Source organism: Haemaphysalis longicornis, unplaced genomic scaffold, assembly GCF_048455015.1.
Source record: "Haemaphysalis longicornis isolate Haplotype H1 unplaced genomic scaffold, Haemaphysalis longicornis Haplotype H1 scaffold_262, whole genome shotgun sequence".
Taxonomy (NCBI): Eukaryota; Metazoa; Arthropoda; class Arachnida; order Ixodida; family Ixodidae; genus Haemaphysalis; species Haemaphysalis longicornis.
Window position 1 is genome coordinate 123,670 of NW_027526321.1, and position 55,295 is coordinate 178,964.

Sequence of the window (55,295 nt, forward strand, 5' to 3'; positions counted from 1 at the left end):
AGTCTCGGGCAGGTTGCCAAGGACGAACGGGCAGCAATTGCTTACCTGTAATGTGTATTTGCAAAGATCCATCGTTTAGCAAGTGAAGGCTGCTTTAACATGGGCAAACAAAAAGAAGTCTTCACGCAGTCGGCAGGATTCGAACCTGCGCGGGGAGACCCCAATGGATTTCTAGTCCATCGCCTTAACCACTCGGCCACGACTGCGAAATGGAAAACGCCGCTCTGTGCGGTTATGTCACCACTGAGCCAAAATTGTTTGCTGCCTTGACGCACGTGACTAGCGTTTATATGTCGGGAGAGGTGCCGCAATCACCCACGCGTGGGTAATGTTATGACTGACATGAAAGAACCGGAAACTGAATGATACAATCACCTACGCGTGAGTAATGTTATCACTGACACGAAAGAACAGTGAAAATGAATGATACAACATACCATATTTTTTTCAGCCGCCATAAAGATCTGCCTGATGCATTAATACGGTGCATAACAGCGCATGCGCCCTACCATTGCGTGCCCGATCCGGCGACCTGCAGGATGTCGACGGCGCGGCAGTATGCGCCAGAAGTGTGCACGTGCCCAATATTGAGCCCCTTTGTAGTCTCGGGCAGGTTGCCAAGGACGAGCGGACAGGAATTGCTTACCTGTAATCTGTAATTGCAAAGCAACCATCGTTTAGCAAGTGGATGCTGCTTTAACATGGGCAAACAAAAAGAAGTCTTCACGCAGTCGGCAGGATTCGAACCTGCGCGGGGAGACCCCAATGGATTTCTAGTCCATCGCCTTAACCACTCGGCCACGACTGCGAAATGGAAAACGCCGCTCTGTGCGGTTATGTCACCACTGAGCCAAAATTGTTTGCTGCCTTGACGCACGTGACTAGCGTTTATATGTCGGGAGAGGTGCCGCAATCACGTATGCGTATATAGTGTTATCACTGACACCAAAGAGCAGGAGAAAGAAATGATACAAGATATCTTATGCTTAGCATTCTTTTCAGCCGTTCGGCTATGAGAGTTGCTTTAAGTTGGGTTCACTATTGCTAGCGCGTCAGGTTTTTTTTTTCCGTTATCGACTTTGTAAGCATCAATCACATCGTATTGCTCTAGTACAACAATGTATTGGTTAGCTTGACAACTTCTGTATTTATTATGCAGGCAACGACATCGTTCGTGTTCTGTGGGGTACTTGCGAACGAATGCTTAAAATCCGATGCATTCGTGTTGAGGTGATTTCGTCATTAGGAATATTAAAAAAAAATAGAATTCTTTTTTCGGCCACGTAACCTCAAACCTTTTGGTGTATCTCTGTCTAATTCTATCGCTCCAATCAGCCATAAATGTTACTGGTGACCCTGTTCCCAAAAGTGTTACTGACCAGCTCGGAATTGCTGAAGGCAATTGGCAGCGGGACCAGAATGTATAGGTGGGTAGCTTATAAGAGAGAGGGGGATTACAGAGTGAGAGGGATCGGGGAGAGTAGGAAGAATACAGGAAAATGTAGCGGGAACGGGCTGGGAGTGTAGGGCTGGGAAGAACATGGCGAAGTGGAGGGGGAGTGCGATTGCATTGCATCCGCCGGAATATCCAGGAAAGGTGGAGAATGGGCAATGGTCATTGCATCACAGGTGGGAGGTTGAGGGAGGAATAGAGGAAGGTAGTTGCCACTTAAATAGAAAGACGAGAAGAAAGAGTGTGGTGCAGAGAGGATGGGACACTTAGGGGGAAAGAATGTCATCGTAAAGAGGGGGAGGAGGAAGAATGGCATAAAGAGGGAAGGGGAGCGTGGAGGGAGATGCAGATTAAAAATTTAGTGATAAAGGGCGGAGTCTGGGGAAGGAAAAAGGAAGAGTTGGGTGTAAAAAATTGCAGCGGGGACTCCAAAGAGACAGAAGCAGGGGTTAGCAATTCGGTTGCATGGGTTGGGGCGGGTATGACATCACGGGAATGGTCAAATGGAGTTGGAAATTGTGCAAAAGTTGAGATGGGAGGGGTAAGTGGAGAGGAAGTGAGATATAGGAAGGACAGAGAACGGGCATAATATTTGGCTCTTGGGGGGGGGGGGGGGGGTGATATAGCGGTAAAAAAGAGGGGAGTGGAGTTGGACCAGGAGAACGCGTAAATAAAAAAAAACCGAAGTGGGTCTGGGAAGACCAGGATATGGCATAGGGGGTGGAGAGCGAAATCGCAGCACGACGAGGAAATGAGGAGAGGGAAAGGGATGTTAGATGGGGAATAGGAAGGACGTGATGAGTACGAAGAGGAGATAGGAAAAATTAAAATTGTGCGGCGAGGTGAAGAGGAGACCACGAGGACACCACCTAGGCCTGTTGGCGTAGTGGAAGGAAGGGTAGGAGGAGAAGGGGAAGTACACGTCTGGGATGAAAGGGATAGAAATATAGGATCGGAGAAAGGGGACTATTGTGGAAGGGGAACGGAAACGGAGAGAGGGTGTTCGCACAGAGGAGACAGGGTGCGAACATGGCCAGTGCGCACCCATGGGCTGGATTTCTGTTTGCACGCTTTAGGTTTCCACCGTGGCCCGTGAACGTTTCCGAGAGAGATGTTTCCGCATTAAAAATGTTGAGACGCGTTCTGGTCATTGCGACCTTTGTCAGGGCGTAGTGCTTTGGTACTACGGGTACCATACCGACTATTTTCCCACTGACCTGCGGCGACGGTTCCCGCCTTGTAGTACAGCAAACCCAATGGAAGCAGCAGGATCAGCGCCGACACGGTGAGGGAGCTTGTAAGCAGGTTGTTCTTGTTGCGGCACGTGCGCTCCAACACTTGGCCCCCGCGGGACTGCCATTGCGGTAGAATGCGCAGTCGGGGTCGATGAGATCGCAACGCTTCGCATAGAGTAGCGGTGTGTCTTCTCATCCTCGTCACGCGTCGCCAACTCGCCGTCTCTACCGGGCCGCTGCTGCGTGGGCTCCTGCTGGGAGCGCGAGGAACGCGGAGGCAGGATGTCGCTGTCGAGTTCCTGGGCGCGCAGTCTCTGCCCCGAGCGGCTGTCTATGGTTGCAGCAGTGGTAGAATGGGTGTAATCGCTGTCGCACAGGCTGGAGAAGGTGACATGGCCCGGCGAGGCTACTGTCGTGGCGGATCTGCTGCGCGACGGGGCCGAGGTGGTAGTGTCCTTGTCGCACGTACACGCGGAAGTGATTGATTGATTGTAGGGTTTAGCGCGGCGACGCAACGTAGGCGATGAGTCCCACCGTAGTGGAGGGCTCCGGATTAATTTTGACCACCTGGGGATCTTTAACATGCGCCGAAATCTCGTACACACTGGCGTTTTTGCTTTTCGCCTGCATCAGAAATGCGGCCGCGGCGGCCGGGAATCAAACCCGCGAACTCGTGCTCAGCAGAGCAACGCCTTAGCCACTGAGCCACCACGGCGGGTAAATGCGGAAGTGGTTTGCAGCGTGTCGCCGCCGGAGGAGCACGCCACGTTGCGCCTCTTGCGCTTGGTGTGTGTGCTCAGCATTTTCGGAGGGACGGTGGGTTCCCCCGAGGACAGCGGGTCGGGTGGGCAGCTCTCGGAGTAGGCAAGTCGCTCTTTTGTTGTTTTCGTTGCTCCTACACTGATGGCACATACCGAGGGATTGGCTTTGTATTGAGCTTCGCGTGCCGGCAAGGCTTGATGAGGATGATCACGCATTATGCGTTTGGAACTTGCCCACACAGGGAGATTGGTCATGTATAAAGTTTGAATTGCACCCCCGCTTTTGATAGTGGCGATTATTTCCTTGAAGCTCTTGGCACGAACCCACACGGGAGACTAGTGTTGACTGTTAAGCTGGAACAACCGACGTCTTCTTCCCTGAAATGGTACCCTTATCGGGGATTGTTCACACACAATAATTTTTTTGGCGTACATTTCAGTGTTAGGCTCTTTTTCAAGTAGTGCGAACGCCAAACGTCACGACGGGCGTATCCATAAAGATGTAATTCTACTCAATAAACTCTTTCCGTTAGAACGGATGGTGCGGCAGGATACCGCACCTCTCCTGCAGTGGTCTAATGACACGTCATGCTAGTCAACCGTCTAGTCCTCTAAGAGAGGGAGGACTGCGCTTACATCATTCGGCCCTTTCCGCCTTAGCGGGAAGTTGGGTGAACCGCTCAATGCCTCTTACGATCCCGTTTACCATTCCCCACTCACGCTATATGGTGCGGAGCGAGCTTTGCGATTTTACGAGAGAGAGAGAAAGAAAGAGCAAACTTTATTGTGAACAGATGGGTTAAGGAGACGGGGCGGCCACCACACTGGTGGCGACTAATGTGCATGTGCCGTCTTATTACAGTCATCATCCTTTTTTTCTTTTGCAACGTTTTATTCCCCTTTCGGACACTAGGCCTCAGATGCTTGGGAATCTCTCTTGTCAGCCCTATGTGTACGCTATTAGTGGGAACGCGCGCTGCAACTCACCAAATTTCTACTTGTGTAATGACCATGCTCATCTTTCCCTGGACGCGCACGTGTCTCTAACGCATGTTTCTAAGTGGTAAACCGACACCCGTACTCTACGTTTTCCGTTAGTCAGCGGGGATCATCGAGCGCTTCGGGCTTCCAAGCTCTTCATGCATTCCGGAAGACCCTGGGTCGAATCCCATCCTGCGCAAAATTTACCGAATTTTCTTTTCAACTAAATTAATCCCTTTGCTTATAGCTGCTTCAGTGATAAATGATCAATGTGGCGCCATTTCGATCATGCACTGACTGTTTTTCTATCCTGCGGGCCGTATTTTGTGTGCCACGAACTCCGGGTTCTCGACCGACATAGTTCACGCGCGCTAAACAGGAAAATTGATAAATGCTCACGCATTTAAGAAACACAAAAAGGCGCTGGTGTTCCTACAATGCCACTAAGGAAACGTAAGGTTGGGGAAACTGAGGAGGGACACAAGATTGCTTACGCACTAGTAGTGCTGCTTGTTTTTTCAGTGCCTTCTGGTATCCATAGTTTGGGGGCATTGTACTGCAGGCTGTATTTATCCTTGACAGACATGCACGTGTGTTTTCCTGCCGTCTGTCAATCGTGCACAAACCTCGGCCGCCATCCGAGCGAGTTCGAACATTTCAGTCGAATTAATTAAACTGTTTTCGGCATGGCTCATATGAGCGAAAGTGGCTGAGGGACACGTGGCCGGTTCAATCAAAACGAGAGTCTGTAATAACAATGTGGCTGCCTCAATAATGAATGCGTTATACCCTGGTTAAATGTTTTCGCAATTTCCGCGATCAACTGCCCGTACACACAACGTTTGCGTAGTTTCAACTGATCGAACCGTGCTCTTAATAAAGACGTAATTCAGAGGCTAAGTTTGATTGCCATTGCTGGGTAGTTAGATTGTCTTTGGACGTCCTTTGAGGTTTCCTAAATATGCTTTTCGGTTGTTTGAATTCCTAGGTCTTCGGCTTCGGCGACAAAAACGTGCGAAAGGTTGCGCCTATCGCAATGGTGTCGCCATGCATCTAGAGCAAGTGAAATACTAAAATGCCAACGAAATGTTCCGATAGAGTTGTACAGGGGCGATGGCATAGGTTCAAAAGCGGGGTCAGAACTCAAGCGTTTGCCCTGAGAAGGTTTCCGTTCACAACTTCCTTTCAACCCACCAGGGTCGCCCCGTACTTAGACCAGCCTTACCGGACATGGGCTCAAGGCACCGACCACTCTATCCGCGAACAGTGGGCCGGATATTTCTATAGTACGTTTATTTATTTATTTAAAATTCCTTACAAGCCCTTTTACAGGGCATTGAGTAAGGGGGTAATTGGTGAAGATTATAGAAAATTAATTCACGCTTTACAAAGCATAGCAGCACAATGAATTGCGACGAGGTTTGCAATATAAGTTGAAGTTAGCAGACGATAACAAGAAAAAAAAAAGGCGATTGCATAGTGCGCACACGACAAAGTGAATCGAATACAATCATAGTATATGAAGGCGACATCAACCAAAGATAGCTGGCTTTACCGACCCGACGCGCACCAATGAGGGTTTATAATTTGCAGAAAACACAATAGAAAAAAGCACCAGAAAAAACGCAGAACCTATGCCCATACGAAGAATACATTTCCAGTATGCAACATTTATAATCGGGCACAAAATACGACACTGAAAAAAAGAAAAGAAAAAGATAAGAAAGCGCGTGCTGTGCAACAGACACGACTGGTTCTGTGGTCTTCAATACATTTTTTGGAGGTACACAGGGATGATACAGGGCATAGCAGAAAAAAAATGTGCAGAACAGTGGTAAGACCTTATTGCGAAAAGAGAGCAACTGCGCCCGATGACAATGTTCAAATGGAGGTTGCAAGAGAACGACGAGTGTGGAGTCACACTTTGCGGTCCTGAACAAGTTTTGCTTCTACATGTGGGGCCCGTTTAAACGGAGCACCTAACATGTGCAAGAGTAAGTGTAGTGGCAGACGCCGGGCCGGAGATAAGAGTATAACATGTCGTGGAGAAGATTTACGCCGAGTGCAGCACGTGGCATGGCCTCAGCGATGACTAAAGCAGTACTGTGGCGTAGTTACAGCGCCTGTGATCTCGTTATAAAAGCTGCAATCATTCGATAGTCCTCATTAGCGCTCAGGGCGACAAACAGTATTTCGTTTGTATTACCTCTTACAGCAGAAGCGCGGTATACTTTCCGTATCAGCCATGAAGCCTGGAACTCTGGCAACCTTTGCCCTGTTTGGCTTCTTCGCATACCTGGCCATTAATCTCGCCTCCGACATTGGTGAGAAAAACGTCTTTTTTCTGTCTATGTGTGGGCAAGCTTTTAGAAGAGATCTTTGTCATTTGACTGTCTGAGATACGGGCTTGTAAAAAAAAGTTCCACCCATGCGGCACATATATATCCCCTGTGGTAAAAGATGGATTGTACAAGTCCTCCAATGCATGAGTGCCTTGCGCTCACATCTGACGTTATTAGGCATTAACTCACATACGATGTTTCGAGGACGCCATAAAACTTTTTCAAAGGATAATCACTAAATGTCGGAACGCCCCACACTTCACGCAGTCTTGTACATGCTGATGTACCCGACCGCAACGTTCATATTGCTAACGTGGCGGCAACGCAAAGATGAGACGAACATTGGACTATGGTACATTGACGTATTTACAAGGATGATCTATGTACAAGCAACCGTGAAAGAGCTCGGGCCAGCCACCTCCTCTTCGTCGTCTTCGGTGACGGGTTATGGCGCTATGGGGAATTGTCCACATAGATGTTCCGTGACAATATTTTATGTGTCTAACTTGCGTGTATGCATGTGTATATAAGTGTGCGTGTGCGTGTGTGTGTGCGTGTGTGTGTGTGTGTGTGTGTGTGTGTGTGTGTGTATGTGTGTGTGCGTGTGTGTGCGCGTGCGTGCGCGTGCGCGTGCACATATGTGTGGTGCTAGACTGTAATTTTTGTTTCATTGTACTGCGCAACTGGTACCCATATTTTATTGTTTATTTTGTCTGTCTTTTTGCACTTTTATAGTGCGCCGGTGCACCACTCTTGCACAAAGTACAAGGGCGGCCACCCTACAAGGCCTTGTGCTGTTGGTGGGCATGTCCAAATAAATAAATAAATAAATAAATAAATAAATAAATAAATAAATAAATAAATAAATAAATAAATAAATAAATAAATAAATAAATGGTGAAGTATTGCCCTAAATGTCGCGATGCTTCGAGGGTGTCCTAAAGATAGCAAAAAATGAGATGTCCAGATGATACTGTGCGGTACTTCCGCTGCTCACAAACGCATTTTCTGACCCCATCCAATAGCAACGGACGTACAGACTTGTCAAACGTGGGAACACAAGCACCGTTTTTTTTTTCAAGCTTTATGTATACCCAGGGCAAATACCCGCAGCATGCCGCTTTCGATCTGCTCAAAATGTAAACATTCGTGCCCACACCAGAAAAGCTTTCCATTGTTTAGCCACATGCGCGCCTTGAAAGCCTTTCCGTAGACTGTCTGTAACGAATAACCCCACAACGTAGTAACAAACAATGAGAAGCACCATTTAAGTTGCTTTGTCGTTTCTACCACCCTTACAGCATAGCAAAACACAATAAAACACCCCTTTAAAAGGTGCTGTAACGTTAATGACACCCTTCAAGGGGTATTTTCTTATTTTATTTGATAGGGTGCAAAGGTGTTATAGTAAAAAGGCTGTGAATCACTTGGCAGTGCATTGCGAGCTCTAGGTAACGAAGCCTAGGTAATCTTATTTTCTGTTTAATTTATTTTATCAGGGAGCGTACAGAAGTATTTTTAATGATAGGCCTATCCAACGCTTCAATTACACTACGGCAGTTGCAGTCGTTTTATTGACAAGCGTTAATATACGTTTTTATCTGACTCACGCATTTTTTCCCCTGCAGCCACAGCGGAAACAATCGTGGAGACGACTTGCGTCGTTCTAAGAGACAACGAAAATTGCGCCAAGTACCAGGACGACGGGAAGTCTTGCAACACCCTCGTGTGCGGTGACGGAGAAATCTGCTGCATGCGTGATTGCAACAAGACGCACTTCTGCATGAAGGAATACTGAGAGGGCTGCGGCTCACAGAGCGCAGTCGACACACCGGTTTCCGGCCTAATAAAAAGATTGCAGAAACTGCCAAGTGGGAATTGTCGGATAACTACGTAAGCCACTCTTCTGTGCACCAAGTCCCTTTAGATTCGACTTCACTTCTATACACGAATGTATTAATGGGAAGGCAATTTCCATAGGTGACGTTAGAGGTCTGACATCAAACTGGGAAGGCCCTAGATATACCGTCGTCAGACCTCACATTTTGTGAATGTTATACAGCGGGCCCCTTGAAAGGCGGCTTTACTAATAAACGCAAATCCATCGCCGCGAGGAAATTTATTTTGCGATGGAGGGGTGCAGTATAAGAGGTTTCATAGGGAATAGAAAGGCTCTTGGGCCTTTTATTATTACAGCCCAACCTCGTCGTAACGAAGTGGTATCGTGGCAGTAAATAAGTTTTTTATACCCGATATTCGTTGTAACAGTATGGTTAGAAATCGCCTCTAACAAAATCAGCAATATGGCTGCACCCAAAAATCCATGGATACAAAAACGAGTTGTACTAGGCTTCGAACCCACTATATACGAGGTAATTCTTACCTCTCTACTTGTGACATTTCAAACTAAATGTACCGGAACATGAGAACGTGAAATTACAATGCCGGACAAGAGAGATTGCCGTAACTTTTAAATGCAGAGCATTTCAGTAACTCACGATGTCACCCGCGTTGGCGTCCGTAGTCCGCGTCCGCATCGCTCCCCCTACACTATATAAAAAAATAATACTTGCCGGCGCCAGGTTTCGATCCTACGACTCTGCGGGCGGAACGCAAGGTGCACGGTACTCTACCAACTGAGCCACAAAGCCGACTTTTTTTTTCTTCTTTATTGCCGTTTGGGCACAACAAAACAAGTACTACACAATCAGCCCTCAGGGCTGAGAAAAGAAAGGAACATACAAAGAAACCGCCGAACTTTTAGCTGGCGGTTACGTTTTTGTGAACTTTTAATACAGCTAGTTCGTTCATAACAGTGATCACATCATCATCATACTCCAGCCTAACAAAAACTTCCCGCAGTTTACACACGTGCTCTACAAAGTGATTGCCCACCGATTTTGCATTGACATCTGCATTTCTCACATCCATTCTGCTTCTCCAAATGCTATGTAAACCCAGAAGGAAAAACAAATCGTATGGTAAAACATCAGGTTTCACATCAAGGAAGCGGATTCCTCGAGCCGTTATCGGAAGGTCTTTTTTGAGGGTACGCTGTAAGACATCCCAAAAGAATACGGCGTCCCAACAGTCGATGAATACGTGATCAACATTTTCTGGTTTTTTACACAATGAACATTCGGCACCCCACGACAAAAATAAACCCTTCTCTAACATCCATGTTTTAACTGGGAGTGTATTACTATGCAGTTTAAAAAAGAACGTATTCACAGCACCAGACACTGGCATTTTCTTTACTCTCCGTAGTACATCTTGTCCGGAGCCGTCTTTATACAACGATCTATACATCGGCTCTGGGAACAGACAATCGATAATGTCACAGGAGTGTTTTTTGCGGTTTACTGCTGCCAAAAATTGAGCAGAAAAACGAGTCATTAAAAAACGACAACTGAAAACAACTTCTCTCACAAAGAGGCTAACCGAGTAACGGGTCACATTCGCTGACGACACTACGAAGTTGGGCAAAGCGCTTGCGACCGTATGCTGCAAGAAAGTACGGATAAACGGGTCCTCCAGATCCCTTAGGAACAAGAAACGGGAAACAAGTTGTCTCACAAATAGATGTGGGAGTGACAGCCCTCCCTGCTGAACTTTTCTAAACAAGTTGCTCCTACTCGTCCTCTCAAAAGCTGATTGCCAGACAAAGACCGCAAAAATGCGGTGAAACTTTTGAACATTTAATCGAGCACAAGCGAGGGCCTGCATGATATACCAAAGTTTTGATACCAGAAACACGTTACAAACTGTTGCGCGCGCAAAGATAGAAAGGCTGCGGCCTTCCCACTTTGCCGTTTGCGCGCGCATTGTCTGAGCTCGTTCAGCCCAGTACTCGTTACTAGCTCGATAATTCCTTAAGGGTACTCCGAGATAAGATGCCGGTTCTGTTGACCATGAGATGCTGTTAAAGACACGCGTGGTTTCGATCCACTCACCGTGCCATAGCCCAACACACTTTTTACGGTTGACTGCGCTACACGTCATATCGCAATATTCTTGCGTAATGATCATTGCATTAATAACACTCTCTTGGTTATTACAAAAAAAGACGAGATCATCGGCGTAAGCCATTACTTTAACTTCACAGGATTCAAGGCAAAAACCTTGAACTAGAGGACTTTGGTTGATTTTTACATACAAAGGTTCAAGATAAAGCGCAAACAGGAGTGACGACAGGGCACAGCCCTGACGCACTGACGCATGCACATCGACAGGAGAGGTCAGGTTCCCGTTAATAATGAATTTAGTTGTGCACTGCCGGTAGGCCATTTTTACCCCGTCTAGAATTGTTTTGCCCATTCCTACATGTTCGAGTATTTTTTTTTTAAAACTGAGCCACAAAGCCGACACAGAACGGAAGGTTACGAACGTGCCTTATATCCTTGACTCATTCAACCGTCGGCCAGAGGTGCGCCCTCTCCCCCGCGTCCTCCTCGCCTTCTCTCCGCTCGCAACGCCCTCTCTCGCCGCGTTCGGTTCGGGCGCACAACAGGTAGGGACGTGCGCAACACCCTCTCTCGCCGCGTTAGGTTCGCGCGCAAGAACAGGTGGGGCGCTCGCATCGCGCTCTCTCGCCGCGGTCGGTTTGCGCTTAAACCACATATGTCGTTCGTGCGCGCTGCGGTCGCTAACATCTGTGGCGTGATCGTGACGTCAGCATCACGCGTTCGCGTGGTGGCGATTTCGGCGCTATAACACTCTCTCGCGAGGGGCATTGGATTGGATTCGATTGGATTGGCTTGGATTGGATTGGATTAAAGTGGATTGTGTTGGATTGTGTTGCGTCATAGCCGCGCCACGTTGCGTCATAGCCGCGGCAGGGGGTTCACGGCACGTTTTACCATCGACTTCATCGACAATGTCTACGCTGGAAGACAACAATTACAACAACAACAACCAATACGTAATCCATACGACTTGCAGGCGCCCCCCCCCCCCCCCCCCCCCGCAGAAATGCTCTGCATTTGATCGTGCCCCTCGCGAGGGGGATGTTTTTTGAGGCTACGCCGGATACTACGTCCGAACGCGTGAATGAACTTTTTTCAAACCTTTTCCGCCAGCATTTCTTCGACGAATTCGGTGGCGCGAAAATATCCGCTTCCGAAATGCACTACGCCTTGCACGTTGTTTCGGCATTTCGTAAACGCGCTGTTTGCAGACTAATTACGTCTGTCGCGCGTGGAGATTTTCGTGCTCCATAAAAAATCAGCAGAAAATCAGAGAATTCTTCATTACTGCGTACCATTGTTATGCCGCTGGCCTGGAGTGGGAGTTCTTGACAGGCAAATACGGCTAGCATTAGCAAAACATGTCGTATTATTTGATTAGTTCTAAGTTTTGTTTGTTTCTTTTCGCCAATAATGCAAATTTATACCATTATGGCAATTAAGTTCCTTTACTTCGCTAATTATGTTTTTTTTTCAGAAGATACAAAGCGTACTGAGGAGTAGGTCCGTTTACGCTATTTTTTTATTCGCATTCGCAGCGTCCCTCCATGGAATATTTTCGTTTATTTTTCGGTTTTGGGGGGAGATGTATACGATGCATTTTTTTTTTATTTTGTGGGATTATTTTATGTTAAACTTTCTCTTCTTCTATTTTTCTCCTTTCTTGGTTTTAAGATATTCTGTCCGACCAGTTATCTCCGTTCGTGCTATTATAATAATTAAAGGTGGAACTTCCACCACATCTGTATTTCTAGGGAAATGCAGGGCGTTACACGGTTCGCTATTTCGCCATTATTTATTTCACATTTTGAGCGTTTTTTTGCGGACTTTTTTGAGTGGATGCTTCAGTTTTTGCGGGAAAATACATGACAGATACTTTTTATTTTGTGAGATCGTTTTTATTAAAGTTTTGTTTTATATATTTCTTATTTTTTGGTTTTTGAAAATTCTGTCCGACCAATTATCTCCATCTATGCTATTATAATGATTAAAAGGTGGAACTTTGGTCAAATCTGCATTTCTTTGGAAATGCTGGGCGTTACACGGTTGTTGCCTTTTCGCGATATTTTATTTCGTATTTTGAACTTCCTTTTGCAGAGTGTTCTTGTTTATTCTTCAGTTTTGAGGACGATGTATAATGAGATGCATATTTCCCAATTCGCCAGGTAATTCTTGTGAAAATTTTGTTTTCTATTTGTCTTATTTCTTGGTCCTGTCCAACCAATCATCTTCATTTACGCTATTGTAACGATTAAAGGTGGAACTTCTGCCAAATCCGTATTTTTGTGGAAATTCAGGGCGTTAGACGGTCCCGGCTTTGCGGGTACTCCACAATGAATGGTCCAGCGTAAAATAAACATGTTAACATTTGGACAAGTTCTTCAGCCTGAACGTCTCGATGAAACCGTGAAGCTCACCTAGCTGTTCCGCCGGCACGGCCGGTCTACAAGGTTTGCGCCGTCGTACCATGCATTTGGCACTTTGCCGCGGCTACGACAATCGATCGCTCTGCCGCATGAGCGGCGGCGTTGCATCGAATACGCAGGTAAATTCGTACCGGCTTTAGTGTGTAAAACACGTGACTGTAAGCTTTGGAAGATGGTCATACGCCACTAACACCAGCGCCGTCTTTCGGCTTTGTTTGAAAAAGGGCTATGTAAAAAAATAAACAGCAATTGAAGGACGTACCGTTTGGATAAATCAGATCAGAATATCGGCGGAACTTTTACTTACGCGAAACACAATAAAAACAGCTGTTAGGTTGACTTACCTTGTTCCGACAGTTCCTTCTCCAGTTCCTTCTCCATTCCGGATTATGCGGACTACTGTGCTCCGGGATAAAAACACACGGCTATGTGAACATGTTATGCCTCTATTACACGTCTGATAAAAATAAATTGTACACACCTGCCGGTGACTGAGTTCCTGGCACATGAAATCATCTGCTGAAATAAAAACTAAATCACGGCTGTACATTTCGTCGGGATGAGCATTGAACATGCAGACTCACGGAAGAGATTCACGACAAGGTGGACTTCCTCGTTTCTTTGTTTCATCAAAAGAAGGCGACCTTCCTGTAGCTACGACGCGGGTGGAAGAAGTGGTCGTTGCTTGCCAAGTTGAAATGAATATTTACTCCACGCATGTTTCTAAAGAACAGATAGCAACAACTGTAAGGATCCGTGCTGGTGTATTGTCCTTAACCTAGCTCCGCTGCGTAAAACAACGTTTTTGGCTTTTCACCCGGCCTTTGACCTGACCAGCTCTTTGAAATGTTAAGGAAGAACAGCGGCAGACATTAACGCACACGCATAATGGCTGCTATGGAAACGACTTCAGTGCGATGTCCCGTCATGGGACTCCGCTGAAGTCTTTTTTGTGCTTCTTTTTCTAGACTTGCGAATTGCAACTTTTCCCGCGCGATGAATTGAATCGCACCGGAACAACTAAAGGCCGGGGTTAGATTGATTGCGCAATGCCTCAATTCCAACTTGAGGGCTGAATGCATAATGCATCCTTTATGTGGCACACGGCTTTGACTTGCACGCTTCATATCTTCATCAGCGGCTTCATAACCAGCGAGTCGAAACAACCAAATGGTGCTGGCTTTTATCCTGTTCTTGCAATCACTGTCACTGTGACATCTGCACTGAGAAAGTTCCAATTAACGCTCTCAAAATTCGACCAGTTTACGGTGATTTCTTTTCTTCGGTTTGGAGTACGACGTAGGCAGTTAGTTAGTCAGGGTATTTTGTAAGTATGGTAGTGCTACGAAGCCGGCAACACGTGACCGCCACGTCGCAAGTAACAAAAGCCTCGGTGGTGTCAGCGATGGTTCATATTCGCTTTTTTCATTCGCCCTACTGTCTTCATTTCCGACCAACAGTTTCAACCAAACAGGTGTGGATGAATATCTTAAAGGTTTCCTGACCGAAGCTATGTAATACCCGTTACTAATAAGCGTAGCTGTGGGCGTCGGTAATAGGCAGACAGCAGCAGCATTCTATGTTCAATTAAAAACAAGAATTAGCAGAAGTACACATGCTCTTAGAAAGAATAGAATGAAATGATGATCTCACTAGTGAAGGTAATCTAGATATCTCGGCCACATAAACTCTACACTGTCCCATATGGTGACATTATTCGCTGAATGTGGGAATGATCAGTCCGTTCCAACGACGCACACTCCTCGCTTTGGCAGTTCGTGCACGCAGGATCAACATAAATAAGCAATGCGGAAAAAAAATGCACGCACAAGCACTCGCAGCGTATCTTTGATGGGCGTGTGGAGTGCGAGGCGACGTTCAGTATCGGGCGGGGAGCACCCTTCACACTTCACTGGAGGGGCATCCGTTCTCAGTGTCCAACGTGAGGCCCTCGTTGAGTTTACAGAGCTGCTCCTCCATCGCGCCGTTGGCATTCGCATAGGCGGCACCACCACATAGTAGCCGGACACGCCGTCAGCCGGCGCAACCGCAACTTCGGTGGGCGATGGCCCGTACGAGACTCGGAGCGGCCTCGCTTGACTGCTCGGCATCGAAAAGCGGTGCACGTGGCTCGAGCAAGGGGGCGGATGTATGGGCCTCGGCATTAGCGGCGGTTTGGCAGGCTTGGGGTGCGTCGGAGGCGGTGTCACCGGCGACGTTTCCGGCGCTTGCGCCGTCGGCAGGTCTCCGTTGCTGGCGAGCACGGGGGGAGATTGACGGGGGCCACCACTGCACGTCCCGTTGGTCGTGACGGGAGGCGACGGCGAATGGTTCGGACTGGCCTCTGCCTTCTCCTTCTCATCGTCCTGGAAGTCTTTCTTCTTGAAGGCCGCTGTCAGGTCCCCGTGGCTCTTGCAGTTCCTCGCTATCGTGGGTGAAGTCGTCTGGTCCGACGGGCGGCAACGGACTTCCAGTTCCCGTCCTCCGTCTGTTCGATCCGCAGTGGCGGGAGGATGCTGCTGAAGCAGCAGCGCTGCCGGGCTGGTTCTCTCCTCTGGCTTCTTCCACTTCCGCACTACCACTCGTATTACCTGAATTCCATAGCTGGGCCACTTTCGCTAATTTACGGGTTGAGTCTCTGCCCATCGACACACTGCTCGTCGTGCACTGCGCCTTCAGGCTCTCCCAAAAGATTTCATTTCCTACTTTCTCACGGTTCCGTCGTTTACTTTACTGACGCCAGCAACATCCCCACATACTCAACATGCACGGCTTCATTTCTCCAACTCCCCTCATCAGACACTGCCTCGGTTTCTTTTCTTTCCCCATCTAAATCGACCTCCCTCGAAGAACACGCCATTGGTATTTCAATAGCGTACGCTACTCTCACAGTCCCTACCACAACGCCAGTATACAATTTCGCCGACTGCCAAACCGCCCTTTGTAATTTCGCTAACCATGAAACCCACATATATACCACTGACTTCATTACTTGAATACTTGTTTCAAATTCTCGGTCACGTTCCACACTGGTTTGGGTTCCTGACCACGCTGGCATGGACGGCAACGCCCTAGCAAACGCGCTAACCCGCGCTAACCCGAGTAACCTTCCCTGGTCCGGCCATGTCCTGGCAAATTCTGTGCCACCCGCCGACTGTTCGCATTCAGCACCGCTCTTCACGCCGTTATCACTTACACCCCAGCGCCTATCACGCACCCTGTACCCACCCGCCAGTTCCCGTCTAACTCGTGAGGCTGCGTGCCTCATTCGGTAGGCTCAAGCTTCTTCACTCCCCTCCCATGACATCCTTCACCGCATCTATCGGCGTCCTGGCCATCCTTCCTGTCCCACCTGTTCTTCCTACTCATCCAACCCTCATTCCTTTTGGGAATGTACCCCACCATCTCTTGCCCCTGTCCCTCACCTCCATCAGTTCCTGGGAGCTCTGACTGCCTCCACCGCCGACAGTGAACATCTAAGCTGCCCAGGAAGCTCTCTATGAATATTGAATTGAAGACTGTATAATCCGACCCTAGAACTATGTTCTGGTCTCTCTCTCTCTCTCTCTCTCTCTCTCTCTCTCTCTCTCTCTCTCTCTCTCTCTCTCTCTCTCTCTCTCTCTCTCTACAGCGGATACTTCGGCTTCGCGCCGAGTTTCTCAAAGTATTGCCGACTGCTGCCTTCTACGCAATTTGCCAGATGTGCAAACTTCGTTCCCTATATGTCCCGACTGTGATGGTATTCGAGGCACGCGCACGTTCCCTGGCCGCTCGTCACCACCGCCAGCTCCTGTTCTTCGTCCATCCCGTTTAGGTCATGCAGGAATTCCTCGGCCTTGGCCCTGGCGACGCCGTTGTACCGGCCGTTTGGCTTAAACCTGCGGGGAAGGTGGGAGTAGTTGGGAAGTTCGGTAAATCCGCTCCTGGTGTCCGCGCTCTGGCCCAGCGGGCTCCGGCGGAGACCGGCCTGAGCGACTCACTCCTGCATGTAGTCCTGGAGCTCGGACCTTAGCGCTGTCCGCTGGTCCTCCTGGCGGCATTCGCGGTCAAGCCTCTCGCGGAGGGCGGCCTGTTTGATTCGTCCTGGCACTCGGTCTTCTCTGCGGCCAGATTCTCGCCCACGGTCTGGTTGAGGTTGAAGAGCTGGTTTCGCGTCTGAGCTTCAGGTGCGCGATCTTGGCGTTGAGGTCTTCGTGCGCGTGGTCGATGTGGTCGACGAGTTCCTGCTTGTCGGCCTCGAGCTTCTTCTACAGGTTGTGGAAGAAGAAAGCACAGTAGTACGTGAAGCCCTTGCCCACTGGACCCTGCACAGATTGGGTGCCCAGTTGAGATAGATTATGCAGATGTCGAGGAGGGGCTTGGGTTCAACATATCTCTGGTTATCGGAATAGAGCACCAGGATAACTGTTCATGGCACGAAAAACACAAAAAGATTAATGATGAGGGACTGATCGTTTGAAAACACGTGTATTCTACTTTGCTGCGCATGAGGGAAGAAACAAACAACCACGGAAGTTGAATAGCTGTCATGATGTTTTCTTAATAACTAAGGTTGAATTAAAGAGATTCGGTTATAGCGTTATTGAAATCACCATTGGGGTGATTTGTTGCGGAATCAGGATACCAGATAAAATTTCGATAGTGCAAAGCTTAGCGAACTCAGATGCAACAAAAGAAGATAATTCTCTGTTTATGCCCAATACGATATGCTCTGCCAAATATTTATCAGCGCCTAAAAAACTTACTTCTAACTTAAGATCCAATACAGGAGATATAAAGTGTGCTAAATACGTAGCCATACTTTTGCGTATATTAGCGAGACCTGTTATATTAGCGAGACGTCACAGTTTCTGTGGATCACGTGACTGATGACGAATGCTCTTGAACAATCCCGCTCAAAGGGTGGAAAAACGTCGGTGGCGTGGTGGCTGTGGTGGAGGGCTTACCTTTCGGATGTTTCCGGCCAGGTCGAGGAAGTACTGCTCCCCCTTGCTCAAAGGCTCAGGAGGTAGCGTTTCGAGCTTGGGCGACGGGAATGCGCTGAGGTTGGGTGTCTGGTGGCAGCCGTACGGGCTCAGCTTGCCCTTGTTCTTCTTGTCCCTCTTCTCGTCGTCGAAGTGGACCTTGTGGCCACGCTTGCTCTGCACAACGCGCGGGAGATTCGAGCCGTGAACGGTGTTTTTTCTGGAAAGTTTCTGGCTGTGAACCCACATCCGGTTAGCAAATCAATAAAGTCTAACAAAGAGAACATGCCTGCGGCGACACTTGGTACCGTCTGTGAAGCCAACCCGTTCTCAATAAGTGCAGCCGTTGAAAGGAGCTTGTTTGTTGCTTACGGGAGAAAATTGCTCAACCCAGTATCTAGGCCACTCTGCCGGCACACGTAGGCCTCTCCCGGCGACGTGAAGCTTGAACCACCACGCGAACGGCTTATACTGATGGCCTTGTCCTTTGCAAAGTGTTCACCCTCCTAGTATCGCCCTCTCCCGTGCTGAGAGGACACTGATAAGGGACGAAGCTACGGTGGCGATGGTACAACGTGCTGTAGTGATTATCTCACTGGAGTAATTAATTAAACTGCGCCTGATCGTTTCCTTCGACGATACATCCTACAATATATTATATATACTCGAGACCAAAATAAACCAGAACAGAGGAAAATAATGCTTGATTTCCACACTGTTTTACCATAGCTTCACGCTTGACTCCAAGCAGAAGTTCGTCCGCACACCACAACAGATATCATGACCCGCCGCACAATGACGGCCGATGACCCCTCCTGGTAATGAGGGACTGTGATGTGTCCTAAATACACCCTAACTTGTGATTCCTCCGAAAAATAGAAATTTGACCTTATCCTCCATGAATTGCCAGCCCGTGCAACTTTTTCATCCCCTCTATCTACCGCGGTAAGGATAGTAGACTGACCTTCTTGTGCTTGTCCTTGCGGCCGCCCTTGTTGTGCGAGCTGTCCTTGCTGCCCTGCAAGGTGCCGCTCTTCTTCTCGCGCTTCTTGCCTCCGTCGCCGGCTCTCCTCGGCTGGTCGAGCGGCGACGAGGACGAGTCCAGCTGGATCACTTGCGGAGGAGGGTGCTCGGTCAGGTCGGCCAGCTCGTTGAACTCCTTGCGCAGGGCGATGTCCAGCGCCGTCTCGCCTTGCTGCGAGAGCGTGCAGTTTCGTCTGAGGATCGGTATCACGGCTGTATGTTTACACTCGCAGTGACAAATCTGGTACGCCCCGAGTGTTTAGAAACTTCATATAGAGACACATATACTCATGCTTACAGCAGTGCTTTCTTTATATATTCGTTGCCAACGCGTAGCTAGATTTCGATAGCTAGAGGGAAAGCCGCGTATTTATACAAAAAAGTGCGATTGATTCTGTACACGTGTGAGCATAGAAGATTAAAATAACTATAAAGAGAGGAATGTACTGGCTCGCGGAAAATGCAACTGCGCAACTGCCGGCACACAATTTTACTCAATAGCGTTGATATTCTGGAAGCTTTTTTTTTTTTCCCTTTTTGATGGGGGAAGAGACGGGATTGAAAAAATGATTCTAATGAGATCCACTGTGATGCTAAAACATAATTTAGGTGGGGGCCTGCATATCTGCAATGCTACCAGTTAATAACAATAACAACAATAACAAGGCTTAATTGCATCTTAGATACATAACACATTCGCTGACACACATAGTTACGCAATGCTTGTGAGTGGGGAGTACGACCCCTGCACCACTCCCGGAAGCAATATACTACGTGTGATTCATTCAAGCCCAATAAGACCTAGACCAAGTTTGCTCACCTTGTTCGCGATGCTGGGGTCGCCGCCGAATTCTAGGAGTATTGTCGTCCGCTTCTGGCGTCCCATGGCCGCTGTGATGTGCAGGCCGCTGTCCCCATTCTAGAGAGGAAAGAGTGAGGAAGAGTAAGGAAGCCGAAGGAGACAACTCTTAATTGAATATAATCCCCTTATTTTTTACCTGCTATCTAAGCAGACAATCACCCACAAAGCAGCGTTTCTGAGGCGTCTTCAGTGTCGTATGTCTAGAGGACAAAGTAAACCATGTGGTTAATCTTCGAGTAGGAGTATCGGACTTACCGCGGATAGACCACGGGTAGTCCGAGAAATCTCCTCGCCTTAGAAGTGTACAGAAAAACGAATACTGGATTGCATCTACGACTGTCCACGGTGACTTCTGGAATGGTTCTAGAAGATCCCCAGAGTTTTCTTTTAACGAATGATCTTAAGCTAAGCCTCATAAAAAGGTTTAACATGTATAAAAATTCCGCTCTATATTCACCAGAGGGCAAAACCCGATCAGTGCACTCAATATCCTGGGCTGTATAAAGACAGCGTCGCATGCGTTGCTCAACCGCTGCGGCATAGAAAAGTGTCAACCGTGTCGCAAACATCCTGAATAAAGCACACGGTACACAGAGCACAGACTTATCAATGATGTACTAGCTGAGAGTCTTTAATAAACATAGTCACCAGTTAAACGGCGACGGTGGCTTTTGTTTTCGTTTCACTACAAACTACCGATTTTTTTTTTTTTTTTTGTGAATGAGTCGGCGGCTTCGCAGGTGATTTGAACTCTAATAAAAAATAAAGTACTCGCACTGTGGCGCTCACGCCACGTCGCTGCCCTCACCTTTAAGAAGCACTGATAAAATTGCGTCACTGAAGGGATGATATCGCGCTAACGGGCCAACGAGCAAGCTGTAATTTGCGCTTTTCCGTCGCCGGGTACGAGGGTGTGACATGCAGAACGGCTGAATTGAATAAAGCGAAACGCGAGTCACCTTGTTCAATTCGCTGGCGTTGCAGAAGGCGCTGATGAGTATCCGGAGCATCCCGGTGTGACCGTAGCGCTAGGCCGTGTGCAGGGGCGTGTCGCCGTACTGGAATAAAGCAAAACAAACGGAGTTTCGCCCAAAGTTTCGTCGAAAGTTTCGTGCAGGGATTAGTCAAACACAGTTCGTGAAGCGTTTCATCCAATATATTGTGCAAAGCCTCGTTAAACTTGGTCAAAAGTTTGGTACAAAATCGCCTGCAAGGCTCTGTCGAAGTAAGACCGAAGTTTTGTCCAACTTTTCTTGTAAAGTTCGTCATACAAAGTTTTCGAAATTTTAGTGCATAGCTTCGAAGATGTTCGCATATAGTTCGTCAAACGAAGTCGTTCAAGGTTTCGTGCACAATTAGTCAAAGTCGTTTACAGTTCGTCAAACAATGCTGCGAAGTTTTGCCAGAACAAAAACTTTTAAGTATACGCCAACCGCCCTCACCCGGATTAATTCCGTTCGAGTCGGCGTCGGTATTTTATCACCAGGCGATTGCGCGTTCACTACAGGCAACAACGATCGTGTCCTTTCTAAAGCAACGCTTATCCACCCCATTCGTCGTAATTGCAAGCAGTTTTACTTGTATAGTGAAAGCGACGACGTCGGTGTGAACATTAATGCGGCTTACAAATGGCACTTTTATCACTGTACTTCAGTTGAAGGGGCGCGGTGTATTTATTGCATGCGTTGCCATGGGTAGAAATTTGATCCGAAGATTCCTCCTTCAAACAGCGGCATAATAACAGCGCATAGTCGTTAAGTCTCGCGAGGACTACACAGACCCACACCTCAGGTTCAGCATGTTGACAAACATCAGTGAGCTGAAGTAACTAACGATGACGGTGGGTAGTGGGCGATTATGAAAGAAATATTCATTTGTCCACCTTTCCCAGTAATGTTACGACTTTGTGTGTGCGGTTAAAGCTTGGCAGAGAAATGGCGACGCGTCCGCAGAGGCGCCGCTGAAAGCGCCGCAGCACGAGGCAATTTGCTTGGTATTTATTGCCCATTCGGAAGGCGGAACGAGAGCGAATCGTCAATGTCGAAGATACTGGCCATTTGCGAGCGCAATTATATAGGACACAAAACGTCTGTAAGCGTCTTCGTAGAGGTTGTACGATTTGTTTTGTCGCCTATATATTCTGCCCCCCCCCCCCCCCCCCCCCCGCCCCCCCACTCACATGTCCCTATCTAGAATGGATGCTTCCAGCCTGTTTCTCTCGACAGGCAAGAAATATTTACTGCTCAATGTATACGCAAGGTTCTTTAATGGCAGAAGCTAGTAGCCTAGTAGTAGTGGCAGTGTTCGCATAGAGTGGCTACGCTCTTGGTGGGCACGATTACTGCGGAACTTGGTGGCCCATGGTCAAAGCCCATGATAGTATAAAGACCAGCGAATTGATCATCCCGGCCGTATTCATGTGTGACGTAGGTGATTCCACCAAGAATTCGCAGATAGAGAGGCTGTGGCATGCAGAGACAGCAGAGTAGAACACTCACGTTCGACGAGAGCACACACCTTTCTGTTGACTGAAGCATGGTAAGGTACAAATACGTGCGGGAGGAACATTACTTTGAGAAAATGGATGTCGTGCGTGGCACATTCTCTCCCTTCGGCCACATTTTTGCTTCCGGATCTTTATATTTGGATATAAGATGACGTATACAGTATACTGCCCCTGAAAAAGTTGTCTTTTGAGCAATGCATTTGTGTTAAGAAAAAAAGCCCCCTCTAAGGAGATTAGTGTTTTGTGTTTAGAAATACAGTATCCGACCGTTTTTCCGGACTCCGAAAATTCAGACTTTCTGGATATTTCGGACCTACCCGAGGAACTGCCAGTTGTCCTATAAAAGTAATGACTCAGGGATTTTCGCACTGTTCTTTGATTCCGACTATTTTTTGTTCCCCTCCACGTCCGAAAAGTTGGTCGGCTACTGTAGAGTCTCTTTAAGGAGATCCGTGTTTCTTTACACCTACCGAAGACCCAGTGTAGCTTGCAGTAGTGGTCATGGGGAAGCAAAAACAAGTAAAATAGAAGAACAAGAAGTTCTCTATTTGTGCTTTTTGCAATAAAAACACATCGATCATCTGGCCCCTTAGCCATCTGGCTAGAATGTGGGACAACAGTGCACGTGCACGCCTCGCGCTGCACGCGCGGGCACGTCGATACCGGGCCTCGTAATTCACCAAACTGGCACATTTGGTCTGTCTGATTGGTCGTTATGCGGCATCGGGTTGAAACCCTGAGGCAACTTTTTAGAGTTTAGCGCCAAATAAGAGTATGCCAAACCTTCGCCCGATCCACAAGAGCACCTAAATTAGGCCGATTCACTTAGACTCGCATCCTACCTGCGCTGATAGCACCTTAACCGTACAGCGAGAATATTAACATCACTGTGAGTATCCTAACCGCAGTGCAAGTGTCTTAAACGCATTACGAGTATCGTAAAGGCACTACCCCTACTCCTTCGCCGTGATATCCTCGAGCACCAGTGCTAGTCGCAACACCTGTGTATAAATCAACGTACTTTCGAACATATGTTCGCCTTCTCTTTATAACGCCGCGCTTCTCTGTAGTAACACCAATCAGCAACAGACTCAGTCTCAGAGCGCTGCGGAGGAAAACATGATCTTACACAACCGTACACGCAGGTATAATTGGTTAATGCGCGCCGCCACACTATCCGCTCCGCGCACACGGCGCCCCTAGGAGAAGCTCATCCGGGGCCTTACTAACGACGGCAGCATGCGTGACAGCGGCGCTAATTCACAACTGAGCACCATTAGCGTCACTCGGGCCGCGAATTCGGGGGGCGTGGTCACGGGCTCGACATGTTCGAAGGGCCGGAAGGAGCGATTCTTAATGACTGCAGCCCGTGTCGAAATCGCCCGGAAATGCAAGCTCTCCGATCTTGCTCGCACGACACCTCTGGGCGTCATCGCTTCTTATTGCTGCGGGTTCCTGTCATGCGAAGCGAGCGAGCGCAATCTTGTAGTTAAGGCGCGTTGCACTTGTGTTCATGGGAATGGTGGCTTGTAGTTCATAACCGTGCGAAACATCTTCGGGGTCGAAGATCTGCCGGAATGTACGAGACGTATCGTCGGCACTTTCTTCGTTACGGAGCGTTGCGAAACATGCTGGTTAGCATTGGTACTATAAACTTGCGCACAACCTAGAAGGCGAGCTAATCAAACCAGATCGCAAATTATGGATTGGCATTAGATTTCTTCTGGTTAAACCTATGTTGGAACTTGCGATTTGTCACGAGTTAAAATTGGAGTCTTGAGCGCGGGAGTTGAACCTGCGTAACTTCGCATTTATCAACCTTTAAAGAGTTGCAAGACATTCGACCCCAATCGAAACCGTGTACCTGTTTATTGTGTTTTCTCGGCATATCATTGATTACAATGGCCTAACCTTGCTGGTGCTCTGTTTTAAAATCTGAGGCAGGGGAGACTCGGCCAGACACAGAGAAACATTTCGTGATCGTCGAGCTGTCCGAATGCTCTAAATCATCGCATTACATATCGTAGGCAAAAAAAAAATCATTTGTCGAATAGGCGTCTCAGAATTAAAAACGAAGACTGCAGGTGGATTTGGGGTTGATAAAAAAAGGTGGTGCACATATTGGGTGCGGTAGATTGGCAGAAGGGATGTAACTACTGCCTCGGTTACTCCTTCCTCTTAGAACTGTCTGTGGCGTCACATGTTTCAGCTGGGGACTTTCATTCCCAATTCAAGGCAGCTGGGACAGCGTTTTAGTGTCTGCTAGAAATGCTGTAAGACGCGTTTATACCAAGACATAATTGCACATACAAAAGTGCTCATGGCAGATGCCTTTGATGTCTATTGAGGGCACCCTTGAGGTCCTCGGAAAGGGTACTATATCTATAAATAAAGGGGAACAAGACTGCCGTTTACAATAGCTGTGCTTAAAAGTACAATCATGGGGACAACAACACGAAGGAAGGAAAATAAACTTGACACGAGGCGATGGAGCTTTGTTCCTCAGCTTGTGGTTTAAAGTGCGACAATTTCCAATTGTACGCACCAACTGCCCCCATGGAACCTTTTTTGACAGGCCAATTCGGTTGGGATGACAGTCCTAATTCGAGATCGCATGTGTTGTCCTCAGTTGCGTCATTGTTTAATATTAAAACCTTCCAACAAACTCGAATTTGCATGCTACCTACTCAAACGTCGGGAAGGTAGCATTACTCTCCCTCTTTCTTGCTGGCTGCCTCTTGCCGTCACAGCGGCGGCGTTGTTACTGCGTGTGCGGCGCATGTAACCCGAAAGCCCATGATGATTGGACGTGAGGGTATGATTACGATGGGTCGGCTATAACCACAACAATTCTACGATCTGTGGCGCCTCCACGAAATTGCCGTAGGTATACGATGTTACAAATATGTCTCAACCTGTTATCGTATCGACTTTCGAATCTTCACGGCCGCCGTGAACCTTGTACAGTAAAGCCCGCTTATATCTAACAGCGCGAGGATTGCAAAATAGTTCGATATAGAAAAAACTCGATAGAGAAAGTGAAGCAAAAAAACTTGTATGAGAGCAATCTTGCGACGGAGTTACGAGCTAATGCTGAGCTCTTACCACCCTGTAGTTCACTATCGATACGACACTTTCTCGGAACGAAAACATTAATTTATTGGGGCGGAAGAACTGCGTGAGTGTACCTGCTTCTTGGAGCACAACGCGTTGCTGGTGACTACTTGCTCCACGATATCTAAACAGTCGACAAGCACAAGACCGCTGCCCTCAATGGCATTGCAGTATCGCCGTAGCAGGGCCACGGCAGCGACGGCTTCACTCGTGCTCGGAAGCGGTACGGAGTCCTCGGCCTCTTCGAGAGAGCGGAGGCAAGCATGGATACTAGCAAACAACGGCGAACCAAGCGAACCGAACAAGTGCGCGTAGCGAGTGGTGCGGACTTGAAGTTCGGTGACACCGCAGCCCGCAGCGCCCGATGTGGCGCTTTCGGCTCCAACGGCATGCATGCGTGGAGCTGGGTTACTCTACCACGGCCGGTTTGGACGCGCCCGAGCTCACGCAGGAGTCCCAAGTGACCCCCGCGCCACCGCTGCGCTCCGATGTATTGCGGCAAAGCCTGCCGCATGCCTAAGGAGAGCGAAAAATCCCGCGCGGGAGATTTCGATATATCCATTGTGAGCAACACCGCGTTCGATATAAAAAGTTTTAAATGCATGTAATTTTACCAGAATTATACAAGGGTTTGATATAGGCAATAATTCGATATATCCGTGTTCGATATAAGCAGGCTTTACTGTATGTGGCTTCCGGCACTTCCGCAACATGGTGCAACCCGCCAGCCATGTTTTTTTTTGTTTCTTTTTTGTGCCGCTGTGGTTGTACGACTAGGTGCAGATCTGTCGGTAGGAGGCGGATATATACAGCGAAACCTCAATATACCGTAACTTGGCGGGGACGCAGAAATGCTACGCACGTAACGGTAGTGCGGAGTACGCGCTTACAGCAATGCTTAGAATGTTGGCTGTTCAAGTTCCACAGAGCTTTTAAGTCAGACACATGGCGTAAGTGGCTACGCACTAACAGTGTTTTACTGCATGAAAAAGGAAGTCGACATCCGTCTGCACTAGAAAAAAAAATGTCTGAGAACACCACAAATTTCTCAAGTGCTCTGGCGAAAGCAATGTCGTGCAATTGAACGCCAGGGACGTTTCGCTTCTTTCCCGCGTTCTCGAAGGACTTGATCCTACAGATGCTTGGGACGATTTGCTTCGCGATCAGCTTCCACTTCACACTGTCGAGTGGCTTCGATCTGTCTCCTACGAGTTGCGCCACTGCTCGCTTCTGCCGCTATGTATGGGGGGAGTTACGACGACGATGGTTGTGGATTCCGTTGTCTGTCTGTTCGCTCGATTGGTTCCCTTCTTACGCTAGCGTACTTCATCTGCGGTGTGCTGGCTTGGGTGGAGAACTTTTGCTACTGCCTAGTTAAGACACCTTCTATGGAGCGCCACGCGCTAGGGAACCCTTCGAAGACACGTGGTCGCGGAGCCGCTTTTACAGGCGCCGACATCGGCTCTTTCACTCAATGAGCCATTCAATGCTCTCGTACTAACATGCCTGACAAAGATGTGATGGCCCTTAGGTTACTTTTGATGTCCGGTTTGCAGCCAGCGAGCAAGAGGATTCACGTTCTTTGGTTATGGCCGTTCTGACTGACCGGGTGCAGTGGGGAGAAGCTGTCTTGAAGGGGAGGGAAGAGGGTTCATGCATCGCTGCTGATTCATCTCGAGGAAGTATCGATGCTTACTGCAAGAGTTATTCGTGTGAACTTTTATCACCATCATGCGAACTGTATGGTCGTGAAACATATTGCTGCTTTGTTCCTCGATGTGAGTGCGTCATGTGCGATTAATAAGTGAAGCTGCTGCAAGGAATTAAAATAACGGTACAAAGTGAACACACGAGAAAAAAAGAACTCCTAATTGGAGATAGCCATGAGCATGTACGGCACCCATTTTATTAGTTAAATATAATGTGAAAAATAAGGTCAAAACATCTCGATATCTTGCAGTGTCGCGAAAAATCTAAACGTGGACATTAAGAGTACTAATTACTACATTTATTTAACAAACATACCAAGAAATCGCCAATTAATTTCAACCAACTGTATATCGGTTGAAGTCTGCGTTCAGCTTATCTACTGCTTAGTTATTCGTATTCAGGCCAGTTTGGCTGGCACCATTTAACGCCATCATTAGGAAGAAAGATCACTGGTTTCAATAGGATACAAGACGGGCTCGTAAATCATACTATATAACGTTTCGTGCACACCTTTTTCAGAAGCTTTCAGCTAAGCACGTACAGGCCTACCTTGTTCTTTATGTACACGTTCGCCTTCTGCTTGCAAAGAATCTCGATCTTGCGAATGTAGCCCGTAAGGCTGCATCGTGCAGTGCTGTATTCCCATGCTGCGTAGAAAGATAAATAAATAAATAAATAAATAAATAAATAAATAAATAAATAAATAAATAAATAAATAAATAAATAAATAAATAAATAAATAAATAAATAAATAAATAAATAAATAAATAAATAAATAAATAAATAAATAAATAAATAAATAAATAAATAAATAAATAAATAAATAAATAAATAAATAAATGTTTTGCTAACAAACCGTTGCATACGTTAGCTTTAAAGTCAAGCAGTATGTCGGTGGGGCGCAAAGCGATTGCCATAGACTACCGGCATCATGTGCCAAGCATGGTACGCAGAAAGAACACGACGAATTATCGTGTCACCGAGGCGTCCTTTTGAGCTGAAGTGACTTTCGAGCACTTGCTTTCAGTTTCCATCGAACTTCTTGACTGATCCTATGCAAGGGCATAGGGAACACCAGAAAGTGTGTCTTTAGGAAGCAATAATAGTGTGGACTGATAATCGTTTCAAGTGCAACTCCAAGGTGACTCAGTAGTAACTGGTAGTACAAAGTTTTCTGTTTCGCGACTCTCATGCGTAACGGAGAGACGTTACCCGTCCACACATTAACAAACACGATGGCGACCAATGTGACGGTTTACACTTAGCTCCCTGGCAAATATCTTGCACCGACGAAGGAGAGGACAATGTTAATTATTGCTTTCGAATCACACAGACCACGGCAGCATGCGAACACTCGGATGTTTGCATTCCTGGGGCGCTGAAGTTCATTTTAAGTGCAGAGCACTTTAGGGCTCGCCTTGTCGTCGTAGCTCGCTCGCTGGACCCAAGCAGAGCCCCACGGAGTTCTGTCGTCGCGGCGTCCCACAGAGGCTTCGAAAGCCAAGCGGTTTATATAGTCACATGCGTTGGAAACTCGCGAACCGCTGGCGCTTGTCATACATCTCCCCGTTGTTTAGCGCAGAGAAAATTGTAGGTACATTTGAGGCAAAATATACGTAATTGACCTCCAGCGCCCGCGTTCATTCAGTTAGGAGGTTTTTAGGCTAGTAAGCAAAAAAAAAAAAAAAAAAAAAACTGGCGGTGCAGCACGGGCACTTGCGGGAGGAAACGCAAGCACAGAGAGAACAGAACTCCAGCTGGCGCAGTTTCAGGCAAGGGGGCACGCGAGCACTGTGGAGGTGGGAAATTTGAATTGCATTGGGTGGTAGCAGTGAGCGGATAACGGCGCTACAGCCAATTATGGCGAATCACTGCTCTGCGATTCTGGCAGCTTTCACGTTGAGTGGAGCGGCTTTAATTCATTTTATGAACTGTCTGGTGCTGACAAGGCTATACCAACAACGCCTGAACAAGAACACCGACAAACCCAACAGCAACGAGTAGGAACCGTATGCAGTGATTTACCACGACACCAGAGTCAAGCCAGCGTCCCTCAGCATTGAAGGACTCTGGTCAAGCTAAAGCTGTTCTGACAGTTGCTTTATAGCCACTATTTCAAGCTATCCCTGGCCGAAAGTAGGGAGCAGCCCTAATTTTCCAGTCTTTAACTGCAAAGTCGCGTAGTGAACTTCAAATCAAATGATGTAGTCGACGTTATACACAAACTCGGACCGACGAAGTCGCACGGCTTTCACTGCCGCATTGCACGCATACTTCGCCTAAGCGCATGCTGTCACGTCTAAAACGAAAGGTGACGTTTAGAAGTGTATAAAGGTGCCGCCAGTTTCACACGTCATGTCATCCAGTCCCGCTAGTCGAATGGCATGCGGCACAAAACGAGCTGAGTGACGCCTGCGCTTCGATTCCTTCGTCTTCGCCGAGAAGAGTGTGATATGCGTGGAGTCGGCCTTGGTGATGCAAAGGCACTGTACCAAGAGATGCTAGGAGCTCATTCCTCAACCAGCTAGTTGTTCGCCAGTGTTGCCTGGAAAACAGAACACTTTCCAAGGACAGCAAAATTAAGAGTTTTGGTAATGAAAGCAGCCAGCTGCAGTCACATTCGCTGAACATTTGCTTCTTGTTTCAGGCTGCGCTTCATTTTTTTCTCCTTACTTCCTTCATTGCGCCTTTTTTAACACGAAAGGGTTTTTTATGCCCGGGTACAAAAGATTTCAGTGACGTGATATCCGTCACGGAAGTGACGTCACCAGAAAAAGTACCATTGACGCGGTGGCGCCCGATTTCGATCCCACGACTCTCTGGCCGCAAAGGGAGCTATGTGGCGCTCTTCCCGCTGCGCTACGAACCGAGACATGAGCAAATGTACGAACGCGCCTTATGTCCTTCCCTATGACTCACTCAGATGGTGAGAGCCGTCTAGAAGAGGCGAAGCAAAGTAGCGCATCATGACGCTAATGAGCGCCGACAGTTGGCGCCTCGATGCCAGCGCCTTCGTGTACGGGGGACGCGCGTGAATTGAGGCACCCTCCCGTTTTTTTGTTTCTTGCGTGTCGGTGTCACTTCGTCTTGCGGGGTCAGGCTCGCGAACCCTTCGCACAAGAAGGAGGTTCCTTTAACATTCAACTGCTCCTGTGAAGGCCCCTTTCCCTTTCGTGTTTTGGCAATTCCTATGAAAGAGGGAAAAACCACATTTTTAGAAGCCTTCACTCAGTCAAAGAGAAGTTGGAACTGGTGTGGTAGGAATCAATCAATCAATCAATCAATCAATCAATCAATCAATCAATCAATCAATCAATCAATCAATCAATCAATCAATCAATCAATCAATCAATCAATCAATCAATCAATCAATCAATCAATCAATTCTCTATTCCCATTTAGCTTAGCATTGAAAGAAGAGGACATAGCAGTACTTAGAAAGAAAATGGCCGCGGCACCACCATGTTTCGTATTCCTGCGCGTCACATCAATCACGGACCTGCACTGCCACTCAGTCGACGCGTAGAGGTCTTGCGAAGTCTCCGCAATGACAGCCGGGGTTCATTCCTGCGCGTCACCCGCGTTAGCCTTGTTCCCCCCTCGGAGCGACAGTGCTGGATGCGCGTGCTTAAGAGTTGGCTGCGCGCACGAGATCGAGTCCCCGCCGTAACCTGGCTGACCCCTCGGTGGCTTAACCTCCGAACCCTGCGCCTCGCCGCTCCGGCCGGCAGGGGGCCACGATCGCAGAGATGCATCCCTCGTCACTCCGATGGAATGAGAGAAGAGGGCGAGTGGGGGGGGAGACCATCTTGTCGGGCAGGCCATTTTGCTTTATGGTCATCGTGCATGATCGTAAAAGAGGCAAGGACGCGAGACGGCACGCCGCTGGGCGCAGACGACATCAGGGAGCGCTGGGCGGCCGCGCACTTTGCTCGGGCCACTGCTGGAACCAGCGGCCAAATTCGATACCTTGCCCTGTTCTTACGGGCTGTGCGGCGACCCATCAGCAGGGAGAGACGGATAAAAAAGTCCCCGCATCGCCTCCCGTCGTAGTTCAGTGCCTTTTGTTCGGTTACCAAAGGCTCTGGTGGTTTTATGACTGCTTCTTTAATCTGTTTGCGGGATGTTGATCCTATTTATGGAATATGCGTGTGTTAAAATACTCCACCGCACCCCGTTTTCGCTGTACACCGCAGAAGTTCCCTACTAAAATTGTCGTCTGCCACTCGAATGCCTAAAAATACCGCCCATAACGGTTTACCTTCGGCCCCCAAAATTTCTGTACACTGCGTCAACACAAACAGGTTACTCGCGAAGCGTTACACTGTGTTAACACGAACAGGTCTGAAGCATTCGCCGTATCTAAATCTATTTTTCAATTCCCCATCGATCCTTCTCTGCTTTATATCTGTTGCTTCCGTGCTATCATTTATCAACTACGACCAGGCGCGTAGCCAGGAATATTTTTTGGGGGAGGGGCGGCGCGGTCGACCAAAAAAGGTGGGACGGGGAAATATGTAGGCAAGGCTTCTTGCACGTTGTTTTTCAAACGAAGTTTGAAATAACTGGCTTTAACATGCGATTTGTGTATGCTGAACGCTAGCAGTAAAACCCACCTTAAGGAGCTTAGATGATGGTGGTGATGATGATGATGATGATGATGATGATGATGATGATGGTGGTGGTGGTGACCTGAATTCTAGTTCGCCGGTCTATGGGTAGGCCACGGGTGATTCGTTCGTCCGTAGAGCAGGCGGTTCTGCGGGCACGCGCTCGTGAGCGTGATCATTAGTGTGCTCGTGAGTGGCGCGCGGGACTAATAAGTCTTCCTATCAGCTATGAAGTACAGTCGAGCACGATTTGAAGGTTATCGCGCCAGCATCGAGCGGCCACGCGTGCCACCGTCCTACGGTTTCGTTTCGGAACCATGAAAATCAAGATTTCGCACTCTTCTCTAGCTTGTTGGCTTTTTCATGCTACAACAATGGCCCGCACGACTGACTTGCCACCCTTTGGGTTTCAAGCTCTACATTTGTTGTTAGCAAGCACAGACTTCATTGCCTTTTATCTACGCCCATGGTAACGAAACTTGCATGGAAGATTTGCCAAAGCTGGTGTTCTGTCTGCTTCATTTGAAACAGTAGCTTTCCCGCGATAACCTTCGAATCGCAGTGGACTGTGCGTGCGGCACATTCGTATATTATGGCGGTGAAGCTAGCAAACGTGCGTCTTCGTCCTTAAGTAATCGCCTTTTTTGTTTATTTTTTGTGGTAGTAACGTGAATAGTAAACTTACGCTTAGCAGAACACCTTATTGCACTGCTGTTGAGTTTTGAGCTTGTTGTAGGTTTCTTAAATTTCAATCTATTTTTATCCGTTAAATCTAACAGACATGGCTTCAGTACAATTCCGGTTAAGCAAATACAGAATGCTGATTCTAACCAAGAGGGAGGTCAAGGAAACAATAAAATAGTGCCAAAAAACAAAGCTCCGCAATAAAAATGTGGAGGAAATACAAGATGGGCAGAGCGATGCTTTTCATACAGCAGAAATTATGGAACTGCAATAGTCAATGAAACGCGATGTCGGTAGAAAAATAAACATATCAAAGATTGATAGTTGACTGAACAACATACGGTGACATGCTCTGTCATGTGATTATACTTTGTACCAGTGTAAATACAAGGAATGACACGCTAAAGTCCAGACCACATTATGCCTATATGAGGCTTTTCCTGCTGTTCCTCCATTTCCCGGCCGTGTTGTTCCGCCAGCGAAACAGCGGGACTGCCTCGATCGGCTCGCGGCAGGTTCCGGGCGCTGCTCGGTGTATCCGGCGCGAAATGCAGCCGGGCTGTATACGTTGACATGTACAGCATCTGGTGCGGGCACAGGGATCAGACGTTGACGGAGCCCTTGTTTTCAGCTTTATATGAGCAAGAATGTCCTTAAAACTGCAGGTTCCGCGCCTGTAGGCGACTTCAGGCGGTTCTTCAGGCTACTTAAACCGCACCCCAGCCTGGCACAAAACATTTCGGGGGGGCACGGGCCCGGTGTGCCCCCGCCCCCCCCCCCCTCCCCCTGGCTACGCCCCTGACTACGACTCACAACCTGCAACAAGTACTTACCATGAATAGGCTGCGATGTCATCAACTCGGAAACGTTTGTCGCAATATGTATTTAGTCAATAGCACTTGCGGAGTTTTCGCTGTAAACTTCATACGGAACCTTGGTGACGGTGCACTTAGCCCTGATTATAACTAAATCGCTTATCATAATGCTCGTTTCACTCGAAGTTTTCCATGGTCTCAAGGGCAGTGGTTGGAAAAAAGTCATCGCTGCTTTTAACAAACTACCCCTTACAGCGGAGTCAGTCTCCTGTCCCGATAGCTTCGATATAATGAGTTTACTCTGTATTGCTTCTAATGGTTCGTGTGCGCACGAGCCAAGCACGCTTAAGTGGGTGGCGTGGGATATGGAATTCCGATCCCATCGAGGCCTGCGCCTGCTTGGGGCACGTGTGGCACCGCAAACGTATCTAAAACAGTTTAAAAGCATCCTAAGTGAAATAATAGCAGGCCAAAAGAACGCAAAACGGGCGAAACAAGCCTAACTGAAAAAAAGCAGTCATGCACACATGATTTCCGCAGCTAACCTTCGCTTAGCTAGCTACGGGCAGTTTGAACTCACCAAAGGGCAGCAAAGATACCCAACTAAAAATTATAAACCTAACCCACCTGTTTACGAATAAAACTTCCCCAAAAATATTCGCGGAAAGTCGCAGAAACAGACATAGAACAGGCGTAACCACTGAAACGTACAAAATGAGAGCTGGAACTGACCTAAAAGGAACGGAACTACTCTGTTTTCTTTAGAATGCACCAATGTGCCATGAACAGGTAAAAGGCGCCATAAAAAGAAGTCTTTTAACAGTTATGCCATAAAAAATTGGCTTCAGTCCACGCTGGGAATGTGGCTGAACTGCGAAGGACACCCACAACGATTACCCATGCGACGCCACTTGAATTCGCACGCGTGGCTCTACAAAGAATGAAGCGAGAGACTCTGACAGCCGTTACCTGACTTTCGCGGAGGCGGCTTCCGAACGCAGCACCAACGGCAGAAAGAAAACAGAGAGGAGCCTGGCGAAGGGTGAGGAGGAGGGCGGCACGCGGGGATATAGCGTCATCTCTCGCACTGCTTCCATTTCACTCCTGTTTTATGCGGCGCCTCCAAAAAGCGCCCTCTCCGCCCTTCTCTCCCCAGACTCTGTTCAGTTCGCCGCTAATCCAAACCACGTCAAAGACGTTATCGTACATTATGCGGTTTCACTTCACACGAGGGCACTGAATAAGCGCAGGGGGTAGACCCGCTGCTGCGCTCGTTGAATACACCGTCTGTCTTTCCGTCTCCTCGTGTGGGCGTAGCTGAGTCGGTCAGACGACGGGCTCTCGCTCCATTCCTCTATGTGGGTCCAGGTTTGATTGCTGGCGGTGCCATAATTTCTTCCATTTCGCCTGGGAGTTTTTTGCTGACGTGGAAACGAAAATTTCCTTGGCTCATCTTTCTCACTGCCTCCCCCTCATTCTTGTTTCATGCGTCCCCGCCAAAGAGCGCATTCCCCGCCCCTCCCGCTCCCAAGACTGTTCAGTTCGCCGCTAATCCAAACCACGTGAACGCCGTTGTCATACATTATGCCGTTTGCACTTCACACAAGGGCTTTGAATGAGCGTAGGGGGTAGAGCCGCCGCTGTGCTCGTTGAGTACACCGTCTGTCTCCCCGTATCCTCATGTGGGCGTAGTTAAGTCTTCACATCAACCAAGAGTATACACCCGAATGTGAACTCGGTAGTTTCCCAGTGTCCTCTGTTCAGTGCTTTTGATTTAGCGTCATAGTTACGAGCTTGTAGTACCTCAGTTTGCCACCGCAGTCTTATGTGTTGTGTATTTTGTGGCTGAGCGAAGACTCCCTTGAAGCTGGCTGAAGGTTATGTCGTGACAGTATGTACGCGCACACTTGTGAATGCCTCATTCGTGCCAGTGTATCGTACATCTGTGTAAAGAAATGTTGTGTTAAAAAAAAAAGTGGGTGTAGCTGAGTCGGTCAGACGACGGGCTCTGCAGCTCCGTTCCTTTATGCAGGTCGAGCTTCGATTCTTGGCAGCGCCAGTAATTTCTTTCATTTGGCCCGGGAGGTTTCTGCTGACGCGGGCACGGAATATTTCCTAGACTGGGTATACTGATTCGCAGAAAGAAAAAAAAAAAGCGGCACCTGTAAGGTTTACACCGGGTTTGTATACGATTGCTACCCAAAAGCGGAACCTCTCCACGACGACACCGGAAGGCGGCTAATCGTTTAATTAGCGCACGTATCTTTTGACAATGTTACACACCAAGCAATTTTGGATAACCTCAAGAGCACCAACTGTGGCCCCCGAACCTATAACTATGACAAGGCATTTCTCAGCGAACGCACGGCAACCATCAAGCTCGGTTCACTCACCTCACCAACTCTCAACACGCCCCCCAAGGGGACGCCTCAGGGGTCGGTAATCTCCCCCTTGCTCTTTAACATCGCTCTATTACAACTACCGGACAAACTAGCGAAGATACCCAACCTCCGACACGCATTATATGCGGATGATCTAACCCTCTGGACCACCTCTGGCTCCAGCGGCGAACAACAGGACGCTCTCCAACAAGCCGTGGATGAAACCATCTCCTACCTTCGTCCGAGAGGCCTCACTTGTGAACCAGCCAAATCAGCCCTCCTCATCCTCAGGGCACGGTCCAGAGGACTCGCTCCCCCACCCACCCCCGACCCTCAAGTAACTATATTAGGCCAACCAATACCCACAGTGCCTACTCACCGGATCCTTGTAGTCCCCTTTCATCATGACGGCACCGGAGCAGCACTCCTCCCGCAACTGCAGGCATCCATCACACAGCTGACTCACCTTATACGCAGGATACGCAGTAAAAATCACGGCCTCGCGGAACCGGACACATGCCGATTAGTGCAAGCTCTCCTATTGAGCAGAATGACATACGCCACGCCGTACCTTAACCTTCAGCAGCACGAAACCACCAAACTTGATGCCTTAATTCGCAAGGACTACAAGGTGGCACTCAGCCTGCCCACCTATACATCAAATGATAAATTGCTAAAGCTGGGACTACATAACACCCTTGTTGAGCATATTGAGGCACAACGCGCCTCTCAACTGCGAAGGCTAGCGCTCACCCCAGCAGGCCGGGCAGTGCTCCAAGCGCTGGGTTGGCCATCACCGAATCATGCGGAGCAGCCCAAACGCCTCCCGCCCACCATCAGGACAAGACTGCGCGTGACTCCCATACCCCAGCATATGCACCCCACCTGCAACCGAGGCCGGCGGGAGGCACGAGTCCGTTACATGAATAAGAAATATGAAGCCGACCCTCAGGTTCGTTACACAGACGTCGCCCATGACCTAACATCAACCCGCACCACCCTTGTCGCTCTCAATTCCACAGGGCAGATTGCAACTGCGGCTACATACTGCTCATGCAAGGTCGACACTGCCGAAGCCCTAGCAATCGCCCACGCCGCAACAACCCACTCAGGCCTTCACTCCCTAACAATCATCTCCGACTCCCAGCAGGCCTGCCGCCTCTACCAAGCAGGCCTTGCCCCACCCCAGGCCATCCCTCTCCTACAACGGCTGCCCGAAGATCTTACCATCACACTCATTTGGGCACCTGGTCACGCTGGACTCCCAGGGAACGAAGCAGCGCATGCTGCCGCCCGAGCGCTTCACTCCCGGGCATTCCCATCCAAGGAACCGGCACACCTCAGTTATCCCCACCTGACTTACTCACACCCCTCGACACCACTTCCAATGCCCTCCTATCTCACTATACCCACACACGAAGAACATACCCTCCTCCTCATCACACGCTTCCCAACTACGAATGTTACACATACCACCGACTACAAACGGGCACATTCTTCAATCACGCCATCCTACACCATATCGCCCCCACTATCTACCCTTCCCACTGCCAGCACTGCAATACCCCTCTCACCACTTACCATCTAGTATTCTCCTGCCCATACTCACCTAACCCTCTCCCCTCACCCTCCCTGGAGCAGTGGGAGACTGAGCTGACCAGCCCGGACCCAGCCCGCCAGCAGGCCCTGGTCTCCCGGGCTCTCCAGTCAGCGCGGTCACGAGGCCTTCTGGACTAAGGAGGCCTCCCACACCCCTTCCCCTTCCCCTTCCCCTGTTGCTCCAATAAACGTTCACCACCACCACCACCACGTATGCGTGTTCCAACGCGTCCCTAGATGGCGCAATGCGTCATTGGCCCCTCTACGGGATGTGGAATGTGAATGCGTGGTTGGGGCGGGCGATGGCGTGCGCGTGCCTAGACGGAAAGACACCGGCGAAAGTGTCGCTCCAGGAGCCCTTCAAATGGAAGACGCCAGTGGTGCTCGATCAGCCAGGTGCTGGCGCATGGGGCCCACCGCTCCATTCGGGAGGTTGCTGGGAACGGCAGGAGCAGTCTGAGCGCCTGCTGCCGTGCCCTCTCCTAACTGGCGCCGCAGCTATTTCCCTTCAGCCTCCCATGACGCGCCTTCACCCGGCCCCCGCACTTCATTATTTCAAACAAGAAAAGTCCGCACTCACGGAACTTCGAGTTCGCCAGGAGAAGAGTGAGAAGACTCTAGTGATTACAGGGGCCTTAAAAGCTCTTCGAAGGAATTCGCCACCACGCCACCTAGCCTTCTCCTTACTATGCCACCTGCAAAGACTGCCCATCCGCAATCACCCTTTACCAAGGTGGTTCTGGAATCGGGGTCCGCGGCCAGCGCGGGCAATTCGGAGGTCCGCGAAGCCCTCCGCGATCCCCAACCCCCCTCCCCTCTTCATTATTTTCTCCTTTGGGTCTAACCTTGGTGGCAATACGAAAAGGTGGCTTGGGTGCATGGCATGTGCACTTAAGTTCTCCGCGTAGCACAAGTGTTAACGTTGTAGTAGAAAAACTTTATATCAGAAAATATGGAGAGGGAAGAGGTTAGTGGAGCTGCATGTCCAGGGCTCCAAATTCAGCAGCGCCTTTCCTTGCTCTTCGGAGCAAGTTTACCTGGTCCTCTTACGTTAGGCTGGCTAGAACTTCCTCCGATGTCTCTAGTAGGGTAGTAGGGTTGGTGTTGGTCGTGCGGAAAAGCGCGGACTTGTCTTTGCATTGCTTGCAGTGTACATGTATGTTATTTGTAGACATCAGTGCTAAGCGTGACTTGTGAATGGAGGTATTGGTTTGTATTCGCCGTAGTGTCTGCGAATCGTGGGTGTTGAGTCCCTCGTGAGGATATGGAAAAGTCTGCCGGCTCTATCTGAGTTTGGCAAGCTGTTCGCCGTATCGTTCAAGAGTTGGGCTGTGGTATGAAGGGTCGTATAGGGCGCGGTACGTTAGGTCTCTCGCAGCCTTCTTGGCCACCTTGTTACCCTCCAGCCCCTCGTGGACTGGACACCAGTTGACATTGTGGGTTTTTGTCATATTCGTGGGAAGAATGCGCCTTAACTGCCTCGGGATTCTTCCAGCCTTGGTGTTCATAATTGCTCGCTTGGAGTCTGAAATGACTGTCAGTCCTCGGTTATTATTTTCTGTACACGGCAGACAGCGTCAAGGCCAAGAACACCGACCACGCTGAAGAAATAGCGATCGCGCTGGCACTCACAAATCCGAAATGCACCACTGTGATCAGTGACTCACGAACAGCGATCACACATTATGCCACCAATTGTGTCTCCCCCGGTGCTGTGAGGGTGTGCGGGGCCCTACATCCCAGAAGAACATCGGTGACTATAAAGTGGTTCCCGGCGCACGCTGGCCCGCTGAGCACGCGCGAAAACCGCAATGAGGAGGCGGACCGGGCAGCGCACGCGCTCACCAGCCGCGGCGCGAGCCCGAGCCCCCAACTTGCGGCGCAAGAGCCCAATGAGGCGATGCCACTCACCCCTTACAAGGACACCTTAGAATGGTACCGGACCAACCGCCGGACTTTCCCACCACCCCACCCTAATCTGACGAGGCAGGAAGCAGTTATGTTTAGACAGCTACAGACTAATGCGCTAATGACTCCGGTGTTAGCTAAACACATTTGCCCAGAGGTGTTCCCGAATGATGTGTGTGTGCTGTGCAAGAAGGATAGGGCCATGACAGCCCATATCCCGTGGGACTGCAGAGTATATCCAAGTGAAGCTAGTACAGCCGAGACGTTCCCGCCGCACCCAACAAGTGCGGCTATGAGCAAGGACTACGAAACGCAACATATGGCCGTCCAGCAGGTGTTGGACGCCCTCAAACGTCAGCGCCCCGAAAGTGCTGTCTCCACCGGAGGCGTTGCATGAGTAGGTGACTGACAACGAGCGGCAGTCCGACACGACGTAAGGCAGCGTCCAAGTTGCAGGACAAATAAAGATGTTTTCTCTCTCTCTCTCTCTCTCTCTCTCTCTCTCTCTCTCTCTCTCTCTCTTAGCCTGATTGCCGGGAGAATGACTCCGGCTTCCGCCTCCTCGATGCTCATGTTTTTCATAGTGAGGCAATCCTGTAGGTTTCCTTGGTAGTCCACTACGAGCGCTGCAGAGTTGGAGTGATCTCCCAGACTTGCATCTGTATATACGGTGTTAGTATGGTGTTGGAATTTCCTCCTCAGATATTTAATTCTCGCCAGTCTTCTGTCGGGGTGAAGCTTAGGGTCCATATTCCTGGGCAGTGGGAGCGTTCTGATTCTGGTGCGTTGCTCTGGCAGGACGTCGGTCATTCCCTCAAGGGTCTTCCTCTCTGGGGGGGCTGCCGATATTTGACAAGATGGACCGTCTGGTCTTAGTGCGGAAAAGTCGTTCTTTTTGTGACGAGAGTAGGCCGTCCCTTATCTCCTCGAAAAGGTTGAATTTGCCCAATTTATAGAGTTTCTCGTTCGCGGTATATATGGGCATACCTAGAGCGACTTTGTATGCCGACTTGATAATTATGTTTATTCTGTCTTCTTGTTTCTGTATCAGATTCTGCCTATGATGAATGCTTGCATTATGCGTAACTGTAATGAGATTCTGCCTATGATGAATGCTTGCATTATGCGTAAGGTTTCTCCTTCGCGTAGGCCTTTCTGGGCTTTGGTGATCCTCCTCACTATACGAGAGAATTTCAGATTTGTCGAATTCATCAATTGTTTGGTCGGCTCGTCCGCTTCTCTGTATGATCATTCTGAGAACACGAACCTGACTTCGTTCTGGTGTTTCGTATGATCCGATTTTTATGGAGATAATGTCATAACTATTTCTTGGTAGCGGGAGTCTAATTATTTCCGATTTTTCTGGCGCGCACTTCAGTCCATTATGTGCTGCTAGTTTGGCTACAAAGTTGACTGCATTTTGGAGGTTATGTTGTTTTTGGTGGAGTGTGCCTTCTCCTGCCCACATTGTGATATCGTCTGCGTATATGACGTGGCTGATACCGAGAAGCTCTATGGGTTTCTTGGCGACCTTTATCACTCTGAGATTAAATAACAGACGTGATATATTGGAGCCCTGGTGGGTTCCGGCGTTCGGCGTTGTGAAGGGTTCCCATCGAAGTTCACCTATCCCGACTGCGGAGGTTCGGTTCGTCAGGAAGGCTGAGACGTAACTGTAGATCGGTTCCCCGCATCCTATCTCCCTGAGGGAGTCCAGCTTAGCTGCGTGCGACACATTGTTGAACGCACGTTTGAGATGTAGTCCGAGTATAAAGTGGTCTCCTTGTGCTTCTTTCTTGAACACTTCTTTAAGGACTGGGAAGGCATCTTGTGTTTCGAGACCAGCTCTAAACCCTATCATGCTATCTTGAAAAATAATCTTGTCCTCTGAGGTTTTCTATCGCAGGTGCTTTGTTCGGTTTCGGAATGGATACAATATCCGAATGGCGCCATTCTGACGGTATGCAGCCAGAATCCACAGCTGTTCGTTTGTGTACTCAGTGAGCTCTTCATTCTGTAGTTCACCTAGGTTCCGAAACACGGAGTTAGTAATGCCACAATTCCCTTAGTAACTTTTCTTTTTGGCAGAAACCGTTGCATTGATAACTTCCTCCTTCGTGATTTCCCTGTCCAGCAGTTCATTCCTAATCCCGTGTATTTTAGCTGTGGTGCTTGGGTTTCTGTCAATGAGGAGAATTTGCTTTTAAAGGCTTCAATTCACTCTTCGTCGTTGCCTTTGAAGGTGTGTGCACCTCTTCTGAGGTTGTGGTCGTTATCTCTTATTGAGTTCTTATGGTCCAACATCCTTCTCAGTACCGCCTAGGTTTTCGAAGTACTAAGTGTGTGTCACAGAATTGAGCGAGGTAATAATTTAGTGGCCGATGTCTCGGACGGGAGGAGCGACAAACAACTCCCCCTTACGCGCGGATTCGAGAATGTGGTTCGGACCTGCTAACCGGCGATAGGTCCACGCCTGATTGGCCGCTGGCGTGAGGCACGAGACGGGGCACGGGAAAACAGTTTCAAAACAACGGGCATTTACTTCACATTCACAGAAAATTCGAAACAGACAGACAGGAGGTTTGACGAGTTAATACACACTGCAGTTGACACCCCGTTGGGGTCAGAGCTGCCTAGACACCGACACGAAGTACATTAATTACAATGAAAGAAAAAGTACACGCCGTTACGAGCCCGAGGAGAAGACGACAGTAAATGAAGGGGACAGTAGAGTATACAATAGGCGGGGTTGGAGGCTTCCCCCAACTACTAACAATAGGCCCGCTAGAAACACATACCGCGTGGTGCACTGGAGGAGGCGGATAAGAAGCCCGTGCAGTCCGCATAGGGAAATACAACACAGAAGATGAAAAGGAAGAGTCCGAGGAAAGGTGGAGAAGGGGAGAACATCTTAGCTGCGGTCCGGCTGATGGTCTCGCCAGGGTGACGGAGGCTGTCGGTCGTCTGTGGTGGGGCGCCGCTGATCAGCGACGCAATTTGGGTGAACTCCGGCCGCGCACTGTCGCCTCCTTGAGGAATCTTCGGGGGCCCGAAGTTCACCGCCGTCGTCGCTCGGCCTCCCCAGCACAGCCCTCAAGGCCGACGCCGCGTCCCGGCCGTACGTCCGGCCACCACCAGTTCTCAGCCCATTCTCCCCGGAAACCCCGCGCTGCACCACGCACACCGTCCACCGGGCCGCGCGTCTTCCGAGAATTCCCGGGGCGCAGCCTTCAGTAGGCCGCGGCACTCTCGCCCACCTCTCTCCCCGAAACACATGGCCAGCCGACCCGGGTGCGACAATGGCGGCGAGAACATTCCTTCGCTTTGCGGTACGGCTCCCCTCGGCGAACGGCAAGAAATGGCGAGCGGCAAGAAAAACCCGTCAAGGAGGGACATGAATTTCGCGACAGTGTGCCCTTAGGTGAGTCGAAGGCTTTTTGCACAGCACGCCACCTACGCGAAAAAGTCAGACACACAAAAGGCTGTATGTAGTGTGGGGATCCTGACGCCCATGCCATTGCGCGATCACTGGGTTTGTGCCATCACGCGGCGCTTTTCCCCTCTCTCCTCCGAAATTCCGGCTCGTCTTGGCGCCTCTGTGTAGAGCCGAGCCGTCTCTCAAACTCTTGCGTGAGGTGAAGCCTGCAGAGACCGTTGCGGCGATAAAACACTGTCACGCAGCGGGCGCTCCGCCCTGGTAGCGGAGCTAACCTCACCTCATTGGTCCGTTTGAACGAGGCCCGAACCCGACTCTCGCCGGGAGGCGAACGCGCGCCCTGCGCGGGGGTCCGTTCAGAGAGACGCTTCCAGGACGCCGAAGGCGTTGGCCGAAGGTATGTGACGCTTTCTTTACCAGCCGGCGGCAACTCTGTTGCGCCGGCGAAAGCCCACCAGCCCTTCCGGCTGCGGCCCGTGCCCAAGGCTGCTCCTGTTGTCCCTACGCTTGCATATAGTAAGGCCGTACCTACCACTCGACGAACACGCCGTGCGGTACGCGCCTGTGAGCGAATGGGCCCCGTCTTCCTCGCTGCTGCGAGCCGATCCGGCCAGCACGGCGATGCGCGCGCGCACAACGTGCGAGCACCCCGGAATTTGCCCTGACAGAAGAGCCCACTGGCTCTGCGCCGACGAAACGTGCGCACTTGCGCGTGGCGCCCCATCGCCCCTTTCACCTAACGGGAAGTACGTACCTGTACTGTAAATTGTGTAATTGGGACTGTAAAATATGTGACTAGAATGTTAGTATAAAATAAACGTCTTCCCTCCGTACCCTGGGCATATTCCTTTGTCGCCCCTTTCTCCACCTGCCCAACAGAGGCGGTGTTGATTTGGCGCGACGGCGTTTCAGTATCGTGAGCGTGCTCAACTAGCTCGAACCCACGGTGGTTCCTCGCGGTGTGCATGAATGCCTGCCTTGTGCAAAGCTAGCGTTATGCATATTGCGAGGTAGAGAGAGACCACAGTAGGTGTTCCGGTAGGTTTGAGCTGTCAGAGGATATTCTCTGACAATATCACACGCTCAAGCATAAACGTAGGACACAAAATGCGGGCATAGAATAAGCACGTGGTTGACTTTAGCTACAAGTTTCAATTATTTGACACTACGGCACGGACCAATATAAATCGCCGTGGGGTCCCCAATGACCTCTGGAAATCCCGAAAGGGGTCCCCGGCACGTTCATGGTTGAGAACTAGTGCTCTACTTCATTACCCACATGGTCTAAACTAATCCTCAGCCTTCCACTACGGCGCCCCTCATAGCCTACTTAACGTCAGCACGTTAAACCCGCAAAATCTTCGTTTCAACTATTCAGTTCGTTTATAAACGTCTCCGGGGCGTGGTGAACGTTTTACAACGTATCCCACTCGACAGCCACGACGTATGTACCCCGAGCGGAAGTGTGCCGGCTTCGAAGAAGTTCCCAAAGGGTGAAGTATGAATTCACGTCACACCGTCCGCAAAAAGCGAACCGCTCCTCGGGCGTCTCTGGCCGAGGCACCAGAGAAATCCCGCCCCCGTACACAGCGGGGAGCGGGGCAGCAAGTGCCCTTGTTGATGACGCACACCCGCCCAAATGACTTCCTGCATCCGTCGGGGTGGATGATGCTCTCCTGCCTGCACAAAACTGGGCTGCGCCCACTTTTATTTTTTTTATTCACGTGGCTCTACGGCTCTTCAACACCGCCTAGATAGCAAGGCTTGAAGAAGAACCTCACGTTGGTTATCTAACCAAGCTACTTCGTTGGTCGACTTGATGAAGCTGCCCATTTGCTCTTCCCAATACTAAAGTTCCGGCAAACGTCGGAGTAGCGGCACGAAGAGGAAACGCGAAGGCCTTGGTCAAACGGGGTAGGTGTTGCGCTGGAGGCCGCGGACCATCGGTCGGTTAACCCTCGACGGGTGGGTGTGTGCCGAGAGTAGATACTCTCCGCATGAGCAGAGACTCCGAGTCGGCCTTCGTTTTGCCTTGGCGGGCGTTTGTCCTTTTGAACTTTTAAAGAGTGACCCCTGCGGGGTGCAGCGGACTGCTTTTACGGGACCCCATCTGATTTCGCGGTATGCCGGCTAGACTCGCTCGCCCGCTGAGAGCCCCGTGGAGTTGGGACTCTGTTGTTTGTGGAGGCAGCTTCTCGGAAATCTGGAGGTGCGGCCGAAGCAAGCGAATGAATCCTTTCGTCGTTGTGCTCGCGTGCTAGTTGTAACCGTGCGTGCATATATAAAACACCTGACATTCGCCCGGCCGCGCCCGATTTGAATATCCATTCAACACGCGAACGTTCGTTAAGATAGCTCGCTTTAATGACATATAAAGTACAACTAATCTATTCAGCGCATATTGTTCTCGCTTTTAATGTGTGTCTGTCTGTCTGTCTGTCTTTCTGTCTGTCTCTCTCTTTTACTCTCACTCTCCATACATACGCACATATATTATAAGAGAAAGGGAAAGATGTTCGCCTCCCCGTATTAATCTCCGTGTACATGATGCTCGTCCTCATCCTTTTTTTCCAGCAGCCTCTTGTCATATTTAGCCCATTTGTTAGTAGTTAGTTGCCGATTCATCTGTATTGCAAAGCTCCATATTCTTCCGGAAAGGCCTTGGCGCGCGTAAATTGATTTTGCAATAACTTTCAGATGCTTCCAGCAGTGCGTAGATTAGATTCAAATGCCTTGGAGCAATTGAAAAGACTATTCGACTGCGAAAGCCTGTGAACTTCATTTTAGACGGCTCGTGAATGCTACAGAATGGCTCTGGTCTGCGCCAGTTGGTACATCTTCGATGGGAATCAGCTTGGATATAAACGAACACAAAATGAAGAGGGAAAAACACGACACACTGCTGTTGTGTATCTCCCTCTCTCTTTTGGGTTCGTTTATATCCAAGCTGATTCTCATCGTAGATCGTGAATGTTAACTGGGACAAGCTGAATGCGGGCCCCCAACCTCCTCTCGAACCCAGGAATGGTCCGCACTTCCGTAAACTAGTCTTCCAGACGTCTCTATTGCAATGTCAATTTTACCTAAAATCAACTTCTGATAATTAAGGCCTCATTACATTAACGTTAGGGCGCGGTCGGTAAACCCGTCTTAGCCGCGTTTATACCGGTCCGCTTTTGCATTTCCTGGCATCGTGTGCATTCTGCCTTTTAAAGCGAAGCTTTACTAATCTCGTCGAGCGGTTGCGCCATGGTCCGCAATTTGACCTTCATTTGACCGCAGTTGTGCCGCACCCCCTTGCAGCGAATCACGTGACTTGCCGGGCCCGCTTTCTGCGCTGCGCACAAGGCCTGGTTTTAGTCAATTCTGCTTAACTGACCGGCGGCGGCTGCTGTGGGAGCGGCCGCTGAGCTAATAGGCAGCCGACCACCCCCGCAGTCTCGCTGCCCCGCGGCTGCTAGAACACGGATGCGCCGCTGGGTCGGAAACAAGGCCGAGGCACTCGTGCTTCTCCCTTTAATTGTCCTTTGTATGTCTGCGCTGCCAATTGTCGGAGACTGAAAAAGAGGGCCCCGGCGGCGGCGTCTTTTCTGCTGGAGGCGAAAAACGAAAACGCGCCCCGTGTGTTCGAGATTTTGGCGCATGTTAAAGATCCTCCCTCATGTGGTGGAAATTAATCCTGAGCCCTCCACTGCAGAGCCCCTCATCGCCTGCGTTGCGTCGGCGCGTTGAGCATCATAATCAATCAATCAAGACGGAGGAAGAGCGAACCGTTAAGCTCGGAAAACGCCGTAAGCGGGACCACAACCGTAGGCAAAGACAGGCTTTGGACTGATAGTATAAGAAATACAGCTAAATCAAAAGTTAACTGAAGGAAACCAAGATTAACCCAACCTAAGCCAAGCTTTCGCTTTGCATATCCAGTTGTAGCTCAGCTAAGCCGCACCCATTTTTTTCCGTGCCTTGTGACGTTGATATATTACCGATGTCCACTTTTAGGGGCGAAGCTCCTCTTGCTCGGGCCCTGTCCCGTCCCTCGTTGCTGCTGTACACGGCACTACGATGATGATTGTGGCAGGATCCCCCGAGGGATTGGCCAACCAAAGATAGGCCGAAGAGGTCAAAACGTTCAACGCGTTCGTTGCTACCCAACAAAAAGGAGAGGAATAAGAAGAGGTTGTCGTTCGTCGCCTGCGAGCTCAAGACACGTACCGGGGGTACGCGACACAAGACGCTCTGCAGAAGGCGACGGCCAAGGTGGCTAAACTGTCACACACCGAATTCGCCAACTTACCCATGGAGATTCTCATCGTCCCAAACAAGCCCTACATAAACACCACAAACATCGACGTCGTCGACGGGCTTGTCAACGGAGCGGTGGGAAGTCTCAAGCTTAGCGAGCGAGGAGTGGTGGTCTTGACGCGGCGGCGCCCGGTTTCGATCCCACGACTCTGGTCGCGACGGGAGGTACGTGGCGCAATTCCCACTGCGCTACAAACCGAGACGCGAGCTTGGCTACGAACGCGTTTTATGTCCTTCACTCATTCAGATGGTGCGCGCCGTCAAGAAGACCTATAACAATGTTTCACGGTTTCACCGATAAGCATTTTAGCTTCGCCCCTCTCATCATCATTCACTTCGTGGAGATGGCGGGATTTTTTTTTTCGAGAGGTCTTCCTGGGTCGCACACGGATTATAAAAAGAGAAGAAGATTATCTCTGGAAATCAGCAGCTCAGGTGACGGTCGCTTCTTGCTGGCCAAGAGTAAGCCGCTAGGAATTAAAAAAAAAAAAGAGGTTGGAGCGACAACTCTCGAGGCCCTCACTGAAACCTTTGGCGATCCCGACGTACGTGACGGCCTGAAAAGTAGGTGCGCCGAACCAGTTTGCTTTTACAAATCTCAGCTCGATATAAGGCGCTTCGCCATTTTCCCGGATCCTCAAAGCTGTAGGACAGCTTTAAACGCACAATCAAACGACAAGTGTAAATGCCAAATCGTAGCACGTTTCTGCGCGTTCTTGCTGTTTTTTTTTTATTCCGGATTAAATAAGCAGCTGATTTTTAAGGGTTTTTATTTTTGTCGTCTACGCGCACCTGCCCCTCCCAATGGTAAGCACGAGCTCAAAAAAGTCAGTGGCAGCTTTTACACAAACTATTATCGAATGTATTTCCCGTTCGGCCCTCACTTGTGCGTGGGCGGCACTGTATTATCAAACTCCGTGGCCATTTGCGCATGCGCTTCGTCCGGAAATTCTACTACAGGCGAAAATCTCAGCTGAAGGACAGGCCGGCCAGGGCCACTTTTCTGCGCCCCAGGGCATTCGAAGTTTCAAGACCTACCCTGAAGCACTTTGCAAGCACATGCGAATCTTAGAAGCAACTTTCGAGGTTTTTATAAATCTAAAAGCTCGAGCGATTTCTCAACCATCATAAATTTTATGTAATGTCCTCGTAATGTGATGATGATGGTTGGATGTTAATGGCGCAAGGCCAACTGGGGCAAAGAGCGCCAAAACAGTGGTTAAATATGAGAGGTGAAAACGTAGACACTGAAATCAGTAAGCAAGAACAAAAGTAAAATCAATAAAAGACAGTGAGGATGGCTGGTGTAAAGGGCCAGGTTGTGATGGTGCGTGGTACGAAATAAAGCTTTAAAAAACTACGCGTGATAGGAAATGAGATGTAAAAACTTGATGTCACTGAGAAACTTAAAAGTGCGCTGCACAGGAATCACGGGATCATCCGCTAGAAAGAGTGCTGGGTGTAGTGGAATGTGTTGTCTGTAGAGTTGAGGGAAGTGCTTGCGTCTTGTTGTCTGGAGTGCTTTGCATGTAATGAGGATGTGAAGTACGGATAGGCCCTCCCCACACCTGCTACACAGGGGTCTTGGAGATCCAGTGAGCAGATGGGAGTGTGTCGCGTGTGTGTGGCCTATCCGTAATCTAGCTAGGGCAACTTCGATGAATCTGTTGTGCGAGTCACTAGTGTATTGTCCTAAGTGTGGCTTTATTATGTGTAACTTGTTGTCTGTCTGTGTATTCCAGTCGGCTTGCCATGTTTTGCGAAGGTGTTGTCGGATGTGTGGCTTGAGGTCAGTGTAGGGTATTGTTGTTATGTCCATTGTGTTTGCAAGTGCAGCAGTGGCGGCCATTTCATCTGCGGTTTCATTCCCCGCGATTCCAGCATGGCCTGGAACCCAGCACAGGATCAGTTGAAAATTATTTGCATATATTGACATTATGAAATTAAAGACAAGATTGACAATGTGGTTTTTCCTGGGTCTGTGTGAAGACAATGCACGCACAACGCTCAAAGAGTCTGTGAAGATGACGGACTTTGGAATTTGTTTTTTAAGAATGTGCTGAACGATGAGTAAGATGCCATATGCTTCTGCAGAGAAGATAGTGGTGTGTACACTCATGGTTCTGCAAGCAATAAAGTTGGGACCATGAGCGGCGCACGACACTGTTGTTGAAGTTTTCGAGGCATCGCTATAGAATTCGGCACATTTATATTTATCCTGAAGCGACAAGAAATGCTGCAGAATCGCAGCTCTCGGAACCCTGTTTTTATCTATTTTCATGAAAGAAACATCACAACAAACAGGCTGCAGTTGCCATGGTGGTATAACGTCAGAGAATGATGATGATGTACAGACATCTAAAAACCCAACGGAAATACCTGAAGCTTCCTCTCTCACCCTCAGAGAGTAGGGCAAAGGAACAGATGGACGATTTGAGAATAGCTGGGTTGTTGATGTATCGTTTAGGACAGGTTTAAAAGGATGGTTATTGAATGATGAGACCTTAAAAGCATATAATAAATCTATGTACATTCGTTGATGTTCCAGGCACCATTTGTTACTTTCAGCGTACAGACTCTGGGCCGGGCTAGTGCGGAACGCACCACACGCAAGGCGCAGGCCCAAATGGAGAACTGGGTCAAGCATTTTTAGTGCTGTTTTTGATGCCGACCCATACACAACACTACCGTAGTCTAGCCGAGACCCGACTAAGGCGGTAAAGACGCGAAGAAGGAGTTCTTTGTCTGCACCATACGACTGGTGGGAGAGGACTTTGAGAATGTTTAGTGTTTTCAGGCATTTATGTTTAAGTTGTTTGATGTGTGGTATGAACGTGAGTTTTTCATCAAATATGACACCTAAAAACTTGTGCTCCTTTTTTACAGGGATAGAAGCGCGATGAAGGGTGATCTCCGGGTCTGCCTTAATCCCGCGCTTGCGGGAGAACACAACACAAGTACTCTTTCCAGGGTTCAGTTTAAAACCGTTTGTGTCCGCCCAGCCGGCAAGTTGGTTCACCCCAAGCTGGACTTGGCGTCCACAAACTGAAAAGTTACAGGACTTAAAAGATATTTGAACGTCATCTACATATATAGAACAGGAAATGGTTGGTGGCAATGCCTTTCGAAGTGAGTTCATCTTAACAATAAACAGTGTACAGCTCAAGACACCGCCTTGAGGGACGCCATTTTCCTGCACGTATACATTCGAAAGGGCACTGCCAACCCTCACTCGAAAGGTCCTTTCTGACATGTAGCTACTGAGCGTGTTCAGCATGTTGCCGGAAACACCAAACGACTTGAGGTCACACAAGATGCCGTACCGCCAGGCCGTGTCATAGGCCTTCTCCATATCGAAGAAGACTGTTATACAATACTGCTTATGAATGAAGGCATCTTTTAGATATGTTTCCAATGCAACCAGTTGATCATTGGTGGATCTCCCAGCCCTGAAGCCAGCCTGGCAGCTGTCGAGAAGACCGTTGTACTCTAAGAAGTACATGAGTCTCCTATTGATCATCTTCTCGAACAGCTTACACAGGCAGCTTGTGAGGGCGATGGGACGATAACTTGCGGGAGAGGAAGGGTCCTTCCCTTCTTTCAGAAAGGCCACTACGATGGCCTCCCTCCATGACCCTGGGAGGTGCCCCGAAAGAAATATTTTGTTGTAGAGGTGAAGGAGGGTTTCAAGTGTGTCTGTGTGCAAGTGTTGAATCATAGTGTATGTTATGTTGTCTGCGCCTGGAGCTGAAGGTTTACAAGTACTAAGTGCGATCTTCAGCTCATGCAGTGAGAAGGGGGTGTTATAAGATGAGGTCGACTTATTACTGTCTCTCAAGGACTTCTTCTCACAGGATGTTTTGTGTTTTATGAAAGTGTTGGTGTAGTGCGCTGAACTGGACACATGTTGGAAGTGTTGTGCGAGTGTGTTAGCCTGGTCTTCCAGTGTGTCCCCTGTTGTACTAACCAGGGGCAGGCTGTGTGTCTGTTGTCCTTTTAGTTTATGTATTCGTGTCCATACTTTTCGCGTGTCAGTGTACGAGTTGATGGAAGTGAGGAAGGTGCGCCAACTCTCCCTTTTCGCCTCACGGCGCACTCGCCTCCCAAAAGCCTTGGCCCGTTTAAAACAAATGAGATTATCTGATGTGGGGTACCGGCGAAGGACACCCCACGCCTTGTTCTGGGCCTCTCGCGCCCGCCTGCAGTTCTCATTCCACCACGGCCTCCTCTGGTTGCACGGGGCACCAGAGGCGTGGGGAATGGACTTTTCGGCGGCGTCGAGGATGTGTGCTGTGACGAGTTGGGCGGCTTCCTCCACGTGTAGGTGTTTTATGGATGTGTGGTGTAGTTGAGATGTTTGTGTGAATGTGCTCCAGTTTGCTTTTGATTCATTAAACCTTTTATGGGAAGATGGACTGCATGGGCCTTTACCTATATATGCTAGGGAAGTGGGGAAATGGTCACTACCATATGGGTCAGTGCCCACGCCCCACTCAAGACATGGAAAGAGAATTGCAGAACCAATAGCCAAGTCGAGATGTGAGTATGTATTATGTCCTAAGTTATGGTATGTAGGCTGCTTTTTGTTGAAAAGGCATGCTCCTGAAGATGTAAGAAATTTCTCTATCAGGCGACCTCGGGCATCCGTTCTGGAGGAGCCCCAAAGAGAGTTGTGTGCATTAACGCCTGTTAGGATGTACGGTTCAGGCAGCTGGTCGACCAGCGCCTCGAAGTCAGAGCTGGAAAGTGCATAATCAGGACGAATGTAAATTGAACATACCGTTACCAACCTATTAAAAATTATTGTGCGTATTGCTACAGCCTCAAGGACGGTGTTGAGAGTGATAGGATGGCATGCTAGGGATTTTCGGGCTATTATGGCTACACCGCCCGAAGAGTGTGTGCAGCCAACCCTATCCTTTCTGAATACCATGTACCTATTTAGGAAATTTGTGTGATTGGGATTCAAATGCGTCTCCTGAAGACACATCACACTTGGCTGGTTTGAATGCAATATCTCATGGACATCATCAAGATTTTTAATGAGGCCTCTACAGTTCCATTGAGAAATATTTTCCCTTCCCATTATGGAGATTTAGAAGCAACTGAAGTCTGTGTGTATGTGTGTTCATGTGTCTTTCGGGGCTGTTACTCTAGGATTTGGCTTTTTGGGCCTTTCTGCTGCTGGCTTGGGCGTCGGAGGCCGCTCCTTGCGCTGCGTTGCAGGCAGGAACGGCCCGACATCCATCTCGTCGTCGGATGTCCGAGGGGTGCCCGACGGACCGGGCCCCCCGGACTTGGCCCCTATTCGGGAGCCCTTCGTTTGAGCCGCCACCGCCGCGGGCGTCGGGGACGCCGAAAGTGGCACAGGCGGTGCGGTGGCGGTGGGAGCCGATGCGGGGCCCGTGGTGTCCATCACCTCGGTACCCTCCAACGCACTGGAGGACGGGGAGGCGGAGGCGGGAGCGGCACCGGTCCCTACAGAAGAGGTTGTCACCACAACCGTTGCTGCCTCAGCAAGCGGCGTGGCGACAGATTGGGCTGCCTGAGGCACCCCAGGGGGGGGGGGGGGGCGGAGGAGGGACCAGGTCAGACTCGCTGAACTGGGTCCCTGTAGACACCAGACGCCGCTCCGCCCCCCGGCGAGCCGCGTCGGCGTACCTCCCCAGGGGGAAAGAGGCGAACCTCTTTCGCGCCTCTGGGAAAGTGATGTTCTCTGTTATCTTGATGTTGATGATCTTTTTCTCTGTGTGAAATTTTTCACATTTGCGGGAGTACGCTGCATGGGACCCCCCGCAGTTCACACACGTGAGGGTGTCGGATGGGCAGTTGTCACTGGGGTGATCGTACGCGGCGCATTTTGCACAAGTCGTTCGGCCACGGCAAGAGTTTGTACTGTGCCCGAACCGCTGGCACTTGAAGCAGCGGCGCGGGTTCGGAATGTAAGGTCGAATGGAGCATCGAATGAAGCCTGCATTTATATATTGTGGAAGTTCCGAGCGGTCAAAGGTCAGGATGATGTGTTTGGTGGGGATTATCTTGTCGTCCCTGCGCATCGTGATGCGCCGCACAGCTGTGACGCCCTGATCCTTTAGACCTTCGAGAAGGTCGGCATCAGTTTCCGTCAGGAGATCTGTCTCAGAAATCACACCCTGGGAGCTGTTTAGGCTCCTGTGGGGCGTGACCCTGATGTCCAGATCATGGATGCGGGTTTGTGCAAGAAGAGTGCGGGCTTGTTGTTCAGCATGGACTTCTACAAGGATTTCTCCGGTCCTGAGCTTTTTAGCTTGATATTTGCCACCTATGGTGCTTTGCAGAAATTTAGAGATCAAGAATACGGACATGGAAGCGATAGGTCGTGCTGAGTCGGCTGACTCAATCACAAGAAAACGAGCATAGTTATTCGCGGTTGTTGACAAGACAGTTGTTGAAAGAGGTGGGTACGAAACTTCGGTGCGGCCCCTTTTCGGGGGCCGATCACGTTTGGGGGGGGGGGGGGGGGGGTTTGGAAAATGCCATATGATACATTGGAAAGCAGGGAGACGGGGGTACTTTCTTCTTTGACCTTACCCTGGTAGCCAACGTTACTAGAATAAACTCAGTTTGAAAGCTCCGCCGGAGAGGCGGGCCGCGTGGCGGGCGCGAGAACTAGTGGCGCTGTAGTCGAGTCTTGCGCTACTCTCGGCGCGTCGTCTGCTACTGCGGCGGGCCGCCGCAGCAGCCGTCCGCGGCGGACCGCCGCCCCGACGTACCGCGGCGGCTTTCTAGTAGCTACTGCTATAGTGCCAGTATATTCTAGGCACTATACTACTGCTATTGCTAAACTTAAACATATATCATCTTCCCGGTCGACAAGCTTAAACATCTTCATCCTTCCAGTCGACGTTACCGCATCCCATTTGTGCACTGTTTGAGTAGATATACATACGATCGTCTGTATGCGCATTGACTTGCATGCGTTGCTCATTTGCTGGCTGAGAATCGACGGTGGGCCTATATTTGAGCTGTGTAGATTGCGTTTAACTTCCGTATACGGGAGTTTCTTAGCAAGTGAGCGTTTTCAGCGTAGTTTCGATAAGTACTGAGCTGTCTTATCTCGACGAAAAATGACCAAACACGTTTGTAAAAGCCGCGCCTTTATGCCTGTGCAGCAGCACGGCAGTTTTTGTGAATCTCGTCAGTGCGAGGTGCCGTTAACCAGCTTCCGATGTAGAGTTCTTATTCTCAACTTGTATATGCGCCGGGCTCGCGTCACCTCCTCCGGCCTCAGCGCTGTTTGTGGTGCATACGAGACATTAGATCACCGAAGATGAAAGTTCGCCTACAGTTCTGACGCTAAGTTCATCTCTCGCAGATGCACTCGACTTTTGCGAAATCACGTTTAAGGTTTAATCCACAATTTAAAGGCGCGGATTCTACGCCTAAGTTCATAAGGATCTTTGACCGCCTTTTTGATGTTTTGAACTCAAGAAATCCCTCCACCTGATCGTACAAGGCACCTCTGAGAAAGGCGAATGAGGATTCAATTAGGACTTTTTTAGAGGCTGAATTGTACATAACAGGACTCCAGGATGCACAAGGAAAATCAGCTATTGAGGGCCTCAAGAAAACCGTATTTTTAGGACTCCCCATACGTATGAACAGTGTCATGGCAACTTTTGACAGGCTTGTGGAAACAGGGAAGCTGCAGAATTTGCTCACGCACAAGATGTCTCGTAACCACCTGAAAGCATTTTTTGGTTGCGTAAAAGGAAAGGGGTGTCAAAAAACAACAACCCTACTACCTTTGTTTGTTTAAGGCAGTTGTTTAAGCAATTCCTTATTAGCCGTACGCGATTGAATATGATCGAATACGCATTCAGCCGTTCGCGGGCGTAATGTGTATTCGCTTGAAACATCCCAAAAGTCAGGTACTCGGTGGAAGCAACAAAGGGGTGTATGAGTTTTATTTACCCGGAATTAATTGAAAGGCCGTAGAAGGTGAGACCAGCCCGGCGCACATAAAAATTCAGCACAGGAACTCTACACCGGAAGCTGGTTAACGGGACCAGCCACTGATGAGGTTCACAAAAACTGTCGTACTGCCATGCGGGCCGGAACGACCACCCTCACATGTTTTGGCTGAAGCCAGGCAAAACACGTGTTGTTTTGCCTGGTGAGCGTCGGCGTCAATAGCGGGCGCCTCCTTCACTCCAGAAGGTTTTCACAGTGGCGGCGG

General features: G+C 49.3%; 1 long non-coding RNA gene, 2 other non-coding genes and 1 pseudogene across 3 annotated transcripts; 1 reads left to right on the forward strand and 3 right to left on the reverse strand.

Annotated features, from left to right (window-relative positions):
- Positions 1-124: 124 nt before the first annotated feature.
- On the reverse strand, positions 125-206 carry Trnas-aga (transfer RNA serine (anticodon AGA)). Its single transcript has one exon. It is a non-coding gene; the product is annotated as a tRNA-Ser (tRNA).
- A 520-nt stretch (positions 207-726) lies between these two features.
- Positions 727-808, reverse strand: Trnas-aga (transfer RNA serine (anticodon AGA)). Its single transcript has one exon. It is a non-coding gene; the product is annotated as a tRNA-Ser (tRNA).
- Positions 809-6,583: 5,775 nt separating this feature from the next.
- On the forward strand, positions 6,584-8,643 carry LOC144172845 (uncharacterized). The gene is made up of 2 exons (XR_013323120.1): positions 6,584-6,754; positions 8,401-8,643. It is a non-coding gene; the product is annotated as an uncharacterized LOC144172845 (long non-coding RNA).
- Positions 8,644-15,065: 6,422 nt separating this feature from the next.
- On the reverse strand, positions 15,066-37,071 carry LOC144172851 (uncharacterized; annotated as a pseudogene).
- Between the last annotated feature and the right edge of the window lie 18,224 nt (positions 37,072-55,295).